General features: G+C 45.2%; 1 protein-coding gene across 1 annotated transcript; it reads left to right on the top strand.

Moving 5' to 3' along the window:
- Positions 1-22,282: 22,282 nt before the first annotated feature.
- On the top strand, positions 22,283-50,736 carry dipk2ab (divergent protein kinase domain 2Ab). Its single transcript, XM_076290168.1, has 4 exons — positions 22,283-22,735; positions 28,920-29,820; positions 41,191-41,494; positions 48,241-50,736. The coding sequence occupies exons 2-4, from the start codon at positions 29,167-29,169 to the stop codon at positions 48,564-48,566; spliced, it is 1,284 nt and encodes a 427-aa protein (XP_076146283.1). The 5' UTR covers positions 22,283-22,735; positions 28,920-29,166; the 3' UTR covers positions 48,567-50,736.
- Positions 50,737-72,089: the final 21,353 nt, after the last annotated feature.

The raw sequence follows: 72,089 nt of genomic DNA, 5'->3' as shown, positions 1-72,089 counted from the left end.
CATAAGAAGAGTTCTTTGTTTAAAACGGACTATTTTCTCTCAATATAATACGTGTAGGAAAAATGTGACTGTTTAACTCATCAATGCCACTTGAACAAGTAGCCTAGCTGCACAAAATAAACAATAGGCGTGCGTGTGACAACGTGGATGGAGGTAGCCCTATGCGTAGTAGTACCTCCACCTACTGGTAGGACTGTCAACGTGCAACATTGTATTGCCTTTGGGCAAAGAGTAGCCTTTAGAAGCTTCTATTCTCTTTGCTTTGGGGTTGTTGGCGATTTGACAGGCTTATGTTTCATGCCACTTAAAGACATGTTAATCTTAAAGTCATTCAAAGCAGGAAATAAGTAGGAAATATGTGCTTGCTTTTATTGAAAGGCTGTTTACATCCTCAGCACGGATCCTATCCTTATCTCATAATTACGAGATAATTATCTCGTAATTATGAGATAATATGTCATAATTATGAGATACTATCTCGTAATTATGAGATAATTATCTCATAATTATGAGATAACCTGATTTTTTTTTTTTGTGATGTGAATGCAATGCGCCGCCCACCGTACATGAATGTACTGTATGGAATGTACATGTCTGAGAGATGGAGAGAGAGAGAGAGAGAGAGATTCATGTGCATTTGTTCCCTTGTGTAAAGCATTCATGTTTCGAGGTTTGATATTTCTAGACATTGACCGATGCCATTGCCAATGGATTTTGTGTTTCTGATCTCACATCTCAATCTGTAGTCTGTTCACTTATTGTAAGGGAACTTCCTTGTAAATAAATGAAGAAATGTGGAAATGAAGTAATAGATGAACAAACGGGGAAATTAAGTAATAGATAAATGAAGTAATATGGAAATACAGAAATAAATAAATGATGAAATACAGAAATAATGAATACATGAATAATTGTATAAATTGATTACCTGTCTGTGCTGGGCACTAGTTAGGTAGCATACATTTTTTCCCCCTTTTTCCCTACCGACCTAGGTGACCTCAAGCAACAGGGCTCTTTGTTAAAAATGGCTTTTTAACCCTTTAGTTCCCTTTTAATCAGAATGTAAATACATTGCTACACTACACAATTTTCTGAAATGTCTGTGTGAATGTATGTGTTTACAGGTTTTTATATTATAGGCCCCCTATACTCTTCAGCATACTGTGATGGAACACCGGGGGCAATCACATGACCCACATCTCCCTCTGGTCATTGGAAGGTCATGAGTGCATGCATACATACATACAGAGAGATAGAAATATAGATATATAAAGAGAAAGATAGAGAGAGAGATCTCTACCCAATACATGTGAGTCCTCATGAAAACAGCCTGTTGCCTAATGGGCCTCCGGTGCAGCATCTCTGTGTTACGCTAAGCCTGTGATATGAACAAAAAGATTGCATTTGCTATTCCATCAGGCGGGCCATGGGCAGGAATATTTCAAAGCCAGCGTCCAGGCCGAGCAAGGACAGACACCGTGTGCCATGCCTCATGAATACTGATGCATGAGCAGCAGACAGAAAGAAAAAAGTATTAATGGAGCTCCATTAATGCAAAAGATTTTCAAGAGAGCACAACGACGTGGAGACTGGAGAGAGTCCCCAGACATAACAGAGCAACGTTTCCTACCGCCCCTCCCCACCACCTCCCCACTTCTCCACATCTCTTTGATTCCCATCAGCACAGCAAGAGCACTGATGTCTGCTGGGATATGCAGGCCTTGCACGATCCATTCTCCTAGGCACTCCTTTTTCGAGAGATTTGCAGCCTTCTTCCTTCTGCGACAGGCTCTAACCGAAGCGAACGAATGAATAAACGGCCATGACAGACATGAACAAGTTTTAAGCAACTAGAAATGGCCATTCAGACCTGGGTAGGGGCCACTGGTGCAATTCTGTCAAAGACATTTCACTTGCTTACTGTTACACCCCACCCTTGGGTGGCCCTACTGGGGTGAACATGTACCGTGTCCAAGGGAAAGCCATAAAGCGTTGCAGAGACCGGCGCCGACATGAGTGCGGTGCACGCCACTTTTGACATTCGATTACTTAGACAACATTATTCTCAATACAACCCCGCACACCAGAGCAGGTGGTGGCAGAGTTTGACGCTGGTGTGCAGGATTGCCTTGAGAATAATGTTGTCTAAGTCTAAGTAATCGAATGTGGAAAGCAGAGTGCGCTGCACTCATGTTGGCGCCAGTGTCCACAATGTCTAAGTGGTATTTACGACAGTTGGGTGTAAAATACAAGTACTCCACAACTGTAGGGGGAGCCCAGTAGTACAAATACAACAACAAAAATCCCGAAACTGCATTACTGTAATATACCTTTAAAACTTAAGTTTATTTTTTACTGTAAAAAAGTCAAAGAGAGGAAGCTATAGAAAGAAAGCTAATATGGATTAAGTGTGTCCATGGAACAGGCTGAGGTAGTCATGAGAGCCTTAATGAGAGACTAATGTCATCAAGTGTTTTGGAAAAACCGAATTTTGGATTGTGAACTAGAAAAGCATTTCCTGAAGGAAATACAGTGCATGAAAATGCAAAAAATATGATGTAAAATATCATACAGAGTGAAAACAAATAATACAGATATAATTGCAATAGTGTTGCTAGGGTACATATGTTGGTTGTTATGCCAAATTAAGTGGTTGCTATGCTGGTTGCTTGGGTAATCCTGTTGGTTGCTATGGTGGTTGCTAGGTTGAAGTTGTGGTGGTTGCTAGGCTGTTGCTAGGGTACATGAGGTGGTTGCTAGGCTGTTGTGGTGGTTGCTATGCTGGTTGCTAGGTTAAACTCATTGGTTGCTATGTTGGTTGCTAGGTTGTAACTGTGGAAGTGGTTGCTAGGCTGTTGCTAGGGTATTTGACATGGTTGCTAGGCTGTTGCTAGGGTACATGAACAATTATTAGCAATGGTTAAATTATTTGCTAGGTAGATGAGGTTTAATATAGTTGGAATGACTGAACCGTTAAATAGGTGGATAGTTTAAAAGGTTAAATTATTTGCTAGGTAGATGATGTTTAATATAGTTGGAATGACTGAACTAGGTAGATGAGGTTTAATGTAGTTGGAATGACTGAACAGTTAAATAGGTGGATAGTTTAAAAGGTTAAACTATTTGCTAGATAGATGAGGTTTAATATTGGAATGACTGAACAGTTAAATAGGTGGATAGTTTAAATGGTTAAATTATTTGCTAGGTAGATGAGGTTTAATATTGTAATGATCTGAGCCTAGCTGTTATGACTGTACTCCCATAATGCGTGTAATGTTGATGTTGGTTTTAGTATGAGTAATGGCGTTCACCTTGTCATGTATGTGTTAGCTGGTATAGTCTTTCTTTATGTTGTACCTCATGTGTTTACCCCGTGTATTGTATGTGACTACCCTGTTTGTGTATCGTGCTTGTTTAATTGACCTCCCTTGTGTTGCCTGTTTAATGACGTTCGTGTGTTTTTGGTGCGTAACCAATAAAGACCATTTTGAGACAACCTTGCAGATTGTTACATTGGTGTCAGAAGTGGGATGACGACCCCTACTGGACGGGAGGAGAAAGCTGCAACTGATTACCTGGCGATGATGAGTTTCCTGCCAAGACGGCTCTTCGACAGCACGCTCGCTCATGGCCACCTGCTGAGCCCAGCAGACAGAGCCAGCCTGCAGCGTGACCGTGATGAAGAGACCCGCCCCCGGCCACAGGAGGAAACAAACCGGGCTGATGGCAGCATCCCGCCACTTGAAACCGCTCCACACGGGAGCGATGGAAACCGGCCGGTCCTCGGTGCGACGGCGGCGGTAGAAGGGCGCCCCAGCGTAAAGTTGCCCCACTACAATGGCGAAAGGCCGCTGGCGACATACCTGGTACAGGTCCGGCTGGCAGCCGAGCTGAATGGCTGGTCGGCGGAGAGAACGGGCGTACAGGTGGCGTTGGCCCGGGAGGGGGAAGCGCTACAAGTATTAGGATGGAGCGTGTCCTGGCGGGCATTCCACGAACATGCTGTGTGGTTTACCTGGACGACATCCTGTGTCATGCAACGGACTTCACCGGTGCCATAGGACATCTGGAAAAGGTGTTCGACGCAATACGAGGTGCTGGGCTCAAACCGCACCCGAAAAAGTGCCACCTGTTCCGGAGGCAAACCGGGTTCCTGGGCCATGTCGTGGGGGCCGCCGGAGTGGCCACCGACCCAGCTAAGGTGGAGACAGTGAGGCGTTGGCCTGTTCCACGCGACGGTGCTGAGCTGCGGAGCTTCCTGGGCCTGGCGTCATATTACCGGCGTTTCATTCGGGACTTTGCTACAGTCGCCAGCCCGCTGCATCGATTGACGCACAAAGGCCAGCTCTTCAAGTGGACACGAGAGTGCGACGCAGCATTCCGGCGGCTGCGGAGGGCGCTATGCGAGGCCCCAGTGCTCGCCTTCCCTGACCCTCGACTGCCGTTTATCCTGGACACCGACGCCAGCGACGTGGGCGTCGGCGCCGTCCTCTCACAAGCAGGCGAGCAGGGCGAGCAAGTGGTCGCATACTTCAGCCGCTCACTGGACCGAGCGGAGAGGAATTACTGCGTGACACGCAGAGAACTGTTGGCTGTGGTGGTGGCAGTCTGCCATTTCCGAACCTACCTCTACGGCAAACGGTTCCTGCTGAGAACGGACCACGCGTCACTCACCTGGCTGCTGAACTTCAAAGAACCGGAGGGCCAGCTGGCTCGCTGGCTGGAGGCGCTCCAGGACTACGACATGGAGATTCGACACCGGGCGGGTCGCCTTCACGGCAACGCGGACGCCCTGTCCAGGCGTCTGTGTGCAGCAGACCAGTGCCAACACTGCCACCGGAGGGAGGAGAGGAGCCTGGCCGCGGCTCAACCGGAGCCCGCTCGTCGGCTACAGGCTGCATCACCGCTGACAGAGACAGAGAGAGTCGCTGTTTTCAACGCTCACCAGCGTCGCGCCAACGAGAGGGTCAACGCTCGCCAACAGCACGCCAGCGAGAGACTCAACGCTCGCCAGCGCTGCGCCATCAAGAGAGCCACCGCTCGCCAGCTTCACGCCAGCGAGAGAGACAACGCACCGCAGCCCAACGCCACAACACAGCACTGCAGAGCGGCAGCTGAGGCCATTGACGCGCAGTCGCCGGTGGACGTGATGTCGAGGGAGGAGATCCGGAAGGCGCAATCGGAAGACGCCACGCTTGGCCGAGTGTGGTCATGGATCGAAGCCGGTCAGTGACCGCCATGGACTGGCGTATCAGCACTCGATCCAGAGACCAAAGCGATTTATTCACAGTGGCCGGGAATAGTAGCACGTCAAGGACTGTTGTATAGACACTGGCGAGCCCCCGATCGACAATCTGACATTTTCCAGTTGCTGGTTCCTGCTGGATTACGAGCCCGTGTACTGGAACAGGTACATGGGGCTGTGGGGGCGGCTCATTTCGGCATCGCAAAAACTCTTCGTCGGCTGAGAAGCCACTTCTATTGGCCGGGATGCAGGCTGGACGTTGAACTGCATGTTCACTGCTGTGACGCCTGCACAGCGAAGAAGGGCCCCACGCGACGCTCGCACGCAGCCGTCGATATCATGGGCCCACTGCCAGTCACAGAGCGGGGAAATCGCTACGTGCTCGTAGCTATGGACTATTTCACTAAGTGGCCGGAGGCGTATGCAGTGCCAGATCAGAGCGCCCACACGACAGCGGACAGACTGGTCACTGAGATGTTCTGCCGGTTCGGGGCACCGGAAGAGCTCCACAGTGACCAAGGGCAGAATTTGGAGGCGGAGGTGTTTGCTGAGGTTTGCCAGCGCATGGGCATCTGGAAAACGAGAACGACACCTCTGCATCCACAAAGCGACGGGCTGGTCGAACGGTTTAACCGGACGCTAGCAGTGCAGCTGGCCATATTGGCCGACCGCCGACAAAAGGACTGGGACTTACACTTGCCCCTGGTGCTCTGGGCATATCGCACAGCGGTGCAAGAGTCAACGAAATGCACACCGGCAGCTCTGATGTTCGGGCGAGAGCTACGCACGCCGGTGGACTTGGTGTTCGGTTCGCCTCCGGAAGCGGAGATTGGAGGTAAGCCAGGGCTGGAATACTACAAGCAGCTACGCGAGAGACTGAAGGGAGTACACGAGTTGGCCCGGCAGGCTATGAGTGAAGCTGGAATACGTCAAAAGCGAGCTTACGATACGCGCTGTCGCGGCCAGGAGTTCCAGACCGGCGATAAAGTGTGGGTGTACTGCCCGGAGAGAAAGAAAGGCATTTCCCCGAAACTCACTAGCCAGTGGGTCGGGCCGTGCGATGTCTTAGAGAAGCTGTCTGATGTGGTCTATCGTGTGAGACTGATTAAGCGTCGGAGAGTTGTGGCTCTCCACCGTGATCGACTGGCCCCGTATCGACCCCTGGCCTCAGCTGAGGGTCGTGGAGACTTTGACACTGACTCTGTGGAACTTGGTGACAATGGAGCTGTGGCTCTAACACCGGTCACCGTGCAGCCTTCACCGGAAGTCACCGCCGCGACAGCGGGGCGCCCACAACGCCAGCGTCGCGTCCCAGCCAGGCTCATGGACTGACGTAGGGTAAGACTTGAGTCAAGGGGACATGGACTAAGTCTCGGGGGGCTGTGTAATGATCTGAGCCTAGCTGTTATGACTGTACTCCCATAATGCTGTGCGTGTGTGTGTGTAATGTTGATGTTGGTTTTAGTATGAGTAATGGCGTTCACCTTGTCATGTATGTGTTAGCTGGTATAGTCTTTCTTTATGTTGTACCTCATGTGTTTACCCCGTGTATTGTATGTGACTACCCTGTTTGTGTATCGTGCTTGTTTAATTGACCTCCCTTGTGTTGCCTGTTTAATGACGTTCGTGTGTTTTTGGTGCGTAACCAATAAAGACCATTTTGAGACAACCTTGCAGATTGTTACAATATAGTTGGTATGACTGAACTAGGTAGATGAGGTATAATATAGTTGGAATGACTGAACCGTTAAATAGGTGGAGAGTTTAAAAGGTTCAATTATTTGCTAGGTAGATGATGTTTAATATAGTTGGAATGACTGAACTAGGTAGATGAGGTTTAATATAGTTGGAATGACTGAACAGTTAAATAGGTGGATAGTTTAAAAGGTTAAATTATTTACTAGGTAGATGAGGTTTAATAGTTGGAATGACTGAACTAGGTAGATGATGTTTAATATTGTTGGAATGACTGAACTAGGTAGATGAGGTTTAATATAGTTGGAATGACTGAACAGTTAAATAGGTGGATAGTTTAAAAGGTTAAACTATTTGCTAGATAGATGAGGTTTATTATTGTTGCAATGACTTATATGGCGAAGCATATAGCCAACTTTGTTTGCAGCAGTGAAGCTGAGTTTGTTGTTAACATTGTTGGTAACTGTCAGGGAATTTAACCCCAACATATAGATACAAGAACCACAACACGTAGTATGGCTTTGCCCACAAACTCTGGTACCAAGAGGAGAGCCTGCTAATGTAAGGAAGAATTCCTCACACCATCAGTCTCTGACTCTGCAGCCCAAAAGCTGTGTCTTTTATTGTACATATGCACACAGAAAATAGGAAGTAAGACATAGCGACATCATTGTGACATACTCTTATCTCACCCACACACACACACAGACAGGGTGCAGTTCCTGTCTGTCTGGGTGCACACTTTACTTGTACTCTCTGTTCTTAGAACCCAGCACAACAACATTTAACTTAAACTCTCTGTTCTTAGAACTCAGCACAACAATATTTCTGCTTACACAAATGGTTACAATGATAAATCAGGGTTCTCAAGTCTCAGCAATGTGCGTGATACACACGCAGTTCAACAAGTTCACACACCACACCTTGCATTTCTCACGCAGAAATATTACTAGGGATAGGCTTGATTGCTTTATCCTACGTCATGTTGTGTAATATAGGCTTGGTTGCTTTATCCTACGTCATGTTGTGTAATATATAGGCTTGGTTGGTGATTGTCCACTGTGGGAATGCTCAGGAATTTAACACCTCTCCTGTGTGTATTTCAAATAAAAAAAATAACACAATTATATTCCTGTTACTCCTTTCCCTCACAGAGCTCTTGTTTTGAAGATAGTGCCTGATTAACACCATAGGGTAAAGCTCTATTTAATGACCATTTAAGGATTCTTTTCTAAGCTTTAGGCCAATGTAAATGGGATGTAAATGAGAGTAGGCACATTGCACTCAGCCCTGCCTTTACAGTCTCCCTCTCACTAAGCCACAAATCACACACACACACACACAAACACACACACGCACACACATACACACACACCACACACACACAAACACACACACACACACATGCATGCACACATGTTAATAAAACCAGTTGAGTTATCTCCAGGTAATAAAAGCCAGAGGCTCCCTTTTTCGGACATCCCCCTGCGCAACTCCCTTTTATGACGGCATCATGAGGACTCAGGACAGGACCGCCAGGAGTTATAGGTTCCCAGGAGCCCACCATTTTCTTTTTGTGCTTTCTCTTTTTCTTTCATTCCACAAAATAAGAAGCGGCGGTGATAGACGACACCAGTGCCAGAACCTGCTGAAGGGCAAATGAACTGCAAATAAGAATGAGTGATATTACAGAGAAATCCTCATGAACTGCAAATAAGAATGAGTGATATTACAGAGAAATCCTCATGAATGCCACCACATGCTCTACAGTGGTAATGCGTTCAGAAGAGCCTGAGGTGGGAAGGAGGCACAGAAAAACGTGGAAACAGAGAGCAGAAGAAGAGAGTGTGTGTTCGCAGGGCACGCACTCACTGTCAAACTCGCAGGACACACACTCACTGTCAAACTTAGAGGGAATCAGAAGGCAAACAGGGAAAGAGTTCAGTGCAGGATGAAGGTTTCTGATGCAACGTTTGCAGCACAGTTTCCAGTCCAAAACACAGGACTCTAAAATATCCGAAATGAGGTCAGAGGCTTGCCCCTTACCATTATCATTTGACCAATGAGCGCATTTCATACAGCTTCTCTTGCTTGTCCAAACACACAGGCAGCATGAGGCAGATTAGTGTGTGTGTGTGGAGTTGCGTGCTGCTAAGGGGACCATCACTTACATGCTTATTCCTGTCTGATGATGCTGTCTGTCAGAGAGAGTCAGTAGGGGGAGGGGGAGGCACTCTGAAATAACTGACAGCTCTGTGCTGGATGTGTTTTGCGGGAGACCTCTGCCTCTCAGTGACCTCGCTACCACGGCAACAGGGTCACACACCCTCCCTCCAGGGCCTCGAGTCTGTAGCAAACATACTACTGAGGACAGAGCCATCAAGGGTTTTGTGTGTGTGTGTGTGTGTGTGTGTGTGTGTGTGTGTGTGTGTGTAATAGTGTGTGTGTGTAAGATTGAGCACTTGGGCAAGCAAGAGCTTGTCTGGTATTTCACGGACCGCATTGCTGGGACATCAAGGCAGCACTGGATGCGTTTCCCCTTTGAAAGCCAGATGTGAGCAGTCTGTCGCCTGGTAACGCCACGCCTCAGGGGCCATGACATAATGTAAAGGCCACAACAAACAGGACTAGGGACAGACTGTAGGTCATTATAAGAACTACAAGACAGGAGAACAGAGGGGTGGAGAGAGAGAAAGAGAGAGAGAGAGAGAGAGAGAGAAAGAAAGAAAGAGAGAGAGAGAGAAAGTAGTCTATTTGACTGCTGAAACACACAGCGGGGCAGTTGCACATCTACTCCGAAGCCAAAAAAAAAGGAATGCATGTGACAGTGTGTAATCACATCAGAGTGTGCTCCCAGAGGAGCTGCCCTAGCAGCAGGGCACAAGGGTACTAGAGAGAGGGAGGGGAGCGATAACATCTCTGACCTCCTCATGGCACACAGTCCCATGATTGTGGGAAACTGTGGCGGTAGCTTAGAGCTTAGAGTATATCTTTTGTTCCTGAGACCCATTTACAGTGTGTGATGTATGCGGGGCTGAATATGGGGAGTGTGAAAGAGTGAAAATGTCAATGTCGGAAAATGCAGGCCTGTAGCAACATGGTTTTGTAAGACAAGAAATGCTATGGCTTATGTTAATATTAACATTTGAGAAGTCATGTAAGATTATTAGGTCACATTATTAGTAATAGAAGTCAATCATCAAACGACAGAATCACAAAATGTACTGCTATTGTACAGAACTCACCCTGTATTAGCAATATGAGAGTTTATCTGTGCAAAGCTGGCGCCCCCCAGTGGGTGTTAATGGTAAAGGGTTTCTTTTACTGTATGCCTGTCACTTGGGGTTTTGGCAGTTGCTTTGGTGCAATTCTCAGATCAGAATTGAAATTCTCAAAACTGTTTGTTCAAACTCCATATCATCTCATCTCTTGTGCACATCATTAAAGCTAATGCATTATGTCATGTTGCTCAAAATGCACTATACTGGTTCAATGCTGAATAGTCCTACCCCATAAAACAAATTGGCCTTATTTTTATCGCTTGAGTCATTACTTGCAAATGTGTTGAACTGGCTGTCACAGCTAGTTGTCATAGTGACCTGACAGACAGGAACGTCAGGATACATAGAAAGTTGTAGTGGTACACAGCTCTGCCCAAGGGATGTTTTACTGAATGTTGGTCGCCTGAAGATATAATCACCAAAACCCAGGACCCAATTACAAACCCTTATTCAGCATAGGATGGGCTTTATATGATGACAGATAAAGGCAGTGCGCTGAACATTACCAATGGCTGTGCTGGTGGCATCAGTGTTAAATGATTTGTTGAATGTTTTTCTTATTTTTATTGAGTAAACGACTATAGTTAAAACCTTCATTTACATGAAAAATGTGTTTGTTGCATTTCCGAAAAGATTTGTTAAGAGTTTAATGAGGCCTACTAGTTCAAGTTTAATTTCACTTCTGGTTACACCCCTTAACAATCAGAACTGAGATTTGAGAATTGGTCTGGTGTCAACCAGGTTTGCAAAAGGACCTATAGTGGCAAACAATAAGATAATGGATAATAGACAAAAGGCTGTTTGTTTCCAATGTGAGCATGTCTGAGGTGTCTACTCAGTCACACTTTTTTCAATTCGCCTGAACATTCTCATATCTGTTTATGGTAATGGTTCTTAGCACACACTTTTGTCCAAAGCAACTTCCAATGCCTTCAATAAACATTAAACTGTATTAAGATTCAAACAGACAGTTTATTGTAAAGTTATATGGCCTAAATAAAAAATACTCATTATTAATAGACTACATAGAATTAACAGAATAATAACAATAAGCATAAACAAATTGTCACTCTGTAAGGAAAATTAATTAGTTAGAAACAAGGTGAACAGATGAGTCTTGAGATGCCTTTTGAGGCTCCCAAAACTATCACTATAATGAAGAGCATTAGGAAGTTCAGTTTGTCAACAATAAATCCCAGAGGAAGTTGTGACCTGCTTAGTGTTGATGGAAGTTGTGACCTGCTTAGTGTTGATGGACGTGTTGACCTGGCAGAAACAGGCTGCAAGCAATACCAGCATATCAAACCTCAGTCTTACAATTTTCATTATCAATAATATGCAATATGCAAAAGGTCACATCAAAACAAAAATGACAATTGAAATGCAGAAGTATCATCAAAAACTAATTTCCACAGAGTGCAGCCAATAGAGAATGGTCTGGACAACTGTAAGCGGAATAGTTATTACAGTGTGCAATTGGCCATTTGTGTAATTACAATTCACTGACCTTTACCTCACCGCACAGGATACAGAGCCGCTCCAGCTGACTGGGAAATTAACCTCTCTCACACACACACACACACACACACACACATACACACACAATCCCTCTGACTAGGGTGTGGAAATAGACAACACCGACTGAAATGGCTACTATTTGGTTCTGATAGCGGCTTAACTGCATATACTGTGATATAAGCTTGTGTCTGGGTCACAGGATTTTTTGTGTTATTTTCCCTTCTCTCGACAGCACCAGTCCACCCCCAACCACCAACCCACACACACCCACCCCCACCACCCCCCACCCCCACACACCCACACACACACACACACACAGATACATTCACCCTATCCGAATGACTGTTTGGACAGCGGCAGTCATCATCATTGCACTTTGGTGACTCAGACAGCGAGAAGCGGCACAACACATGACGGGCGTTAGGGAGCTGATAGGAGAGGACACCTGGATCAGGGGTCATTTGTTACAGAGACAGGCGCCTCTTTCAAGAATGACAGGTCTAAGACAGGTCTGCAACAGCTTTGACACTGACCGAAGCGTTTTATGAAATCTGACAGACTGAGCGTGAACGGCGGTCCGAAGGCACGAAGCGGCTGACAGCTGCCTGGCAACCTCATCTTTTGCAGTCTATCTGTCCTGAGTATTCTTTACTTTCAAACATGGCCTTGGATGACATTGACTGTCTGTTTTACTTTTGCCGTGAGTAGGTTTCGTTTTGCTGTCTAAACAATAAAAGAGCTTCTTGAACTGAACTGATATGAGTGTGAAGGAAAAAAACATTTTTTTCAGTTTTATACTCTATTCATTTGTACAGTGGTTTTCATTTGACCTGTGTGAAGTTATAAACAAACAATTATACATTTTAAACTAAAAATTGTACCTGTATGGAATTATTACTACAGAAATGTGAAAACTTGCAGTCATAACTCGCAGCTATAACATACTGGTGAGTGCTTTTAGGCATCTTGGTACTACTGCTGACACAAATTCTGAAGTAAAAAAGAGTGAGTCATACAATTACCACACAGTGAAGGGCAAAATAACTTAATCAGACTCAGTGTTGGGCCGTAAAACCTTCTAATTAGCCAGACCGCTCTTATCAGGTGGGGTACCCGTGTTCATCAGTGGCAGTGGACTGAGTTCCAGGTTTAACTGCACAGGCTCCACCAACAGATGCTCCTCCATACAAACACACATTCAGGCTCTGGCACCCTGGGATTCCTGCCGCAGACCAGTCCAGTCCAAACGGTGCAGCTGCAATACCTGCCCCTCTGTGAACCAAAACAAGTTTGAGAAGCTAGACAGGGAGGATTTTTTTCTTTGCATGTATTCTTAAAACAATGCCTTCAGAATAGCTTATATTCTATTCTAAGCAATCTTGAAAGGTGTATCTATTTATTTCAATGTACCATGTAGCCTGGTTTGGGAGTTCAGAAAGGATACAAAATGGATATCATCATTGTGCTACTGTTCTGTTCCAGGCAAATGACTTTTGCCTGCTGCAATTATCCAAATGGTATTTTGAATTGTATTTCAATTGCCTGACCAACAGATCTTTGTCTAATAGGAACAAATAGTGCAGGAGGTGAAGTATACACATTGCAGCGGGGTTTTATTTCCAAAAGCTACTACGGTGCACAAAGTTCAGTGTGCTGCAGACACTAATTGCCTCTTCAACTGAGCGGCACTAAATATAATCAGACCGCAAGTTTTAGTGCCATGCTCCCTAACGGCCGGCATCTAATGGACTTGGTAATGCAATGAAACCCTTATCTTTCTCCCGCTAGGGCCCTATATGCATCAGGCTTAATGACTCGAAGGCGGTCCTGAACACCCTCGCCTCACCTAATGGCCTTCGTAGTGGTCTCCATTGGATTGTTAATCAGACCCCGCCATTTGCGGGCCAGAAAAGGGGCAGGCTATTATAGACGGGACTTGCGCTTACACCCATGAGAGTTTGCCAGGTTTACTGTGCCTCCCAACCCTTGATCCCCTCAATGACCTCCCCCCCCCCAAGCACACACACACACACACACACACACACACACACACACACACACACACACACACACACACACCCTCATGCCATCCATGCCCCCCCCTCCCCCGCCCCCAAAGAAGGTTGCTCTTACTGAGTTACTGAGGCAAACTATCAGTGCAGAGTAATTGGATCTGTCTGCCGGTGTGGGTGAAAGGGGGCTGACCTGCACGCCTGCCCTTTGTAAAGGAGATGTAGAGAGGGGCCCGTGGTGAAGGCAGCGCAGGACTCAAGACAAGGCAGAGATAACCCGCACAATGTCTCTCTTTGTATAACACAAGTGTGGGGTAATTCGGCCGTGAAAGTCAAGCACGATGTCGAGGGATTGTGAGGGATCATCAGCAGCTACATAACAGCCCAAATTAAATCAAAGATACACTCTTAAAATGATGTGATGTCCCTATCTGGACACAGAGATGTGTTTAAAAAACAACGCAAGTTGTGTTATTTTAAACACATATTGTGTAACAAATAAAAAAAGGAAACAACACAAACAGTGTTGTCCCTATCTGAACACAGAGATGTGTTAAAAACAACGCAAGTTGTGTTGTTTTCAACACATTCATTTTAAGAGTGTACAAGAATAGGAAAGAACAGAACAGAGACAGGCTACAGTTAGTTGAGCTGTGTTTGGAGAATAGAGAGATGCTGAGATAACACTCTGGCCCAGAATATCTGGTTTAAATAGCTTGATGTCAAATTCTTCTTTGATGCTTAGTTTATGTATAAATGACAAGTGTGTACATATGACAAGATTAGGTTAATGGCTTCAATAAAGTATGTTCAGTATAATTTCAGGAAAAAAGTGAAATTTCAAAACAGACAAGCAGGATGTCTAATATAGCCATCAGTGAGTACAGGTACACCATTAATGTGTGATGATGATGGGGATTAAATAATGAAGTTAAAGGATTGCTTCTGAATGTTGACAATGGGCAGTTTTTCTGCATTGTTTTGACAACTGGAGGTGCATCTGTTCTGCAACAAAGTGTTATATCTCCCAGCAGGTGTTAAAGGTAAGGGTAAGCAATTGTGCATGACGCTGTGTTTATTTATGTTCACATTTATATTTACATTTCTTAGCAAATACTTTTGTCCAAAACAACACACATATGATAGGAGCAAACAAAACACACCAGAGAAGTAGCTTAACCCCCCCACCCCCTTCAGTATCCCCAGAGATACTCCACACAGTGTTTTGATTTTGTTTGGGGGACAGGCTGCCCCCACTTTGTCTGTTTCGGGTTTTCAGAGCTAGGTTGCCCACAGAGACGCTTTTTTTTTACAGTGATACTCACGGGATGGGCAGTTAGTGGATTGTGAGGAGATGTTTGCTGACAAGAAATGTGACACAAAATTTCATGGGCTTGAAATTGCGTACAGTCGCTGACTGCGCCTTTAATATGTGACTGATATGAAACTTGATTTGATGACATCTCACTTATTCTGAAATCTCTTGCAAATTGTAGACATGTAGACCCAGCTTTCAAGAGTAAATCTCAACTGCCATGTAAATTGCCATGTGTCAAGTCATGGCATCTACAAGACAAACGACAAACGAGCTTGTTTATGGTGATCCTGAAATGTATGTTTTCTATTGATATACAGAGCAGCCAATGTGAGTTAGCATTGTCAAATGCAATGAAAGAGTTAGATAGTGCTGTATAGCTATTTTCATAATTCCATAATAATATCTGTAGGAACCAATTAACATGTCAACACATACGGAGTGAAACCTAAGGCATAGGCATTAAGTCTTAGTTTAATTTTTGCACTATTCAGTTCCAGGCAGTGGTTCTTGGCTCTTATATTTTGGCAGATAAATTACATTTCCCTCCTTAATTATTTGCTTATCAAAAGTGTTTCTCTTTTCTCACATCAGATATCTCTACATTTGTTCAGTTGCTTGAAAATGCTTTAGTAGTTTTGATCTTTTCTCTTTCCTTTCATCTTTCTTCATTTTTTGCTTAACACTTAATCTTACCGAATACCTTTGCTACAACAACTGCTGAAATATATCCTTCACTTTACTTTATACGGTCAAAAGGGACTTACTTATTGTGTCAAGTATTGATTGCTATGCATTGAGGTTGCCAACTATGCTGCCAGCTGTGTATGGGTTCTCCCATCATGCACTACTGATAGTCCGCATCACACCAACAGGTGGCACTGTGGCACTCTGCTTTTTAAATCTCCATGTCCAACACTATTCTAAAGCAAACACATGTCTGTTCTATTAGACAATAACATAATTTGTGTAACTGTGTACCTAACAGATGGGCAACAAATCAGCATTCACTAATTAATTGTCAAACATTGTATAGGAATGGGTCATACACTATTAGACGTCCAAGATGATGCACACTGTGTGCCTTGTTACACCCATCTGGACAAATATTATGATCTCCATTAGCCATTCTGCGGTAAGTGAAGGGGTCAGGCTCCACTGGTTTCTCTGTCACAGGTCATGCAACATGTTTTTGTTAACATCACTATGTATGTGTATGTATGTATGTATGTATGTATGTATGTATTCTAAATGGCTTTAGCAAGTGGACTCTGTCTCTGATTGGTCCATTTGAAAATGTCCATGAAAAATATAGGCTATCCTTTGTCATCAAACTCTTAAAGACACCACGTGCTTCTTAGTTATACAACCATATGTCAAAACCATGTTAACACAATAAAGTGGATTTGAGGAAAGAAATATTTCCTTGCAATGTTATTTTGCTCCTCGTGTACTGATACATTTTTATGTCAATGACTACAGTGACTGCAGTACATAAATAGGCATATCAGGCACTAAATAGGTTTGAACTTGAACTAGTATTGATGATACTACATATAGCAAATAGATTTTTATGAAGATGAAGATCTCTTCACGTTCAGGTACTAGAAATGTGTTGACAAAGCATTATAAAGAGAATATTCAAAAATGTTACTGAAATATTTTTTTCTATGCATCAGAAGACATACTTGCAAGGTGAATGTTGGAGAATTGGCAGATTGATGGGCATCACTGGCCAAACTTTGTTTAGACAACATAATATCTTCTTTGTCTGGAAGACAAATGACATTCTACAGAGATGCAGTTAATATTTTATGCTCTTACCTTGCAGCAAAGTCACTTTCTACAGAATGACAAAACACCACATACAGAATTATATCGTAATTAATAATAATAATAATAATAATAATAATAATAATAACATTTATTTATATAGCACTTTTCAAGCACAAAGCACAAAGTGCTCTACAGACAAACAAACAACAAAACAAAGCAAAATACAAAACAATAGTAATGATAACAACAATAATAATAATAATAGTAATAATAATAATAATAAAAATGATAAAATAGTAAACTACCAAACTACAAACACAAACTTAACTAAATATATATAAAAAAGAAAATAGAAAAGGTATACAGTATAGTACCCAAGACAAAATAAACAAACAGAAATGATAATAATGATAATAAATTAGCAGAGACATGAGTGGAATCATTCACTATTTAAGAAAAGCAATTTTATATAAGTGGGTCTTTAGACTAGATTTGAAAACAGCCACAGATGGTGCAGATTTGATGTTATAAGGGAGGCTGTTCCAAAGCTTGTGTGCTCTAACTGCAAATGATCGGTCACCCCTAGTTGACAGTTTACTTTCTGGAACAACTAAAAGTCCCAGGCTGGAGGATCTGAGGGGCCGAGCTGGACAGTAGGGGGTTAATAAATCTGTTAAATAGTCAGGTGCCAAACCATGTAATGCTTTATAGGTAATAAGGAGGATTTTAAAATCAATCCTAAAACTCACTGGCAACCAGTGAAGATTGGCCAGAACTGGGGTGATGTGTTCCCTAAATTTAGACTTTGTCAAAAGTCTGGCTGCTGAATTCTGAACAGTTTGTAAACGAGAGATGGAATGACGATTTAAACAGGTGAATAAGGCGTTGCAGTAATCAAGTCTAGATGAGACAAATGCATGTATAATTCTCTCTGTGTCCTTTAAAGAAAGCATTGATCGATCTGATTTTGGAAATGTTTCTCAGTTGATAATAACAGGACTGCACAAGGAGTTTTACATGTTGGTCAATTTTTAAATCTGTATCAAATAAAACCCCTAAGTTTCTAGAAGTAGTCTTGTTATTTGAGGCTAAATTTCCAAGAAAAGTCTTAGCTTGATTATAGACTTTGTCAGGGCCAATGAAAAGGACTTCTGTTTTGTAAGAGTTAAGCTGTAGGAAATTCTGAGACATCCAGTCTTTCACATCAGCTATGCAATACTGCAGTACAGTTAGCTTGTTAAGCATGTTTGGTTTGACTGAGAGGTACAGCTGTGTGTCATCAGCATAGCAGTGAAATGATATGTTATGGCGGCAATTATGTGGCCTAGAGGTAACATATACAGGGAAAACAATATTGGTCCTAAAATTGAACCTTGGGGAACACCGCAAGTAATAGCTGAGGTAGAGGAAGTAAAATTACCTATTGAAACAAAAAATGTCCTGTTGGATAAATAGGATAGGAACCAGTCCAAAGCAGGACCCGTTATGCCAACCCATTCTCTTAGTCTTCTAATTAAAATAGCATGATCAATGGTATCAAAAGCAGCGGTGAGATCCAGCAACACAAAACAGAGTGCTCACCAGAATCAGCTGCCATTAGTAGATCATTGGTTACCCTGATGAGAGCAGTTTCAGTGCTATGCATAGGACGAAAACCTGACTGAAATTTCTCCAGGATGCTATTGCCCTTTAACACTTCAGAAAGTTGCATCAAGACCACCTTTTCCAGAATTTTGGAGATAAAGGGCAATTTAGAGATTGGATGAAAGTTTTTTAGAATGGAAGGATCAAGGCCAGGTTTTTTTAGGAGGGGCTGGACACTTGAAAAGGTCAGGGACGCACCCTGAGGAAAGAGCAGACTAGGGCCTATAGCACTAAACACTTTTTTGAGAAGAGTGGCTGGTAAAATGTCTAAAGGACTAGATGAAGGATTCATTGCTGCAACAATGTCAGTGAGAGTCTGTATAGAGATACGTCTAAAATAGCTCAGGTTATTAGGGCAAGAAGGGGGGCATGGAACATTAGCAAGAGACATCGGAGATGGGATATTTGACCTAATATTAGCAATCTTATCAATAAAAAATGATAAAAACTTTTCACACTCATCACCAGAGGATGCCAATACAGTGGCGGGAGTAGGATTCAGGAGGCGATCAATAGTATTGAACAGGAATCTAGAATTGTTTCGATTGTTAGCAATAAGGTTTGAAAAATACTGTGATCTGGCATCTTTGACTGCTTTGTTAAAGGAGGAAGTTAGTTCTTTCAAATGTTGGTAATGAACCAGAAGCTTAGTGGCTTTCCATTTGCGTTCAGTTCTCCTACACAGTCTATTGAGGCTACGTATTTCATTAGTGATCCAGGGAGATTTGTTAACAATAGGTTTCCTTTTAGTTTTAAGAGGAGCTACAGTATCTAGTATGGTGGTACATAACTCATTACATGTGTTAAGCATGTCATCTGTATCTTGTAACCCACCAGCATCAGGCATGGTATCACTAAGTTTGTTAAACAAAGAAGAGAAATTACAGGCAGTGTGATCATTGAAACTGCGAAAACTAACAATATGTGTGCGAGGTGCAACAGCAACTGGGAGAACACTGTCAAAGATGACACAGTGGTGGTCTGACACCAATAGGTCTTTCACTAAAACATTGTTCAGCTCTAAGCCAAGAGAAAAAACTAAATCTAAAGTATGCCCATGTTTGTGAGTTGGTTCTAACACATGCTGTAGTAAATTAAAAGATTCTGTAATATTAGAGAATTCAGCTGAGTAACAATTTCTGGAATCATCAACATGAATATTAAAATCTCCAACAATAATAATCGTATCATAGTTGAGAATGACAGAGGATAAAAAATCTGAGAATTCCATTAAAAATGCTGCCATGCAATGTTTAGGGGGTCGATAAACAACAATGCAGAGCACAGGGACATCACAGATTAATTTGAACATAAAAACCTCAAAAGTTGAGAAACTGTCAGTGGCAGATGGGCAACATTTAAAACAATCCTTATATACAACTGCTAAACCTCCTCCACGGACACAAACTCTAGGAGAGCTAAAGAAGTTATAACTGGGAGGGCAAAGTTCCCCTAATTGGCTATGCTCACCCACCTTTAACCAAGTCTCAGTTAAAAAGAAAAAATCAAGGTTAGAAGGTTTAGTGTGCTATAATTAGGCTATTATAGCACACTATTCTGCTCATACATCGTAAATACAGTCCAGGCATCATACAGTACGTCACTGAGGATGTAGCATAATTAATAAAAATGTAAATGAAAATAATTAAAAACGATGAAAAGGATTAGCAGTGCTAACTGGGAGTGTTGCATTTGAGATTGTATGCTCTTGTATGACATATCACTAAGAACTATGCAGGGCAGTCAGTGGTTATTATTCACCTCCACGTTCCACACAGGAGAAAAGCACACCTCACAGAGTAACACAACTCACAAAAGAGTGCCTCATTCACTGCCAGTAAATCATCTCAATAGAAGGTAAAAAGGGCAGGCCGTCTCTTTTAACATGGCTTTGTTCAGGTTGTTATATAAACAACAATCACTTCACTTGCTGTAATAATTGAGACATAGTATAGGACATGGGGGATGGTGTAAACACAGGAACTTGTAAGAGGATCAATTAGAGATGAGAGAGTGCATGGCAAGAGCCCCGCAACTGGATGCTCCTTGGAGTGACCCTGATGGAGAGGACCCCGAGGAGGAGGCAATTTACTGCAGACCAATTTATCGCCGACCTCAAGCGGCGATCATCCGGCCATCATCTCCCACGCTACAAGAGACATGATGACCTTGTGTTACTGGATCAAAACAACAATCCTAATATATTTCATCTTGAATTTCTGTTAAAGACACAGTAAGAAGCATTCATGCTTACCATTACAGTATATGCCTCAGAGTGAACGACGTGTAGTGTGTACACGTCATGCCGAAATCAATCAATATCTAATTAGGACCTTTTCTTGGGGACTTCACAGCACCAAGCTCTTGGGGCCTAAAACATAATTCACACTGATCCATGAGATGTTGTTAAACACTGAGGTTATTATTTTGTGCTAACCTATAAACTTCAATCATCAATGCACAAAACATATCAGTGTCAATTTCAGTGTGGTAAGCACAAATGAAAAGGAATACATGGTTATGATATTAGAATGCATCCTGTGTCCACAATCCACTAAAATTAATTATTTTTAGAAAACAAAATATCTTCCACTCTGACATCAGATGTTGACTCATTTTACAGGATACAGACAATGGCACTGTACAATGACAGTGTACATCTTTCCTTGCCAGTAATACCACTAGGTGGCAGTAAATGAATACTTTGAGAAGAAAAGTGGATATTGAACCATAATGAACCAATGAACTAACTATAGCCTGGTTCTAAAATGAGCAGCTCCCCTCTCAATGCTCAGAATTTTGTTTGTTTGAAAAGAAACATTTGTGCCCCAAAAACATGGACACACCGACCAACATTAAGCATGCAGGCTTCAAAGAGAGAGAAAGGGAAAATTGTTGGACACAGAAAATAGATGGAACAGAGGAAGCCACTGAGATTAAAGGATGAAGCAGGCTACTTTCCCTATTTCCACCATATGTCCAGTAAAATCAAATAAATTGAGTTGGGCTTGGAGTGGAGTCAAATGTGCCTATCTTTCCAAGCAAACAGACCTATCTAGCCTTAGGCATGCTACCTAATTAAACATTCATTGATGGTTCTTCATTCCCCTAGTTCCACAGATGTTACTATTTTTTGCAAGCTGGTCTCCCCATCATTTGGGAGTGTGGCCAATTCTACCACTACCACTCCTCATTCTGGCCCAGTTTCTTCCTGGAGGGACCTGGCCGCATGCTTGCAGCTGACAGTCTGATTGTGTTTTAGCTGGTAGCTCAAAGTGACACCAAATCATGTAGAGGTTCCTACATTAGTCTCTTCTTATTATGACTTTTTGACATTTCATTACATATGGGAGAAATGAAAATATCTAGTCTATTGGTAAATCTGCCCATTTTTACAGACTATATTTGTATCGCCTTCTTTATGATTCAGATTGTTTGGAGTGTAACTTTTGTCGAAAAATAAAGGAAATTCAATACAATTAAAAAAAAAATGAATAAAACGTATAGTGGTAGGCTATAGAATAAAATGTAAAAAAAATGAATAAAATGTATAGTGGTAGTAGCACATAAGGACCGGAAGAAATGACCGGAAGAAAACATGGTCTATTAAAATATCAACAAAGGTATAGGCTATTGTCTCAGTCTAATATAGTCTAATATAAGCAACTTCAGCGTGTAAAGAGTTATCAACAGTGGGCGGGTATGTCAGTCGACAACGCTGAAATTATTGCCTAGAAACCAATAACGTAAAGCGATGGGGGCGGTCGTAAATAGTAATCGTGTGGTGTTGAAAAAGTCGGAGTACAATCCGTTGTGGTGGCAAAGAGCAGTAAGCCTTTCTGTCGGGATCAGAAAACCTTGATGTTCCCGAAGGTGCTACGCGAATCGGGACAAATTAAGCCATAGACTACCGATGCTGGGGATCGCGCATGTTTCGAAAAAGGGACTATTGCATGCAGTCGGAAAGATCCGGACGACGAAGAGTTAAGACCCAACACCAGACTGTTTATTACTATGGCTAGGTGGCTAGCTAGTTTCTAGACGATATCGTAATGGAAAGACCACGCGAGTGTTCTTAATAAGGATGCATCATGTGCGTGGAATTTACATCTCATCGCATTGATCTCGCATTGGCAGCAACAAAGTAACTATTCCTCGCCTGGTTGACAGCTGCAACTTCGAAGAATGATACAAACTAAACGCTAAGAGGAACACTTCTTAAAGACACAGGGGGGAGAAAGTCTTACAGGTTCGTGTGCGATTTTCTGATGTTGATTGCTATTCCCATATGCTGAACTTGACTAACTCAATAGTGCAATCATATGTCACCAACAAAATATGTTAGTGTACTGCTTTGAAGACGTGGGACTCGAGTATTAACCTAGATAACTCACCTATCCAGTATAATGCCGAGGAAGGAAGTAGGATGGCGTAATAGCCTATGCCAAGTGCCAACAACTAGGCTTTATCCACCGGTTTCTATGTTGTCAGTGCTTCGTGGAAACTGGGCGACATGCACCCATCAAAAGGTTCAAGTAGCCTACAGCTCAGTAAATCGACTACTTTTCACAAGTTTGAATTTCTTATAGAACATATCATTTCCCAGAACGTGATAGACTGTACATCTTTAACCCTACCTGAGCTCACTATCTGTAGCCTACTATCTGTCAGTGCAGTGATGCCTCTCCTGTATGTTATGATTGCTTGATTGATTGATTGATTGAGGCGTGTGGCAGTCCAGAACAAACCAGGTCCTAAGATAACGTTGCATAGCGATAGCATGCATGGTCCGTGATGCAGAACAGGTCGTGCGCAGAGCTTGCAAAGCACTGGGTTTCATATTTCTTGGCACAATTTCCAGACGCTTGAAACAACGTATCAAGATTCTTCTGAACTGAACTCGAATTCAGTTATGAATCTACCCTGTGTCAGTGCTTTTTTGCGCATGAGACAAGAAGAGTTGGTTATTGATTTTATATTGTGTTTGTGCTGTGAAACTTTTTGCAGTTTATTTTCCTCTTAGAGAAAACTAGGCTTTTGTAGGGTTGCAATATCACTCGCTATTATTCTGAAATATAACTGCGTTATATGATCCATTATGATTTATAAAGGCACGCGGTGCTATTCACATTGGTCATTGTATACTTTCCACACTTTGACAATATGTGCGTTTATTACCAGTAAAGGCTATGCTCTGCTGCTGCCTCTCCTTACCCATCAGTCAAATTGCACTAGAAGGTAGACATCCTATGGTGATATCAGTATTGTACAGCACTTAATAGATTAGTGGAATAGGCAGTTCAGTTCTGAATTGGACCTCTTTTCGGTCAAGTCTGAGTAATGGACAGTGTTACTGTAATGTCATCATGATGACAATGCAGTTGGCTCTAGTGTGGCTCAGGATGGGAGAAAACATTGCTTTATGTGTTAGCAGACTTGATTTGTAATGGCCTAGGGGCAGTCTTACTGTCTGTCAGAGCAACAGTCCCAAACAAGGCGCACATTGTGGTCAGTTAATTTGAGGCCATTATTCCTGTCCACAGTATGCTCAGAGGAGCTCTGTTTATTCATTAGGAGAGCATGCTACTGCTACTGGAGTGAAAGATGCAGGGTTGGAAGGACAGACAATCTTGGAGAACAAGAGTTGTAGAGTAGCCTACTCGGAGATAAATTTAGCCTCTGATTTTGCGTGTATGGGTCCCACAAAGCAGAACCACTTCCAGCTGTTTAAGGATGAATGGAGGAATGTAATTGGAGAGCCGCTTAATACACATTATGGGTTCCTGCATATGTTAAGTTAAAATTCATAAGCGTATCACTTTCAAGGACTTTTATGTGTTTAATTTTTTATAATGATAGTTGAGATATCCCGTTTTCATTGGGTAACTTTGCGCATAACCCTGTCATATCTCATCTCCTCTTGTTATTTCACTGCCTGGACAGAGGTAATGGCATGTGGACTGTGGATTAATGTTTCTGTGATCAAACATTATTGACTCTCCACGATCAATAACCTTGGCAACTGCAGTCATTCATTCTCACCATTGCCTCACAATAAGTGAGGTTGTGGCTGGAGCAGACACTGCTTTGTGAATTATTTGTGCAGGCATTGTATTTTGCTCTGCACTTTCTCTGGATCCTCACACAGACACAGACGCACAATCCATTTTTTAAAGTTGCGCCTGTCTCCAGTGTTCCCTCTCAGACTAGACTCCCTTTGGCAGTGTGATGCCCCGGCACCTATTTCTCCTCCTGGTCTTGCCCTCATTCTGAGGAGATGGGAGCTGTAGCCTTGCTGGCGCTGTGGGCTTTGGCAGAGGTTCAGTTTCCAACGTGTATCTGCACCAGATTACCTTAAGCAGAAACACAAACACAGACCTGCAGTCCGAATCTTTCCTCCATTCACAGGGATTGCACAAGCTGTCAGCAATAGGACTTCTCTGAGGCGAAGGGAGAAAGAATTAAAAAAAAGAATCAAACATTGAACTCAGTGGGTAAACACACACACACCAGGGGCGCGAGCTTCTGAACATTTGCTTTGGGATTTTTCGACTTGTGAGTATCTCCACTGCCTGACCGGCTCCATGTCTGTTCAGCTCAAATGTTGCCTCACTGTTTCCTTTTTTCCTCTTTGTATCTTTCTAATCCCCAGCCAAACCCGTAGCTCTCCTCACTGATTTCATCATTCATCTGTGCGTGATTGTGCATCCCTTTGATACTTCAGCCGGCTCCCCCAAACCCGGTCTTAAACAGCCCATTGAAGGTTTGTGTGGTTTCAAGGAAGAGGGGAAATAGACATAAAAAGGCTAAAGAAGCGCCAAAAAAAGCCTCTGTGGCCGGCGCCACACCGCGGCGTGTGTCTCAACGTCCGTGTTTGTTGGGCGGTCTGTCGGTGAAACCAGTGCCTCTTCTTGGACGAGAGTGGCGAACGCTCCCAAGCCCTGGGCATGGTTGGGGCTGCCCGCCCTGCTGCTTGAACCTTTAGGAGGAGTCACCACACGGGTGAAACACTCCCGTAATTCAAAACACACGTGCCGAGACCTGGATGTAGCGGTTTTGAAATAAATCGACCACTTTTTTTTTTTTTTCACTTATAAAAAAAGAAATCTTTCTGTGAAGTGGAGGCAGAGGGAGAAAAGTTGAATTTAAATACACCAGGCTAAAGACCATGTGCATCTGGATGAGGGTTTCTCGGGGAGCCCATTAGATCCTGCCTGCAGTGCTGATGCCTTGAGTTTGGCAGCCCAAGCAGTTGCTTTTGTTAGTCACAAACAAATTCCTCCGGATCCACAGCCCAGTGTGAAAAGCTCACTCGTGCTTTTAGGAGGCTTTGCCTCTGGCTGTTACAGGCTTGTGTTATCCCTCAAACTCTAAAGGTCAAGAAAAGGGGGATCAAGTAGATTCCTGCACGACTTAAACACATTTTGGTGTTTTAGCATGTTGAACTTGCTCACAGCCACGCTACTTAAATGCGGTGTTGTTTTGCTCCGCTGTTGTTTTTATTTGTATGTTGGTATTATTGCCAGCATTTTGCCTGAGAGGGTTTTCATTGCCCCCTTTTCTGTCTCTGTTTATTGGATATTTCCAAAGCCAATTTGTAGTATTCTGCTGTGTGTGTCTGAGTGTCTGAGTGTGTGTGTGTGTGTGTGTGTGTGTGTGTGTGTGTGCCTGAGTGTCTGAGTGTGTGTTTGTGTGCGCGTATGTGTGTGTGTGTGTGTGTGTGTGTGTGCCTGAGTGTGTGTTTGTGTGCGCGTATGTGTGTGTGTGTGTGTGTGTGTGTGTGTGTGCCTGAGTGTCTGAGTGTGTGTGTGTATGCGCGCATGCACGCCAGTGCTAGTGATTTGTTTTGTCTGTTTTTATGCTGTAGGTCGTTTTCACGGCTAAAGGTGAATGGAGCATCTCATCAGACAGCTCCCTCTGTTCACCTTTTTGCTTCCTTTGAGCCAGATACCGGTACTTCTCTCCCTGTTTTGCAAATGCCTTTTGTCAGGTGAATGTGTCACACTGCGTAACATTGATGACACTTGAGCAGATCTAAATATCGTCTTGTCTTTCGGGAGCTGTTATTGTTCACTAAACAATGCAGTTTTTCGTCTGACTAACAAAACAGTATTTGCTCGGAGTCTTATCAAGTTCAGTTTCTCTCCCTGTGATTGTACCTGTGTGCCTCTTATGAATAGAACTTGAGTCAGTCTTTTCAAAAATGTAATCCGCTTCCACATGCTTGGACTGCCACCTTGCTGCCTTGTTGATTGCTTTCTTTTCCGTGGTCCATTTTATTTGCGGGAGGAAGGCCTTGAAAGAAATGCAGTCCATTGTTCATGTACCGTGCCTCGCACAATTGGGAATTCTTCCACACGAACTACCATTAAGTCATCGGCTGCAGGAATTTAGATAATTAATTTGTCCCTGTTCAATTCAGCGAGGTTTGCAAATGAGGAACACCACCTCGGGTCGACGTCCTTATTCAGCAAGTCGGCTGAAATGAATTCCCCTCACCAGAAGTCCAGCCAGACAGGTGGCCATGTGAAAAATGCTTCACTATAATTTCAAAAGCTGCTAATATTTAATGAGAAGTGCCGAACTAATGAGTGAAGAAATGTCTAGAGGGTGGAACTTTTCAATATCCTTTCAGTGGAGTTAGCGGTAATATGACGGCACACTTTGGCTCTGTGGTTTGGCCACGTCCTTCTCTCTTTTCCTTGTTCTTCCTCTCCTCCTGCTCCCTTAGGTGCCACTTGGGTGTTGAATGGGTTGAACAAGCTTGTTTGGCTCTAATCGGAGACTGTTTTTTTCAAGCGGCTGTGTTGTAACACACATGTTGTAATGAGCTTTAAATGAAAATGGGCTCTCTGCCCACTGAGGGATGCTGAGCTCTGAGAACTGAGGTAGTGACACAGGGGGAAAGTGGACAATGGAGTCTGTACAAACAGAGGAGCTTTTGTCTTGAACGTTTTTTTTTGCGGGCTTTGAATTTGATTCCAAATTCTTTCTTTTCATCCACCGTTCCTCATCTTCTCTCTTCCTTTCCTGCTTCCCAAGGTCAGTCTCTATCTGTCTATCATCTCTCTTTCTCATTCTCTCTCTCTCTTCTGTCTATCATCTCTCTTTCTCATTCTCTCTCTCTCTCTCTCTTCTGTCTATCATCTCTCTTTCTCATTCTCTCTCTCTCTCTCTTCTGTCTATCATCTCTCTTTCTCATTCTCTCTCTCTCTCTCTCTTCTGTCTATCATCTCTCTTTCTCATTCTCTTTGTCTCTCTCTCTTCTCTACTGTACTCCCTTTCTCCGTCTTTGACCTCTCCCTCTGCTCTCTTCCTCCTCCTGCACCCTGTCATGCTCTATCTCTTTCTGTCAGCTATCTCACGATCATTGGACATTGGACTGGATTTTTCTCTCTCTCTCTCTCTCTCTCTCTCTCTCTCTCTCTCTCTCTCTCTCTCTCTCTGCGAGTCCCCACATCACTCCTTTGAGTGTTCATCTCTGATTCCCTACATGAACTACAGACACTTTGACGTGCGTCACTTTATCAGGAGTGCATTCTCCCCAGACAAGACACGCACACACACGCATACACACACATACACACACACACACACCGTTACCTCTACATCAGTGACAAGTACTTCTCTCTGTCTCTCTCTTTTTCAAAGACTCGACTTCAAAGGTAGATTAGAACTTACCAGGGCAATTCTGATCAAAGGTTAAACAGCTGCTCAGTAGGGCCCCACTCACGAAAGCTGTGTGTGTCTGTGTGTGTGTCTGTGTGTGTGTCTGTGTCTGTGTCTGTGTGTGTGTGTGTGTGTGTGTGTGTGTGTGTGTGTGTGTGTGTGTGAGAGAAAAGAGAATGAAGATGACTGGGTTTACAGAGGAGTGCTGCTCCACCACATCAACGCACTTCTGCTTTCTGATGGCTGTTCCGCATTGCCACACAGTGTTTGACTGATGAAGGCACATTGATGACATTGTACATCGCCCTCACTGACACGTTTTTTTTTTCCTTTGTCCCTCATTCACACGTTTTTTAGAGAGTGAAGGAGAGAGAAAGAGGGGAAGACAGCAAGAGAGCCTAAGTGAGTGAAAGAGAGAGAGAGAGAAACAGGGGAAAACAGGGAGAGGGAAACGAGTATAAGCAACAAATGAGCCTTTGGTTGTTTTACTGTTTTGGCAGGGATCCATCTCGTTTCAGCTGAAAAGGTAATGAATTCTCTTAAATGACCGGAGCAATTCCAATTTGTGAGACGATTTGAAATGCCACAAAAAGTCTTTGTTTTATGGATGTGTGTACTTTGGCACATAAGTTTCTGAGTTCAGGCAGGGAAATGGAAAGTGATCTTTTTTGTGGTGAATTGTAACGTTCATATTCCCTGTTTCTGGTGGACTGGATACTGATCACTCTTTTCTCTCTCTCTCTCTCTCTCTATCTCTCTCTCAGGCTGACAGCATGCCCAGCAGGGCCGTCCAGTCCCTAACGCGGGGGGACCTCTCGGCATCTCTCCTCCGGCTGCACCTCTAAGAAGGCCATGAATGGGCAGCAGGAAGCGATGGTGCGCCTATAAGGCCTCTCGCAACGTCCAGCGCTCTCTCTCCCCTCTCTGCCCCTCCATCCCATTGGCACCCCCTCCTCTACCCACCACCACCACCACCGCTCCCTGACCCCTCAGTGACCTCTCCATCCGACCATGCTTCGCTTCGTCCCCCTCAAGCTGGGCCGCGTGTACCGCTGTGCGAAGCTGCTGCTGGTGGTGGGCCTGTGCGTGGTGGTGCTCATGAACACCCACAGCCTGTTCGCCTCCTTCCAGAAGAACGAGCTGACCGACCGGCGCTTCGTCAACCTCAACAAGTGCCCGGCCTGCTTCGGCACCAGCTGGTGCCGCAAGTTCATGAACGGGCAGGTGTCGTTCGAGGCGTGGGGCCGCCTGCGCTTCCTGGACGTCTTCAACGTCAAGAACGTCTTCTTCGCGCAGTACGGCGAGCCGCGGGAGGGGACGCGCCGCGTGGTGCTCAAGCGCCTCGGGTCCAGCCAGGAGCTGGCCGACATCGACCAGAAGATCTGCAAGCGGGCCACGGGCCGCCCGCGCTGCGACCTCGTCCAGGCCATGTACAAGACGGAGTTCGCCCGGCTCAACGGCGACGTGCGCCTCCTCACGCCCGACGTGGTCGAGGGCTGGTCCGACCTGGTCCACTGCCCCTCCCAGCGGCTGCTCGACCGCGTGGTCCGGCGCTACGCCGAGACCAAGGACTCGGGGAGCTTCCTGCTGAAGAACCTAAAGGACACGGAGAGGATGCAGCTGCTGATGACGCTGGCGTTCAACCCCGAGCCCCTGGTGCTGCAGGTATGTGCCGGCCTGTCACTCATCTCCTCCGCCCCCCTCCACTCAAAACAGTGCACTGCCTGTGATCTGTTGCCTGTGGTAATACAAGCTGATCAGAATGTTTGCGCCTCGGTTGCCCTTGATGTTTCTTGCCAGCAGAGTAAAAATCTGTCAGTTTAGGTGGGCTGTGGAGTAGAATTGAGAAAAGCAAGACTGCTCTAAAATTGCAGACAGTAGACGTGTGCATTGTACATAGAGCATATTATTTTCCTCTCCTCTTGGCTCAATGTATTTTGGTAGCTGCCACGAGGGCTGAGCTTAAAGCGCTCTTTTGTTCCTTTGTCTGCTCGTTTTGCCTGGGAAGGCTTTTCTTGGGGGTTGTCTCGTTCAAGTAAAAGCATTTGCCCCGTAGATTTGTGTCTTCCAGCGTTTTGAATTATTCAGGCCTTGTTTAAGGCTGGGAAGGTCTCAATGCTCAGATGGAAACTCCTTGCAGTTGAGACTATGTTGGGATGACCTACCAGAAGACCATACTAACCAATTTTACATTATTCGTTTTTTTTTATTTTTAATTCAATTTTTTTTTATATTTATTTGGGCTTTTTATGCCTTTAATCGGACAGGACAGTAGGGAGAGTGACAGAAAGCGTGCGGGAGAGAGACATGGGGTGGGACCGGGAAATGACCGGGACTCAAACCCGGGTCCCCAAGAGCACGTGACCCAAATATTGTATGGGCGCTGTAACCAGTTGTGCCACATCGCCTGCCACCATTGTCACATTAAATGGGTCAATTGGTGGAAGCAAAGCAGTAAAGACAGTCCTCACATATTCCTCATTGTTGGTCATGCCATGTGGGTGTGATCATTTGATGGGAGAAACATCATTGACAGTGTGAAAACTCGCCAACGTCTGCTTACTCGTACATCACATCAACAGCATTGCTCAACATCTGGTTCAGTAGTGACTCAAGACATAGTGTGCAATCATCTGTCATTCAAGGCAATCCATTGCACTGAAATGGATGTAATGGCTTTCAAAGGCCACTATCTACCTTGCCTTTTCTAGAATGATTTACAATTGGCCAATCAATTCCAATTTCATTGGGCATTGACTGGTCGTACGTGCAGGTCCAGGACAACAAAAGGACAGGCGTGCGAGGCCACTCGATATCTGCGCTGACCTCCCGGCGTACAAAGGGGGACCTGACACCCCCTAGACATTTGGGCAGACAAAAGCGGGTTCATCCCTTCAGCGATGCCAATCTATAAAAGTTGATTAGTCGTTGTGTATGGGTCTTCCTCCATCTTTTGCTTGCTCTCTCTCTCTCTCTCTCTCTCTCTCTCTCTCTCTCTCTCTCTCTCTCTCTCTCTCTCTCTCTCTCTCTCTCTCTCTCTCTCTCTCTCTCTTATTTTCTCACCTTGTCCTCTCTCTGCTCTGCTTCAGTCTAAAAACAGATAGAGATGATCCCATGAATCAGTGGACTTGTGTTTGATCACAGCCAGAAGGTCTTTATGAAATATCTCCTATCCTCAATGCTGCCACATGCTGTGATACAGTACACACACACACACACACACACACTGGGCCACAACACAGGAGGGGTATTTTATCTGCATTTGTGTGTTAACCTGCTCTCATGAATACTTGATTGGATGTTGAACTCTGACTGGGGTCTAGGGAACTCCTCGCTCCTCCAAAAAGGTGACCAAGGGGTTTGTGGGTAACTCCGTACTCTGGGAATAGCAGCTAGAGCGGTGTGAGAGTGCCTTTGGCTGTTACAAGCCTGGAGTCTAGGAATGAGAGAAGAAGAAGAGGAAAAGAGAGCGAGAGAGAGAGAGAGAGATTTGGAACAGAGTGCAATAGAGGAGTGTGGGAAGGGGCGATGAGGGGGGGGGGGGGGGGAGAGTTTCCAGCGAGGCCATAAAGAATTAATGGTGGCTGCGCAGACAGGCCTACAAAGATGGTGATGTTCCACAGAGCCCAGTTTCATAACTTCCCTGTCAGACACATCCTCTCTCTGGGAGTCTGCTTTCCCAGGGCGCTGTGGCCTCATTCCCTCTGCCACAGCACAGTGCTCTGCCATGAGGTCTGCACTGGGGAAATAAAGTGCTCTAAGTTTACCCACATCCATGCTTTCATTTCTACAATACAGATGTGAGCATGCTTACAGTACTTGTCAGTGTTTTGTACAAACGGAAATGGTTTTATTTAACATCGTGGCCTTTGTTGGTCATTACTGTTTGTACTTACCTCTTTCAGCACAGGAGCAGGACAGGATTTCCATGTCATTCATGCATCTAATTCTCTCAGATGAGCTTGAGCTGTCCCTATTTTCAGCTTCTGATGCCATCGGCAGTGCTCATCTCACAAGCTCTTTTTTCCTTGTGTGAGAGAGTGGAAAAAACCGGACCCTCTTTGTTGTAGGAACACAATCCGCTGGCTTGTTTTGCCGTCATCCAACAACATGGCTTCTGTTGCTCTCCAGTAGGAAAAGGGGTTGGGGGTAGTGGGGGTTACACAGCGTCTTGCTTTCCCCACACTCCCTGTCACAAGGAACTTTATTCCTCTCAGGAGAGTGAATATTTTTAGTCCAGAGAAGCAATAAGGAAGTCCTGTGGAAATGTCCGTTTGCTACTACAGACTAGTGTGTTGAGAGGGCGCAGCTCTGCTCATTCGCCTACTGCTGACCAGAGCAAAACATGCTTGTTATTATTTTCACGCTGCGCTGTGCTGTCGTTTACCACCCCCACCCTCACACACACACACACACACACACACACACACACACACACCGCATCCCCTCGCCCCACTACCACATGTAATAATCTTTTATTGACTTGTTTCTATTGATTTCCCTCAAAAAGAGAAGAGAGAAAGTATAATGGAGGGAAAAACACAACCCTTCTCTTCCTCTCAACAGTTTCTCAGTTCTCATCGCCTCCTCACTGTCTTAGTTCTCAAACTAGCAGGGGAGGAAGGAACACTGAGCTCCCTCTTTGCCTAATCCTCGTTGGCATGTCAGGTTCCTGTTCGACGGGGTGTGTGTGTGTGTGTGTGTGCGCGCGGCGCGGCATGGGGATATTGAGGTCAGCCCTGTTGAGACGTGGCCTCTTCCACCCTTCCTTAGCGGTTAGCATGTGCCTAGGCAGGCTGCTGGTAGCTGTAGTGGTTTGAGTTAGCGTTAGCGGCGTCTGCGGAGGGAGAGTGTGGGCTCGTCTGTTCGCTGAGCCTGATTAACAGGACCCGACAGGCGTGCGGGGCAAAGCCAGTCAAGGGTGCGCTTATCTGCCCCAGACTCCAAACTGTGTCTGTTAAGACAGCCCCCGCTACACACACTCACTCACTCACACTCTCACACACACACACACACTCTCACACACACACACACACACACACACACACATACACACACAACCTCCCCTCCTCTCGCTAAACACCCTGCCTGACCTGAAGTTCACGGCTTCTTGTTTCGAAAGCCTTCCTTGTGATCAGTCAGCTTAGTCAGCTGAAGAGGCAGGTGTTGAGGAAAGTTTTTTTTTTTTCATTTTCTTCCTTGTCTCTCCTCTTCTCTTTTCATTTCCTCCTCACCCAAAAAGATATTAAGAAAAGCTCCTGTTCATCACGGCCCCGAAAGTCAACTTGCAGCAAAGTCCGCCGCAAACAGCGGAGGCCTTCGAGCAAACATAAACGGGCCGAAACGGGTTTGCATTTTTAAACGGCTTGCCGTCTGGGCTGTTGACTTGGCATGCGTCGCGGTGTAATCAAATATCATGTTTATAATAATCTCATTTAGGGAACGAGCCGCATAAAACCATGTAAATCCTGCGCGTCTCGACTCACGGGGAATGTGCGCCGAAGCTAAGCTCTGATTTCAGGTTAGCTGTTGTCACACTCGCTGATGTGATCGGTCTCCTTGGCTGTTTTGATGTCCACTTTTGGAGGGCTGTGTGTCTGTGTGTGTGTCTGTGTGTGTGTCTGTGTGTGTGTGTGTGGGTGGGTGGGGGGGGGGGGTGGTATGTGTTGAATGCTTAACCTAGCCTTTGTGTTCAGCCCTCAGTGTCCATCATTATTGAGACCAGGCTTTTGTTTGTGGGCTGAATCCTGTTAAGCACAAGACAGACAAAATGATCGGGGACCACTCCTCTATGGCCGCCCTCTCCCAGATGGTATAGCTGGTGGAGAGAGAAATACAGAGTGTGTGGGTGTGTGGCCACGTCTGGTGGATGATTCTCTCATTTGCGTTTGCTGTGAATGGGCTTGGCCGCTTGGAAAGCCTAATCTGCTCTGTACACATGGACACATTCAGACCCTCTCTCTCTCTCACTCACTCACACACACACACACACACACACACACACACACACAGCAGCTGTGTTTGGTTAAGTAAATGCCCGTGGCTGTTCCCCGACCCCTCTGCTCACCACTGCTTCCCTCCTGTGCTCAGCTCCCACCAGGCCACACACACACACACACACACACACACACACACACACACAGACACACACACAGACACACACACACACACACAGTGGGAGAGGGAGTCACACTCCCCACCACACGCACTGAGAATGTATTTTTAAACCCCCTGTCCAACACAGTTACAGTCATTTTCAATCTCATCCACAGTCATAACAACCCAATGTATTTCCTGTCAATTGCTCTTTTCTTGTTTTCTTTAATGACTCCATTCCCTCGTTTAGCCTTGAGAGACATGTGCAACCTCCAGTTCGATTTAAGCATTTACTCCAGAGGTTTTCGGCTTTCATGACAAGAACCAAACTTAAAGGTAGAGTCCACAATTTTTGTGAAAGGTTGTTGATGCCAAGATTATGTACCAACTTCTGAGCTTAATTTTAGCACACACACTGAACTGACAGCTAGAGAACTAGCCATTAGCAAAGTGTGTGACGAAATAGAAACTTGGACTTCTCCTTTAAACCTTTCTCCAGCCCTAGTCTAGTCGTCGTCGACAATGCCACCTACACTGTTGATGTAACATTGGCATTAGAGCATCGAGAACCTTGCCATTTAAAAGGGTCCATACACTGAAGTGAGCGGGCATTCTGGTGCATTCACCCCTGGGCACCCGGGTGGCACTTGGACGCAGCTCACGCTGTAAACGTCCCAGTCCATGCCAGCTTCTAGCGTGCCACAGCGAGAGGGAAAAGGAGAAGCGCTCCCTAACCCATCTTCAGCCTCGCGTCCCACACTCATCCCAGGGTGCCCACGGATGCGTCACCCCTTGGCGTCCCACACTCATCCCAGGGTGCCCACGGATGCGTCACCCCTCTCCCCTCGCCTGCTGTGTTCTACTTCCTGCCTTTTTTCTCCCCCATCTTGTCTTGTGACCGCCCTGAGCTCCCCAGTTAGGCTACATCTAGTGGGGATGAAACGCAAAGTGTGTGTGTGTGTGTGTGTGTGTGTGTGTGTGTGTGTGTGTGTGTGTGTGTGTGTGTGTGTGTGTGTGTGTGTGTGTGTGTGTGTGTGTGTGTGTGTGTGTGTGTGTGTGTGTGTGTGTGTGTGTGTGTGTGTGTGTGTGTGTGTGTGTGTGTGTGTGTGTGTGTGTGTGTGTGTGTGTGTGTGTGTGTGTGTGTGTGTATGTGTGTGTGTCAGAGGAGGAGAAGTCTTTAGAGGAGGTGCAGCCTTCCAGGGTGCCAAATTAGCGAGCTTCCCTATTGTGATGGAGGGCTCTCTGTGGACTGGCTGGGCTTTTAAACTTTAATGGCCAGCAAAATGCCAGACGCGGATCTAGGTGCCACGCCACACACACACACACACATCCAAGGTCATTGGCAGATGACTGAGGAAAGACCCATCAGGTCTGATCTTATAAAACTGGATTGATCTAGACCAGACCTCTCAAACCGTTTCCAAATGCCCTGGTTTGCTTTGGACCGTACGCTGTGTGGATTCAAGTGATCTGTAGCTTCCATTATTTTTAGAGGACCCTCTAATTGGCTTGCTGGACTGTGTAATGTGTGTTTCACAGTCACTGCGTTGATTTTCTTTTCTTTTCCCTGCATCTCTTCATTCCCTCTATCATTTTTTTCATGCTTCACGTCACTGCCTACAATGCTGCATGTTGCCGTTTCAACTCTCTTTCTTCCTCTCTCTCTCTCTCTTTTTCTTTCTTTCTTTCTCTCTCTCTCTCTCTCCCTCCCTTGCTCACCCTGTGCAGTGGCAACCTTGTCTCAGGTTTTCCTTTAGCGCTTCTCAGATCCTCTGACGCTAAGTTCTTGTCCAGACGCGTTCTGTTGTCAACCGGAGGGATGGGTTGGGGGGGAGAAAATGTGGAAAATTTCACCACACCCTGCCAAGACGCTTTAAAAGGCTGGGGTTTGCGGCCGCTGGGGTGGGGTGGGGCGGGGCGCGGTGGAGCTGGGTGAAGTGCTGGCAACACGCATGAAACAGCCCCCCGGCTAGCTGCTAATTGGCATTGTCCAGAACGATTCCGACTGTGATGTTTATTTATTTTAAGTGTTTTGTGGTTTGCTCTACTCGTGCTTTTTTAATCTTGTGTGCTCGAATGCGCACACATATACACACACCCACACATCAGTGTTTCCCACAGAATTGAATTATATTTGTGGTGGCAGGTTTGCAGAATTAACTTGAATGCAACAGTTTTTAACAAATTAGCGCAGCATGGTTATGATGCTTAGAGTTAAGCACAATTTTTAGTACAACCTGGAAAATCATTGTGTGGTGGTCAATGTTGATATTGTGGTGGGCCGCCACAAATAAGTCAATGTATGAGAAACACTGCACACATACATACACACACACACACACATATGCGCGCACACACACACACACAAACACACACACACCTACACATACATACATACACACACACACACACACACTGTGTATACTATACTATAGTGCATGGAGGCATCAGAGGACACATACCCTACTACAGATGGACCACACAGCACACAGATGCCCATTTTAAACTGAGCTAACTATGCCCAGGGATCACATCATTCATTTGGCACCAGTATTGATCTCGGCTGCCTGGTCATGCTGCACTTATTGTGCATACACGCACACACACATGTATACACGTACACACACACACACACACACACACACACACACTCTCTCCCATGGGTGCATCTTTTGGAAGAGCAGGCCTTGGTGAGCAGATGTCAGGGCGCAGGTGCACACTCCTGCGGATTTTGCCGCACTTGTTTCATCCTTGCCTCTGGAGGCCAGCCATTTGTCTGTATGTGTGTGTGTCGGGGGGTGAAGTGTGTGTGTGTGTGCGCGTGTGTGTGTGCGTGTGTGTGTTCATTTCCAGCAGGCCCCTCTGGAGATGCAGCTCAGCATTTCCTCCTGTCAGACTGCACGAGGCCGCCGGATGCTTCTTATTCAATTAGAGCGGGGAAATGCTCGCGTTTTGTCTGCAGGAGCTCAAGCTCATTTGTCTTTGTCCAGTGGCTGTCAATCAGCCCTCTGCATTTGTGTGTGTGTTTGTGTATGTGTGTATATCTCTGTGTGTGTGTGTGTGTGTGTGTGTGTGTGTGTGTGTGTGTGTGTGTGTGTGTCTGTTTTTTAGAGACACTTTCAACTCCTTGTTCAGGACAAGAACATCCATTTGAGCATGATATCCTGGCAGTTTATGGGCATGTGAACGCCTTGTTATGCGTGCTGTTCTCCGAGCAGTTAACCTCCTCAGTCACATGTGCAGCTGTGGGGGGTGGATGGATGGAGAGCTTGTGTTGCTGAGGAAGAGGCGGCTGGGGGACCAGAAGGGAAATGTTCCGTGATGGCGTCCTCTGACACCCTCGGTAATGTTCCTGCCCCCAGTGCTCTGCCCCCTCAGCACTTTCTGAATATCATATCCCCTCATGTCCTCAAGGAGAGGCCGGCAGCGGAGGGGAGAAAACTGCTAACGCCGGCCTCCTCTCTCCTTCCCTTCGTTTGCAGCACAGCCCAGGATCAAGTGAAGAGTTAAAAAAGAGCCTTTCTCACTTTTCTTTTTTCAAAGAGCCCCAACCCTTTAAATAAAGTGCAGTGGGTGTTATATGAGACTCGGGTTTCCAATTTATTTGGCCACTTCAACGCCTCATCGCCGGCGTTAATGACTTCTGCCGAGTCGGGTTTTTAAAGCGTGCCCAGGGAGGGGAGAGGGACCGGCCTCTCAGGGCGGTTCGTTTATTTGATGCCGGCGGAGAGCTCCTGTTCTCGTTTTTTTTTTTTTTTTCTTTACTTTGTGAAGTTTCCATCAGTCAACCCCACTTGTAGAAAAAAAAAAAAAAAAAAAAAAAAAAGTTTCGTAAACCTTCCTGAATGTGACAAGGAACGTTATGCGTCCTGCTTCACATTTGCCAGCTGTCTCAGGAACGCTGTGCAGGCCAATGGGAGGACGTATGGGAAGGCTGCGCCTGATTTCGCGCTACATTTTGCGAAAACAAAGCGAACGTATCGGTTTCACATCTCGCACTGCTTACCATATTTTTATGGCTGGTTAAATGTGGCGGAGTGCTGCGCCCTAGGCAGTTTCGTCGTCAGGAATTAGCCGCTAAGCTCCGCTTGGCAGATGTGTGCTGTGCTTGTGTTAGCGGGTGTTGGCTCACGTTAGCCCGCTGACGCACTGAGCAACTCGGATGGCCCTGCCCGTTACGGTAGGCTACAGGGCGGGAACATGAAGGCATCTTCACGAGCCTAAGCGATGCCGACAGCGTCAGAGACTGGCCCTGGGGCTTCCGTTCGTCCGTCAGCCTGCCCGCTCGCTTGGCTCCTCGCTCGCTTGTGTTTCGCCTATCAGACAGGCAGCTGCCCGACCTCTCCTCCTGTCCTTCTCCAAACCTTTCCTCTCTCTCTCTCCCTCTCCCCCTCCCTCTCCCTCTCTCTCTCTCTCTCTCTCTCTCTCTCTCTCCCCGACTCCAAACTTTTCCTCTCTCTCTCTCTCTCTATCTCTATCTCTATCTTTGTCTCTTCCATACACTGAAGGGCCCCCGCTCCACAGAGGATCTGCTCAGCCCCTAATGGGATTCGCTTTTAATCCTGCAGTGCTGGGCTTGTTTGGCTCAATCTGGCCTGGGCCCGATCCAACAGGAGGAGGACGCTATGCTGCGCTGCGTTGCGTTGGCCTAATCTCACTTGGCCGAGTGCTGTCGAGGGCCGGGGCCGCGCTCGCTGGAAGTGCGCAGTCGGTTTTTGAAGCTCGAGAGCACAACCTTTCATCGGTCGACGTGCCGTTTCCCCCTTTTTACGCCTCTCCCCGTCTCCTTGTCAGTTATTGACGAGGCTTTGCTTGCTCTCGGGCCCGTTAGGCAGCTCCACGGCTCCACATCGTTTTGCAATATTATTTTAATTAGCCGTCGAAATTGTTTATTCAGCCAATTTCTGAGCCGTCCTCTCGGGATGTCTATTTATGAACACGAACATCCGTTAGAAGTCCGCTATATGGATTGAGTGAGTGAGTCAAAGAGAGAGACTGAGGGAGAGAGAAAAACGGACAGAGTCCCCAAATCAATACGATTTGCCATGTTTAGGACAGACACCAGACTTTGCACCAGTAGGTGATGTCTATCAAGTTTGCCGTTCTTGCTAAGGTAAACCTATCTTTGAACCCTCTTATCAGCTAATGCACGTGGGGCTGAAGTTTGAGTATGACAGCAAAAATGAACCAGAGACAGAGAGGGGGGTAGAAAATGGGAAGCTTATCCAGGCAAAGAAAAGGAGAACACAGAAGCAGGTGGAGGGAAATGGAGAGGCAGGTGGAGAGGAAGCGAGTGAGCGGGCTCGAGAAGCGCGAAAGCACGGCGATGAACAACGCGCCCCAGACCACAAGCGTGACGTACTGTATGAGCAGCTGTTGTTAAGTGCCAGACATTTCATTTCACTTTGGAATTAATTTATGTAGCTGTTCATCATTTATTTATTTGTCAGCCTCTTTTCCTGAATGGATCTTACATTTTCTACTGAATCCCCCCCCCCCCCGTCTTAATTATTCATGCTCAGGCCCATTAATTGTTAATCGCAGCCTGGACGTGTGATTGGGTGGGGCTGGGAATGCTGCTGGAAACATTCACACCTTATAACCACCTCCGTCTCTGTCTGTCTCCTTCTTTCTTTCCTTCTTTCCTTCTTTCTTTCTTTCCTTCTTTTGTTCTTTCTTTTTCTGTCTGTCTGTCTATCTGTCTGTCAGACAGTCTGTCTGTCTCTCTCTCTCTCTCTCTCACTCACTCACTCACTCACTCACTCACTCACTCACTCACTCTCTGTCTGTCTGACTCTCTCTTTCTCCCCCTCTCTTTCACTTGGCTATTCTCATTTGCGCTCTCCCTCTGACACACACACACACACACACACACACACACACACACACACACACACACATACGCACACACACACAGGGTGGGTTTGTTTTGTACATGTCGTTGTTAAGAAGGCAAAGTGAGAGCTAAGTGCTGGCAGGTGAGCGCTGGGGTCAGCAGGATTGGGTGGGTATGTGTGGTGGTTAGGTCAGTCGGTATGATACAGCAGCAGTCTGAAAGCCTCAGGCCTGAGAACCTCTGGGAACACGCGCGTCTGTTTGTGACTGTGTTTATGTGTCGTTTGCTTCGGTCTGGGGGTTTTGGGCTTCTACTGCACACTAGTCATGACCGCACAGCAGGTCCCTTCTGCTATGTGTGTGCACAGATGGATTTGGTATTGATGAAGACTTTTTCTCTTACGACTACATACTCGCCATTTGCATTGATGACCACAGAACCTTTGTGTGTGTGTGTGTGTGTGTGTGTGTAAGCTAGTGTGTGAGATCAGTGGCGTTGTGCGCCCCTGCACGCTGTCCCCAGGTTGTCCCCACATGGCAAGCTACAGCTGCATGGCCGCGTGCTGATAATCAGTTCCAGTGAGGCGGCCGCTGCTCACGCCATCAGGCTGTTAACACTGCAGTTAAAGGTGCCAACACAGTGCCTTTGTGTCTGGAGCTGGAGGTCTGACCGGAGGTGCATGAAATGCTGTGAGCTGCGTAATAAGGGCAGCTGAAGCTCTCTCTGAGGAGAAATTACAAAGGGTTTCAAGTTGTCTGTAGTTATCAGACACAATGAGGGACTTGAGCTGTTTGCACTAGCAACACTGAGGAAGAGGGCGCGGTGTATGTGTATGGTGTTGTGGTCTTGGGAATGTGTGTGTGTGTGTGTGTGTGTGTGTCTGAGTGAGCTTCATGTATCAGATGCTATCTCGCCCCCCCATACGCTCGACTTGCATTTCTCCCCTCAGTAGCTCTTTATCACTTCCCGTTTCTTACAACTCGCATCAACGGTTGTGTGTGTACTTGTTTTTGAGCTGTATGTCTTAGATGCTATCTGTTACCAACTTACATCTCTCTCTCTCTCTCTCTCTCTCTCTCCCTCTCTCTCCCTCTTGTGTGCAGAGCTTTCCATCAGATGAGGGTTGGCCGTTTGCCAAGTACCTGGGTGCGTGTGGGCGCATGGTGGCGGTGAATTACGTGGGCGAGGAGCTGTGGAGCTTCTATCACGCGGCGTGGGAGACACGCGTGGACCTGGCGCGGCAGCTCATGGACATCGCCGAACAGCTCACCAACAACGACTTTGACTTCGCCCTCTACCTGCTGGACGTCAGCTTCGACAACTTCGCCGTGGGCCCGCGCGACGGCAAGGTTATCGTGGTGGACGCCGAGAACGTCCTGGTGGCCGACAAGAGGCTCATCAGACAGAGTAAGCCACACCCCAACTCGACTGTTTCCTGTAGTTATCTTCCTAATGTGTTTTGCTAGGTATTGTATTATTGTTTTGGTTTGTCTTTGATTATTGTTTTTGTTTGTCTTTGATTATTGTTTTTGTTTGTCTTTGACTTCACTGTTCACTGCACATGATGTGTCATGGTCGTTCATCTCTTAATGGGTGGCAAATTCTGTCACTTCCTCTCCACCCATTTGACTTTCCCCACTGGATGACTTAAGTTTGTTCGGAATGGTCTACAGCCTCTTATTATTTTCTTGCTAATGCCATAATAATTCAGTCCAAGCTTTAGACAGAACACAATGTTTTGCATTCACAACTACAGAAGAGTATTAGTAGACCAATAGAATAAAATCCAGAGAAAATGTAACACTTCCTGAAAGAACTAGATGAGGCAAGAACTCGCCTCCCCACCCTTTGCTCTCATTGTCTGATTTTTCGCATTATTCTGGTCATTTCTTTGTGAGTTATGTAAAATGCACCACCTAATGGTCCAGTGAGCCAAAAGTAGAATATAGTTACAATAGAATAGAATTGAATATAGTGATTTACTATCAAAACTATTAAAGGATATAAATAGGCTGAAGAGAACAATCCAGAGCTGATCTATCATAGGTATACCCTGAAGACAAAAGAAAGCAGAAGCCAATTAAAACAGCAATCAGGCACTAGTTGAAAAGAGGAGTGTTTGAAAGAGGTTTACATGTGTAGGTAATCTCTCTGATATGCTTCACCACCACACCTCTTTCCCTCCGTCTCTCTCACTCTGTCTATCTCTCTCTCTCTCTCGTTCTCTCTGTCTATCTCTCTCTTCTTTTCTTCATCATTTGTTACTCCTTTAAGCTGTATTGTAGGAGGTTGTTTTAGGTATTTAAGTGTGTTGTGTCATCAACATATCTTGCTGTTCACACATGTGGGCTGGATTGGTCCTTTGGGATTACTTTTGCTTGTATTTGTTTAAAGCTTGACTAGATCTGGAGCAAGACAAGGGGGGGTATTTGTGTGTAACTCTGTCTTTTGCAGTGTGTGTGTATGTTTGTTTGTGTGTGTGTGTGTGTGTGTATCTGTGTGGGGTTTCTTTTGTGCATTGGGATGTTTGCACAACTTTTCCCTGTCTCCCGAAACAATGTTCTATTCACTCACGGACAACGTTGCTGTCAAAGTGACGCCTCGCAGGTCCCCCAGTCAGCCAAGCTAGCAGCGACTTTGTCCTTTAGACTACGCACCCGCCGCTGTCATAGCCACCACTCAGCCCGGGCAAAGCCCTCCAATAAATAACGTTTGTCGCAACACGGAAGGAGTTGTCATGGCGATGGGTTGGGGAGGCCATTGTGACCGACCCTGCTGTGTGTGGGACCTCAGGCCTCTCTCTTTCTTTCTTTCTCTCTCTCTCTCTCTCTCTCTCTCTCTCTCTCTCTCTCTCTCTCTCTCTCTCTCTCTCTCTCTCTCTCTCTCTCTGGTCACTGACAGTGGTGTGGTGTTTGGTGAAAACCTAGTCGTATAGTCAGAGACGTTTCACAGTGGACATTCGAATCTGACAGACACTGTAGGGGGGAGAGTGTGAACGGTGTGCCAGCCAGTGCGCAAGGTCTGTCAGAGGTGAGCAGCAGATGGACAGTGCGTGTCACACACACACACACACACACACACACACACACACACACACACACAGGAGCGTAGAGTGACAGCCCCCCTCCTGAAAGCTGGCTCGTCACCAAGGGAAACGGCACACAGATACTGGTTGTCACACCAGTCCATCTGCAGATGGAGCGAGTGGCTCCAAGGTCAAGCCTCTGCCTCGTACCCAGGGATCAGTCCTTTCTCTCTCTCCCTCTCTCTCTCGATCTTCCTCTCTCAATCTCAGTCCCTCTCTCTCTCTTCTATCTCTCAATCTCTCCCTCGCTTTTTCTCTCTTCCGCTTTCTCAGCCAGTATCTCTCCATCTCTCTGTATCTCTCTCTCTCTCTCTCACTCCCTCTCTCTCTCTCTCACTCCCATTCTCTCTCTATCTTTCTCTCTCTCTCTGACAGTGCACAGTCGGCCAGCACTCCACCTTGCGTCTACCATGAGCTCAGGAGAGGATTTAACACCAGCGCGCCGTCTGGGAAAGGTCCTCTGATTAATGGCTGGGCTCTGGCCGTGTCCTTCGAACAAATGGGAGAATAGAGGGCGTCCCACGCGGCGCCGGGCGGTTTAGACAGGTGTTTTGCGAGGAATAGGAGGGTGGAAGTGGACCGGGGCCCACGCCATGCAGAGCGAAATCTACTGAATCTCATTCACAAGCGCTCGCATATTTAAGACACCCTCTAAGCAAATCTGAGGGAGGGGGAAGAAGCAGCCAGGCAAGTGCATTTTTAATTTAAGATGCGCACACACACACACACACACACACATACACATACACACACACATAAACACACACACACACACATACACACACACATACACACACACACATACACACACACACATACACACACACATAAACACACACACACACATACACACACACACATACACACACACACACACACACACACACATACACACAGGCAGCCTAAATCAAACACAATGTGTTTTCCTTTGCCTCAAATGCATGATCTCACCTGACTGGAGTCTGGGGCAGAAGGGCAGGCGAGAGAAAATTCAGAGACCTTCAAAGGAGCACGTGTCGGAAATCTGAGTGAAATGAATGTCGTGCTTAACGGAGGATGGCCAGGGGGCCTTTCACGAGGGAAAGCGTGAGAGCAGGATGTTTGTCTAACCCAGCCAAGTGGGGCGAAGCTGCGTCAGCGGCGGCGGTTGCCTTCTGCGCTCGAGGAACCCGACGGAAGGGTTCCGCTCTGCTGGCTCTGGGTAACACAAGCGTCTGCTGAGCCAGAGGCCAGTACATATGAACAAGCCCTCACACTGGCCAGCCGTCGTATGGGTGGTCTGCATCACCATGCAGCTCACTGTGGGTGTGTGTGTGTGTGTGTGTGTGTGTGTCAGGCAAAGGGAGTGTGAGTCTGTGTGTGTGTAGTCATTTCCTGTGTATTAGCCGCATTGTGTATAAGCCGCAGGACAGTGTTTTTTTTCAACTTAAAAAAACAAAATCATATTAATACCATATTATTACACGGCTCTCTATAATGCTGCAGAATGCTCCATTCACTTGATGCTCCATTCACTTGGTCATTATTGGGAAAATAAGTCCCCTCAGGGCAGAACAAGACCCGCTGCACGTCGGGGTCCGGTTCGCCCTGTCGGGACTTATTTTCCTAATAATGACCGGCGTTCTATACATTATCCCTTACTTAACTGCCCCCGTGTGTTTACCTCTGTAAGTTTGCAAAATCAATGTATGAACCACGGCTAATAGTTGGGAAATTGTGGTATATGTATGCTGGCCGAAAAGAGAGAGTAAAAAACTTGTGTGTGATGTATGTGTGGGAGAGAGAGGGGACATGTGAGTGTGTGTTTTATTCTGGGCCACATTAAATTCGGGTTAATGATCCTCTCTGAGCTGAAGTGCGGTGTGTGTGCTGCTGTTTTACATGCCAGAGGCCTGCATATGCCTCTGAAATGCAGATCATCTCGCTATACACTGCTCACATGCAGGTGCAGGGAAATTGCTGTATTATTTTCCTCAGATTTATTTGCTTGCCAGTGGGGGTTTTTCTACTCACCATTATCTGCCTGGCGTGTGTGTGTGTGTGTGTGTGTGTGTGTGTGTGTGTGAGTGTGTGAGAGAGAGAGAGAATGTGGTATTGTGTGTGTGTGTGTGTGTGTGTGTGTGTGTGTGTGTGTGTGTGTGTGTTTGTGCAGCTGTGCACACACAACTATAAACTATACCCCCACATGATTGTTGGCGTTTTGTACATGGTACACACACACAAACACACACACATATATACACACACACACATATACATACAGCAAGTCCTAGACTGGTGTGCAGCTGGGTCATTCCATGCCAACTCAGCCACCCATGTACATGACACCTCTCAGATTTTACTGAAAAGCGGTGAATACATGCCTTACAGTATGTTACCAAACAAAGGAATCTGAAATTTCAGGGCAATATCTAGGGCAACCCAAAAAGTGAAAATTCACACATGCCGTCAACATTTTTTAGGACTTTGGTGACCCACCTCTCACCAACAGTAAGGAATGTTGATTCTGCCTCCAGAATTGTGTAGTACAGGCTACAATGAACTACCAAACCAGTTTCCAGCCCTCTACCACTATTAGAACAGACGTAATGGGCTTCCAAAAATGGCAAAAGATGAAATGTGAAATTCCAATGTGTCAATTAGGGCCGTGGCACCCGAAATTCAAATGGAGGCCACAGGCAAACCGTTTGCGATATTGACCTGAAACTTCAGATTCCTTTGTTTGGTAACATAAGGCATATATTCAACGCTTTTCAGCAAAATCTGAGAGGTGTCATGTACATGATACCCCGATATTGGCTGTTTTCACATGGAATGACCCAGCTGCTTTTGAAGCTCTGGTGCTGTACAGCGGGGAAAATAAGTATTGAACACGTCAATATTTTTTTCAGTAAGTATACTTCCAGTGAGGCTATTCGCATGAAATCTTCACCGGACATTAGTATTAACTTAGGTAATCCACACATATATAAAAATCCAAACATTAATGTCTAAAAGTAGAGTTATGAGTAAAAAAGTGGAATGGCACAGGGAAAAAGTATTGAACACACTAAGAAAAAGCAGTACACAAAGGCAAGAAATGGCAAGGAACAAACTGGAATCTATAAGTAGTTAGAGAAATTATCCCTCCTATCTGTCCAAATTGGTATAAGCTGGGTTAATACATACTGGTGGGCTATAAAAAGGTTTTTTCTTACCAAGGTGTCAAACAAGAAGCATTTCATAATGGGTAAAAGCAAAGAGCTCTCCCAAGACCTTTGCAACCTTATTGTTGCAAAACATATCAATGGAACTGGTTACAGATGCACATCAAAACTTCCGAAGCATCCAGCAAGCAGTATTGGAGCCATTATCTGCAAGTGGAAGGAACATCACTGCATCATCACTGGCCATGCACAGGATCTCCTTGCAAGATTTCTGACCAGGAAGTCAGAAGGATAGTCAGAAGAGTAGCCCAAGAGCCAAGGACCACTCGGAGAAAGCTCCAAAAAGACTTGGTGCTAATGCACTCCACCGCCATGGCCTCTATGCACACTCATCCCGCATGACTCTATTGCTGAAGAAAAACATGTCAAAGCTCGTTGAAAGTTTGCTACACAACATTTGGACAATCCTATGAAATACTGAGAGAATGTATTCTGGTCAGGCGAGAGCAAAATTGAACTTTTTGGATGTCATACTACACACCATATTTGGAGGAGAAATGGCACTGTGCATCACTCTAAAAATACCCTACCAACAGTGAGGTTTGGAGGTGGTGGCATCATGGTATGGGCTGTTTTTCATCTCATGGTACTAGCAGACTTCATACAGTTGAAGGAATGATGAATTGAGTCATTTTGTTCCGGGAGAATCTTGACCATCCACCAGGATGATGAGGATGAGACATGGCTAGACCTTCCAGCAGGACAATGATCCAAACCATTCAGCAAAGGAAACTCTCAATTGGTTTCAGAGAAAGGAAATCAAGGCCCTGACTTCAATCCAATTGAACAGTTTTAGAAGTAAACTAAAGATCAGGATTCACAAGAGGGACCCCTGGAATCTTCAATATTAAAGGACTATCTGTTGAAAAGAATGGGCCAAAATCACACCAGAATACTGTAAGGTTAGTTTCATCATACAGGAAATGCCTTGAAGCTGTCATTACGAATAAAGGCTTTTCTACAAAGTATTTAAGACATTTCAGCAGGCGTGTTCAATACTTTTTTCCTGTGTCATTCCACTTTATTACACATAACTCTACCTATGGACTTTAATGTTTGGATTTGTTTATATGGGTGGATTATCTGAGTTAATACTAGTGTCTGGTAAAAATTTCATGCAAGTAGCCTCATTGGAAGTATACTTACTGAAAAAAATGTTGACGTGTTCAATACTTATTTTCCCCGCTGTAAGTGACTTCTGCTCACCTTGCTGTCCCCTGAGCAAAGGCAGTCTACTTAGCTGGAGGGATTGAATCGTGTGTGTGTGTGTGTGTGTGTGTGTGTGTGTGTGTGTGTGTGTGTGTGTGTGTGTGTATTTGTGTGTACATGAATCCTCACTGAGTCTTTAAGATGGTTGTAGAAAAGTTAGATTAAGCTGTTTAGGAGTAGATGGAATCGATGGAAATATGGAGGTCTTCGTGGAGAAATAATTCTCCTTCAGATGTGAAAATTTAGCTTCTTCCACTTCAAAATGTACGAATGGTAGTACATTGTGCACTGTCTGTACTCTGCATACCCCTAAAAGCATAGGTCTTTTAGTCTGATTGGCCTGGGCCGGTATAAATAGCCCTGCTGAGATGCTGGGAAGAGTTGTGCAGAGATGAGTCCCTCTCTCTCTCTCTCTCAAGTAGGAAAAGCATCCCCACAAACCCCAGCGGTAACGACGTACGGTAATCCTGGCCATCCATGTCGGCTGAAATTGAAACCTGTCTGAATGCAGCCCGCTCCCTGGAGCAGTTTTTTTTGTTGTTGTTTTTCATCCACCATCAATTACTCACTCTTGTTTACTCACTCTCCTGACCACACTGTTCTCTTCTTCTCCCCTCTCTCTCTCTCTCTCTCTCTCTCTCTCTCTCCTGCAGATAAACCAGAGAACTATGACGTGATGTACGAGAGCAGGTTCGAGGAGTGTGACAAGGAGGCCTGCCTTTCCTTCTCCAAGGACGCGCTTTGCACGCGCGTCACCGCCGACCACAACTACTACGCCATCTGCCAGAACCTGTTGTCGCGCTACGCCACCTGGCGTGGCAGCACAGGGGGACTCCTGCACGACCCCCCACCTCAGGTGGCCGGGCAGCTGGAGGCGCTCCTGGACGAGTGCGCCAACCCCAAAAAGCGGTATGGCCGCTTCCAGGCAGCCAAGGAGTTGCGCGAGTACCTCACTCAGCTCGCCGGTCCAAATAGGTAATAAAAGGCCATGCGTTACAGAGCTAGGCTAAGATAAGCCCTTATGTTGATTGTGGGCTGCGCCCAGATACCGTCCTTTCACGAGCTGACCTTCATGACCTCCTGTTTGACATCATTTCCTCTTTCTTCGCATGGCAGCATCATTTTGTTGTATTTTTTTTTTTGTGACTACTCATGAATTCCTTTTTTTTTTTAACTCCATTTGTTGGTGTTACCGGAATCATCTGATGCAAAAAAAAAACAAAAAAACACACACACCCTGTTACGATGAATGGAAAGCAGGGAAAGGTACAACCCTGTTTACATCCAGCACACCCATTCCGGATCTTTCAATCACATTCCCTCCAGAGAAGGTGCCGTCAATGGACAGGTGGGCGCCAGGCGTCGGTCCCGTGTGATGGTGTGACCTGGTTTTCGTCTGGTCCTTCGAGGCGGATTTCTCTGCATCGCAGCTAACTGTTACCAGCCCTCAGACACTGACTTGACAGACCCAAGCTGAGTTTGAATCCATGTCCGATTTTTACTCGCCATAGGGCGTTGAGTCTGGTTCAGCCTCATGGTACACGCAAGACGAGATATGTTGCTATTTTCCCAAGCAACAATATCTGGGCCTCCCCCATCTGAACTCCCTCAGCAAGGCACCTCCGACACCTCCTCACAGCAGGGAGTGCCATGAGAAGGGGAGTCAGGGAGCGACAGTCAGTAAGAATCTGCCTCTTACATCTGGAAAAAAAACAAGTCTTAGTTTCTTTCACCTGTCATGGAAAATCACTTGATATTTTCTGTTAGTTAGTTTGTTGTTTGTTTATTCAGCTCCCTTGTAATTTGGCAATCAGCATCGTTTTTTTATTTGGTTGTGTTCCTGTCTTTGTGGGGAAAGGCTGAGATTGTTTTGAGATGCTTGTACATAGGGAAAAAATAAGAGACGAAAAAGGGACTTGTGGCGTCCACATGTTGCAAATGTTTTGCATATACCAAAGAGTCGGGATATATGTACCACTCAGTCGTGACCTTAGAAGCAGTGCTGCCCTCCCCCCTCCCGGTCACCCCAGTCAAAACAGCTTCACTCTGCAGCACTATGGGTATGAAACAACCTCATTTTGGAGGCTTGTCAATTATTTTTTTAATTTTTAAATTGGGCTCGATCCAACATGACTCTAAACCATCCAGTGCTATCAAGTCACAGAGGTAATAAAATCCATTAATTGCCTGCTAATGATAATTAATGTCCCTTCTCTCCATTCACGCATTTCAACTAACATTAAGTGACACTGGAAAGGGAATGTGTTTTTGTGTAAAAAAAAAAAAAGGCCAGAGTTCCAAAATGGGTTTCTTCAATCCTTGAATATCTGAGCTACATTTTAATTTCACAGCTCTCAAATTAAATTAATCAAACATTCATCAAATGGCCCCCCACACACTCAAGTTCCATTTGAAGTTTGAGCCACCAAGCTTTCAAGCTGCCAGACCTGTATTTCTTAATGATTTAGCACATTAGGGTGGATTTTGCACTTGGTAAACCAATAAATTAATTCAAATTTGTGTGTGTGTGTGGGTGTACGCGTGCCTGTGTGGGAGAGTGTGCGTACGAGTGTGCATTTTGATAATGAGCTAAAAAGGGGTTCACACTCTCAGCGCATCAGCAGCGTATGACCTGGTTGTGTTGACAGTGAAGCATTAGAAAGGCCTCTAGATAGCCTGATAATCATTTGCACCTATACACGTGAAAGCTTCAAAAAAATGAAATTAGATTCCCCAACACCAATGGGCAAACTTTGTTTTTATTGCTTTTTCTCTCTTTTTACCGATTGCAGGGAGAGCTCAGAACTTGTCTTTGTTTGGAAAAGCAATAAGTGTAAGTTTGGTCATTATTTAAACCCCCGATTTTTTTTTTTTTTTTTTTTTTTTTTTTAAACCCCCAACCCAATGATCTATTTTCTGAGTTTTTATTTGACTAATGTCAACGTTCCCTAAGAGGAGGAGACTGGCCCTCCTCTGGAGTGATGAGCTGGAGGTGGGGGTTGTACGTGCGTGAACAACTGTCTGCTTTTGTACTGTACATTTTTTTGTTTTTTCATTTGAGTATTATATCAGCAGTGTCTGATTTTACTGTGCCTTTCATTCAAAAGTTGTCTATACAACTTTTTAGTGGGTTTAAATATTAAAATAAATGACTATATATATACACACTTACCTCACGTGTTTTGACTTTTCTGTGGAACGGGACTGTCATTTGGGAACTTTTATTAGGGTATTCACATAAGGTATCTTGGAAAGTGCAATACAGTCTAAAATGTCAATGGGGCGTTTTTATTCTTGCCATGTTTAATGTGTGCGGTACGCTGAGGATGAGGAGACCCCGGAGGGAACCGAGTGCCCTGGACCTCACGATCCGTGTGTCGTTCATCGGCTGTAAATGTCTGTCGGCGCAGTCGCTCTCCTCCAGCACTTGCTCTCTGTTTCTTTGTGATTCATTTGTCTGTTTCGGCCCGTGGTTTTTCCTTTGCCTGCTGTCTTTTTTCACTCTGACAGACAGGGCGCCCTGACGCTGGGAGGCCTCGGTTAGGACACGTCTCCCCTTGCAAATGAGTCCCTAGTCAGTCGCTAAAGGAGTCTGACTGATTCCCACCATTAGGGGAAAAAAAACTATTAACATGCAATTAGTTTCCATAGATGAGCCTTTGAGTCTGAGTAAAAGGTTACCTGATACATGTTAAGGGAGCTGTGTATTTATTATCGTGTGTGTGTGTGTGTTAGTGTACATCTGTGAGTGTTGCATCACAAGAGGTGCTCTGTTCCTGCGAGCCTGCCCGCATATCTTATATGAAAGCCCAAGGCGAAACTGGGAACTACTCAACCAAACCCGCGGCTAAATTACAGGTCTCTTCCGTAGGGTCTGTGTGTGAGCGCGTGTTTGTGTCCAAGTTGAGAGAGAAACTATTTTTTCCCGCTCTATGTAATTGTATGTGTCTCTAGTGACACACCCAGTGGTTTTACATTGTGTATTGGCACCCAATTCCTTCTCATAAACACACACACACACATGCACTCAGCGTCTTTCTCTCTCTCACACACACACACACAGTCACACACAGTCCCCTGCCTAGTACTTTTGCAGGCTTGATTAATACCTATGGTGTGGGCGCAGTTGGAAATGGTAGAGAAACCGAATCGGACTCCTGGGCCCTCCCTGCTTCCTCTCATTTAAATAAACATGAACCACGCCATGGCCCTGACAGCAGACCGCCTAATCATAGCATCCACTGCAGGCGGAGGACGCTGGCCATTTTGTCCTTGACAGACACGACCCCAGTTTGGAATAATATTTTTCAGATCCCTTTAGCCCCCATGGACTTGAGAGACAACTTAAGATGGTCCTGTTTCTCTCTCTCTCTCTCTCTTATTTAAAATCTTATCTTTTCAACAATGCCTTCTGTTGTCAGCAAGCAGAAAATGCTGACATCCCAGCTGGAAGAAAGAAAGAAGGAGAGGGGAAAACATATCTAAATTCTTGCCTTCCTGGGTCATGTTGGCGTCTCAGCCATGCAGATTTCTTGTCTAATGACTTCAGGGGGAGCAGGGGGGGCTAGTCTGCATTACCAAGCAGCTCCGCGGTAATTGTTCTGTCCCTCACTTGATATTTTCCCCCTCGGTTTGCATCGGCCGATCCTGTTTAAAATTCCACCTTTGAAATCCAACCCGCCCATGGCCTTATCACGCCAGGGAGGCTGGGTAGGAGGGAGGTGGATAAGGCTAGAGCATAGTAGAGCCACCACACTCTGCATTATCCAAACCCACAAACACACAGAGTAGTAGGCTTTGCTATGGGATGGCTCTGCCCAGGCATATGGCTGGCCTGGATATCTTATTGAGACTATTTAAAGGCATGGCTTTATGGGGTTCATCAATGAGTTTGGAAGAAAGAGAGAAGGGAAGATAAATGAGAGTCCATAAGAACTCCCCGACACACACACACACACTAGTTCCCCATTTCCCTGTTAACTTGCTAAAGGAAAGTCTATTTCATGGGCTGTCAGCCTGGTGGAGAGCAGTGGGCCTGTTTTTAGAAATGCCATAGCTCATATTTTTACAGGGAAGTAAATCTGGCTGACCGATGCCTTTCTCTTCAGACGATAAATAACAGGGTGCAGCCTGTCATATCCTCTTGGCCCGCTCTTGGCTTTGGCCATCCGGGGGGGGGGGCAGGGCAGAGTGGAGGAAGCATGACTGAGGTTGGGGGTCACAGTTGCAGTCCTCCACTGGACTGAAGGTGTGGAGGTGATTGTGAAGGGCGTCACAGCGTGACTCCAATACAAACAGAGAAAATGGCTGCCTTTGAAAATGACTGCCTCACCCTAGGGGCCAAGGTCAAAGCAGGCACGCAGCCTGCCCTCCAACAGCCGCCAAGGAAATAGAAGTCACAGCCAACAACAGTCACCAGTCACCAATGTCCAGAGAGGTCAGTTATTTTATAGTCTTATTATACCCTTGCCTTCCTACCCTAATCAAGCCCTTGACCACAGTGACAATAACAAGCTGCTGTAATTTATTAGAGCACCTAGCTGATTGGAGAACGTGGGTGGTGCTTTAGAAGAGGTCTTACTAGGTGTTAACTAAATGTCAAATTAGCATAATAGCTTCCAGTAGATAATCTATGCAACACTAGTCACATTACCATTTCTGCAACATCTTAAGCTGAGGGCTGATTCAGACGTGGCGTGAATGTGGCGTGTCTGTTGTGTGTCAGTTGCGTGGCGGCTGCGTGGCGTTTTCTATGTCTTTGCACACCAGAAACGTGTCTGACTCTATGCTGCGGCGGCCTCTCTGCCTATTAAAACATCTCTTCACCTTCTGTTTCACGCTTCCCTGTCGCGCGAAAAATAGGCGTCGGCCCTATTTAGCATGCATGCGTATTCGGTGCGGCTCGAGCTGCGCCTGAGACGTGCGTGTCACGCTGGCAGCGTGCAAGTTCTAACTTGTTAACATGGGAGCCGAATTAAAAACGGACACGCCACACACCTGACACGCTCACGCCACGCAGCCAGTCTGAATCAGCCCTTTAGGCCGGATCAAGTTCAAGCTGGGCTCTGTAAAGCACCTTGAGACATAATATCCAACAAAACAGGAGATTCCCCAGATAGCAAGCACAATCTCCAACAAGTTTTGTTTTCTGTACTCGAAAAGAACATGCTCTCTTCAGTGTTTTGTGGACAAACTGCTTTGTGTATTCCATGGACAAAAGGCGTTACAAATGACAATGTTATAGTCTCGTCATGAACTTCAACAATTGTTATCACAAAAGGCATTCTGTCCACAAAAAAAGGCATGTTACACATACTGAGCTCCATCCCTGCGCTATATAAATACAACTGAACTGCAGTTGTGCAAATTAGAAGGTAATGGAGAGGTCACACTCAGTTCATGTTATATACAGCAGGGCCGTAGTCACCATAGACATTGGGGGACGTCCCCCCCAATATTCAGATGTGACCAAAATGTCCCCCCCAATATTAGGAAATAGAAAAATAAATAAAGAAAAAAACGCTATAGGCTACTACAGGAAACCAACAAGTCCCACCATCTGAAATGCAATAACGCACAAATGAGTGAGCTATTGATGGTTTCAGAGAGAGTAGCCTACACTGTGAGTGGTTTGTCCTGGTGGTTTTGCGTTTTTCGTTAGAGGCGTGTGCTATCAAAAGCTTCCTGCACCCAGTGCAGGCTGTCAACAATATCGCAAAATACAACAATTACACAAAGTACAATTCTCACAAAACTTGTTGGAAAGGTGTAGCACTGTCTAAGGAAACCCCATTCATTTTTGAAGCTGATCAGACTCAAAGGGAACTTTGAAGCATTTTCCATAGTATCTCGCAATGATAGCGAAAGTGAAATGTAGTGTCCTTTTATTTGAATTTGTGCTTGCCTGTGTCATTCATTTCTTTCACATGTCTTGCAATATAAATAATGCATTCATATGCTAGTAGTAATGTCAGAAATGAACGGGTTTATAAGCCTCTTAGAAATGGTTGTTGCATCTTGCATTTTACATTTAGATGCGCACTCAATCGCGCATCCATGCAGGCAAAACATAGTACCCAAATGTGGCGACGGCACAAAAGTTGAAAAAACTTTTACAATGGCGGTGATAGCCTACAGTTAATGTGAATCGCGGACAATAACCAAAGAAAGGAATTTCCACCTCCATTCACCAAATAAAGGTTGTGTTTCTACATGTTAACACAAAACGTAATTTCTGTCAGAAACCAGCCTATAATGCATAGGGTAACTTGAGGTGAGTCAGACAGAAGAGGGACCTGTCTTAGTAGCCTATCTTGAATCCCATCCCTTTCAAACTACCTTAAAATTGTGTGATTAGCCACCAGAATAATAAGATCAAAATACAAAATATGATTGGGATATAGGTCCAATCCTATGAGTAAGCATTCAGTGCATAGACTGTATATATAGTTCTATATACAGTCTATGATTCAGTGTAATAGAGGTTATTAAAGATACTCTAGTTTGTATTTTTTTTTTAAATATATATTTAGGAGACAAATGGAGTCATACCACAGGTCTATGTCCAGGGATGGATTATTGAATGAATAATACTGGGCCCAAGAGCTCAGGGGGCCCTGAAGCCTAAGACCGTGTGAAGTTGCTTCTCCGCCCTTCTCTTCTATTTCCACAAAACTCACAAGTCGTCATAATATAAAGGGTCATTTTTTTTTTTATCTTCCGGGGGAGTATGCCCCCGGGCCCCCCTATCTTAACTGGGGAGGGTTTTTTACATCTATGCCCAGGGGTTCATAATCCATCCGTGCCTATGTCCGTCAAAAGTTTGGTAGGCCTATATCCTAATTGACTTAACTAATGACTTGTTTGTGATTTTAATAATATTTTTGCATGGCAGGAAATGTATTGAAATTCTGTTATTGAAATTCAGACCGCACCACAGATTTGGTCTCCCCCAATGTTGATATTATGGCTACGGCCTTGATATACAGTATATAGAAAAGCCAAATCTGTTCTCAGCCAATTGTCCTCCCAATCTCTACTCCATGGGATCCTGACTCCCCATCGGCTCAGCACCATTCAAAGTGCACCCCCCCCCCCCCCGCCACCTCTAGCAACCCAGCCCCCAGCTTGCTCCTCTCACCCCAGATTTACTCTCACTCTCTCCCAGCCCCACACACATCCAGGCCCCAACCCCCCAACAAACACGTCCCAAACAATCCCCCTCCGGTCCCCACCCAGGGAGTGGTGCATCTGGGGGAAGTCAAAGGCAGTATACAGAGTGCTTACCCAGTGGGGGTGGTGGTGTGTGTCGGGGGGCTGGACCACCACTTAAACCCACATTATCATCCACCCCAGAGGGGGCAGAGAGGCAGACAGATTATTTCGACTACCCCCCCACCTCCACCCCCTCCTCCTCCTCTCCCACCCATCTCCCTAGGCACATTTAGCATGCACCCTGGTTCACGATTAAAAATATACTATTCATTCTACACATTGGTAATTAGACACACACACACACACACACATGCAGCATTTGCAGCATACTGTACAGTTTGACTGCTCGTTTGGAAAAAGGAGCAGGGAAAGCGCATTGATTACAGCTGAACGCCGGCTATGCAAGCCAAGGGTGATCGGACACCATGTTTAATTATATTTGCGCCACAGCTTGCCAGTGAGTTGTGTGGTCTGTTGCAATCTACCACCTCCACACACACATACTGTTTAACGAGCCTGCCGACAGCCTTGTAAGCGAAGGCGGTGGAGCATGGAACTAGCATTCCAATTCCCAGAGAACACATGCGGCCATGACATGTACACACACTAGCACAAAGCAAACTGGGACACAAGAATCTGAAAATGTCTGAAAGGTTGAAGATGCCTTTTTCCTGCCAAAGAGCAGCAGAGACCATAATTGGCAGATTACAGAAAAACACTTCTGAGGGCCCAGAGTGATCCAGGTCGAGTACTATGTTGTGAAAAGGCAGGCTGTCCATTAGAGACCAGAACATTGTTGCTTTCTTTGCCTCAGTCTGGGTGGACTTATTAGTCCTAAGGATCAATTACATTTTCTCCAGCTCCCAGCATGGAGCAGACGAGCTCAGGGGTGATGAGGAGCTACTGGGGTGTGACTCACAGACACTGGAGGTAGGTGAGGGGGAGGGGGTACACAATGCGGGAGAGGGGCTGGAGGTTGGAGGGGAGTACACAATGCGGGAAAGGGGCTGGAGGTTGGAGGGTGGTGGGCTTGGTAAGGTGGCCTCGTGCTGGGAGCAAAGTGCTGACACTGAGTTCCCTCAACCTCAAAACCCCACCTACCCCCTGCCCTGTGAATCACCCTTCAAATGTCTCTCTGCAGATTTGAAAATCTGTGACACACTGGCTTTTTCCAGCTTTGTCAGACAGACAATCACCCACAGAAACACACACACACACACATACACACACACATACACACACACACACACACACACACACACAAACTGCAATAATACACAGAGGCTCTGTGAAGTTTCTTACGGTTCTTTTTGTGAAGATATATTTACCCTGGCATGACCCCAATTGTCATGCACAGCGTGTGTGTGTGTGTGTGTGTGTGTGTTTGAACGTACCGCTAAAATACTTTCACATTTGCTTACCCCACGCACATCTGCCCCATGTCCACTACACAGCAACACATCCACCGGTACTTCCCCCACGACCCCTCCGAGAAACCAACCGCAGCCACAGTAGAAGCAGCAGAAATGGCAGAAGCAGCAGACGCATTAGCCATTAGCACTGGGGGCTTTCTGCTTTAGTGACACCTCACTGGCCTGAACGATCAGGGTGATCAGCGCAAAAAAAGCCTTCTGTTTGTAGCTCTCTCTTTTGAGGAGGCCGATAAAAGCTTTTACTGTGAGTGTGAGACAGAGAGCGGTGAAGGACTGTTTGGTGCACTGCTGTTAGAGGTGACAGGTGCAGTGGGAGTTAAACAAAGTGCCGCAGTTTGCTACCAAAGCCCTTGTGGCAAAGATCCAACCCTTTCTGTAACTGAACAGCATGATCTGCACGGAATTGTGAGTAGTGGCACGCAGCAGTAAGGGGGTGGTGAGGGGAAGACAATGATGTGCTACGATAGACGGCGAGCCCTTATGGGAAACCAGTCTCTTTACTGTCCCCTCTGGGGTGCTAACGTTCCTCACAGAATCAGGTTAGCATGTGAGCATTCAGGTTAGCCTGCGTCTAGTGCAGTCTGACATTGTGTTTTTCTTAGCGGCTAACAACCTGACATCTTCTAGTTTTTTCTAGTGTGGGTGCATTTGAACTCTCTCTGTCTGCTCAGACGTCTTCTGTGGTCTTTGGCTGGCTGTGTGAGTGGGTGGGTGGGAGGATGGCGGGCCTCCCCTCCCCCTAACGTCGGCCGCCAATGGAGCTCTATTGAGTGGATGGAATGAGTCGTGCTGTGAGAAAGCCTCTAAATAAGGGATGACGGCCTGGTTGCTACTCCTGCTGCTGCAGCTCCAGTGCAAGTGTCCTCAGTCTACTGCAGCAATCCCGATGTACATGCGTGGAGACATCATGTTTTTTATAAGTGTACTGCTGCCAACCGATATGAATTACAAATTCTGTCCCTTCTTCTTCCTCTCTCTCCTTTTTCCCCACTGCTTTTCTCTCTCTTTCTGTCTGTTTCGCTCTCTCTCTCGCGCGCTTTCTCTCCGCCTGTCGTTTTGCTCATTCTTCTTGGATTGGATCCACACAGGAAGCGTATTTTTAACTTCAAGAGACGCAGCCTGCGCCGGCGCCGCGGTTTTAAGCTTTTCATGGATAATCTTATCAACGCTATGGGGTGCAATCCATGTGGGGTTTTCACAAAATGTTTTTTAAATGCCCGAAACGTCACCCACAGCAACGCAGCGCCACTCAGATCTCTGATTCCTGGTATGGCAAGGGAGACAGCGCTAGGGTCTATGTGTGTGTGTGTGTGTATGTGTGTGTGTGTGTGTGTGGGCGGACCTGGTGGATGGTCGGAAAACGAGGATGCGAGCGGATTAGACGAGGCGAGGTGCTCCAGAGATCACAGGAACAAAGGGATTAGCTGGGAGGGAGATATGGGTCACACCCAGTCGGAGTGGAGGCCAGCCTGCATGGGCCCTGTGGTGGGACGGGGGTGGAGGGCTGGTGGGGGATGGGCCCCCTTCTTTCTGTCTGTAACCAACTCTGAGAGCAGTGGGTCGGAAGAGGCCAGTGCACGCAAGGGTCAAGCTCAGGGGGCCACGAGGGGTCGTGGCCCTGCACTGACACCATCTGTCTGCAGCGTGGGTGTCTTGTGTTTTCTCCCAGGCGCTATGGAGTAGCTTGAGCCAGGAAGGAGGTGGAGGTGGAGGAGAATCTGCCCAGGCGTTTGACTTTCTCTGGAGTTTTCTCGTGTGGAGACAAACCACACGGTGACAAACAGCTTGAGTGTCCCTCTCAGTTGACCCCCAAACTCTGGCAGCAAAGGTCAAAGGTGAGGAAGCCAAGGCAGGATTTCAGAGGAGCAATAGCTTTGCGTGGGAAGAGGCCTACAACTTTAAAAATTAACATCCAGCTGATCCCCCCCCCCCACCCCCACACGCACCTCTTATTAACCCTGTGTCCAGTGCTTAGAACTAAGACAAGTCAAGCCCACAGCACACAGTCCTCCTTGCATCTGAGAGGTGTTTTTGATCAGAAACAGGCTCTGGGAACTGTCCCTGTGAGTGCTTAGACAAAACACACACACACACACACACACACACACCGGGTCAGAACAGCATTGTGCAGTGGCTATGATATAGCTTACATGTACGGGGCTGCACCGGTGCAGGAAGACAGGAAGCACTCAAGCCTCCACTTAGCCTGATGGGATCAACTCTAAACAGAACCCAGCACTTGACCCACATGTCTCTCCGATACACATCTACTCACTCAGCTGCGTGGATACATCAGGGCCGAGTGGATGGACTCGCCTGGGCACTGGAACACCTCAGGATTTTTCCAATGGGTTCTACTTGTTTACGTTATGGCAGTCCTCTATTTCAGTCACACAGTATCTTAAAGGGACATGCCAGGAGGGGAATGAGAATAATGATTCTCAGTTAAAATAGCGCGCTGTAGTGCCATTAGTGACATGGTTTGTAATTGTTTTGTATGGATATGGAATCAAAAGGGGTAATGCTAAATAGTTCTGCTAAAGACACTTCTCATTATTCCATTATCAGTGTAAGATCACTGTGCCCAATCTTGTGTTGTAAGCCCCAAGGGTCAGAGTTTGCTAAAGCGGATTACCCATAATGCTAGAGCAGATTAAACACCATGCACACCGCTGTATTTAAACCTGTCTCCTCTTACTTATCATTGTACGCATGTGATCTCACACATAAACAGACACACAAATAGAAAGAGACCGAGAGAGAGACTCCTCACACAACCAAAAATTATACTGTATGTACACCTACTGTATTTATGGGTTAATATAACTAAAACAGCCTCAAACACAGTAACATACACACACACCATCATGACCAAACATCTCTTCAAGGCACACACGCACACACGCACGTGCACACACACACACACACACACACACACACACACACACACACACACACACAGAAAGACACATGTACGCATAGCTGTAGGGTGCTAAAACAAAGGGGAGCCACATGGCCCTCCACAGGCAGGTCTCCGTCACATTAAGAAGAGCGGGGTTGAGCTGGGGGTGCCAGATAAGCCTTGGAAGTTTAAGTGGTCTTCCCCTCGTTTTCCTCAAGAGCTCCTGGCAAGTCGTTCCCCATGCTCCTTAATCCCCCCTCTTGAGTGCATGCCCAGCTACAGCGGATGATAACATAAAGAGAGAGAAAAAGAGGGTAAAAAAGAGAGAGAAAGAGAGAGGGAAAGAGAAAGAAAGAGAGAGCGGTGTTCCATCCCTGCAATATTTAAAACAAATGTCACGGAGATCTGATCAGTTCCCTCTGCCTGATGCACCGAGCACAGAAGTGTTTGTTGAGAACACGCCGGCACTGAGCCAATATTAATTCCACAGACAGCTCCTGTGGCCTTACGGCAAGAGAATGGGGGGGGGGGGGTTGGACAAGGCAAGGCGAGGGGCCCCCTGACACTTGCCAAGCGCAGATATGGAACAGCCTCCAGGGCTCACACAATAAACATGTGGAAGAGACTATAAAATTGGCCGGGTTCTCCCTCTGAATTTCTGAATTTGAGGCTGCCATGACACAAGGCCTGGAAATAGCTCACACATGCACAGCTGAAAAGCTTGTTAAGAGAACTACAATAGGTTAGTAAAAGACATCTATAGACTGTATGTCTACACTTTACTAGTTCAAGTTCAAGTAATGTATTGTCATATACTCATAAAAGGAATTCTAAATAATGAAATTACTGTGCTCAAGAGTCAGCTCAAATTTATATAATAAATTAAAAGTAGTAATTCAAATGGTGTGTGTATGGGTGGGGGGTGGGGGGGTGGGTAAAGGGGTGTGTGCATGGGGGGGGTACCTGTGTGTGTGTGGGAAGGGGGTATGTTGTGTGTTTGGGTGGGGGTACTACTACACTGAGTTGAGTATACTTCTTCGAAAGCTGTTGATGATAACATTACGAGACACTGAGAAACTTTAATGTCACATTCCAACAAAACAAACCATGATTACACTCCTTAAAACCATTGATGTCTTTTAACATCAGTTTGGATATAACAGATTACTGATAACTCCTTTGAATTTAGAATCTTCCGCCAGGGTCTCGGCCTTACCCCATGACGTGGAGATCTGAGAGTGAATCGTGAGCACCAGGGGAAGTGTTGATCTCTGCGTCCTCCTTATCTGTCGCTGACCAGCTCTGATGTTCCACTCCACCAGGGTTTCCGGGGCAACGTGGACCTGGAGGAGTCGGTAGTGCGGTGTGGCGGGTCAGATGACGGTGGGCTTTCTCACGCCGGGATTTCAAAGTGTGATCACGCCTGTGTGAGATAGCACTGACTCCAGCAGTTTCCTGTGAAAAACAGTGACATCAGGGACACTTCCTCCGAGGATGTAAACCCCCGCACGGGGATCTGTGACCCAAAGATAGACACACGTCTGAAAATGTGGCCTTAGGAGAGAGACAAGAAGGTTTGAAAGTGGAAAAGTAATGCATCAGTCCAGGCCAGATTTAGAAAAGCATCATTACAAGAGATGCTTGAGTCTGTCATTATCTATCCAAAACTCATTATCTTCAGAAGTTTTACTTTTCTTTCTCAGATCACACACTATATATTTCACATTATGGAAGTCTAACCCCATCTAAAGTTTTGTTAGGATCATATTAGAGCTTAAAAGGATTAGTTACATACAGTATAAACATTGCAAGCTGGTTCCTTGTTTATTCCTTTGGCATGAAGACAGCATCTTTCTCAGTCTGTCAGTTGCCATGCACTATGAACAATTATGTACAAGACTACGTATCACATTCCACACATTCTCCCAAAGGCAAACGTGGGAGGAGGGACACTTGCCCAGCTTTTGAACAGAAGAGAAGTTAACACACTCTCTTGTGTGTGGGGTGGTTAAGGGGTCGTAGGCCCAGTGCATTTGGAGTTGAAATGAACACGATCGACTTCTCTCGTCTTCTCATAGTGTTGGAAATCAGGAAAGTGATTTCAAAGCAGCGTGTGATGGAAAAACGCCCGAAGGTGTCAGTTAGACGAGTAGTTTTAATTTGTTCTTGACTGTAGCGTCCTCTTCTGCTGGTGTGTGCATTCTAATTGGAATCGGTACAAGTGTATGCCATTCTCAGTTGAGATTTCACGCTTGTTCTGGGTGATGATTTGTGACTTGTTTCCGCAAAGGATATTACACTAGTTTAGTGATGGGGAGCCCACACACAGACACGCTCTCGTCATCTCAACCATGGCTGCTGCTACTGAATTAGCCTCCTACTTCAGTCAGTGTCACTCCACTCTGAAGGTGTGAACCATATTCAAGCGATCAGGAGATTTCATGCAACTTTCATCATACAAATAAGTTCTGTAGCAGTCACACCAGATCTCAAGCCTAAGGGGTAAAAATCCTTTGCATCTCAACCAAGCAAAATTTGAATTTGTAATTGGGAAGATTTTGTTTGACATGCGTTATTTAGCTCCCATAACCACTTGCTTGGTTGTTATTTATAGTAATTCATAACTCAGGGTGAAATGATAGCTCGGCCTGGGAAAGAACCCAGAGGGTTTGGAGGCATAGTATTGGTTCTGCTTGTCAGGAGAAAGTGGATTATGTTGATGTTTATTATTATGTTTTTCCCCGTTGGGAGACTGAACTCGGGTGCTGTGGATCTGGATGTGAAGATAATAGTAATAAAAAGAAAACAACATGTCAGAACCCCCCCCCCAACCCACCCCACTACCACACAGACACACACACACACACGCGATCGCTCATTCCCAAAGAGCCCTAATGAGTTTAATGAGGGCTGTGTGGAAAAGACCTCGCCGTACCTCCTAGACACGGCAGGGAGTCTAGAGCTGAATGGGTAGAGATGAGACTGTATGGAGGGAGGAGGAGAAGAGGAAGAGGAGGAGGAATCTCCCTTTTCATCCCAGTGATGCTCTTGATTCCTCAAAGAGATGCATGAAATAAACAACACCATCCAACACACACAAATACACACTGACACACAAACTGAAGTGTTTGTACACATATCATTATATTCGCAAACCCACATCATTCTGATAGGGGCCCCAGTATATTTCTCCACCATTAACACTCTGGACAGATGTTGAACTGAGTGCCTTGGATTTGGCCTTCATCTAATTGGCTCCCCTGTCCTGTCCAGATGCATCAACTGGTGAGAGACGCGTGATGTAAGTGGCATTTCCAAAAGCTTTAATTTATCGCACCGCTCCAATACATAATAACAGGGATGTCCGTCCAGCTGATCAGGTTTGCTGTCCAAGCAAAACTGTAATGTAATTAACGTCCCTTCACCTCCTACCATTCATAGGCATTAGAATGACTGTCAAACAAACCTATGCCATGCTAATACACAAATGGGCATTAGTGAGTGGGAGCTGGGTGCCAAGGCTCTCTGGTCTAACCAATACCAGGCCACTGAGTCATAAGCACTATTTGTAGGTCTCAACATCTTCCTTCATGTTTTCCCTCCTCAATTTCCCTCTGAATTATGACTCATTTGTGTTTCCACTTGACACTGCCGAGCAAAGAGCTCAGCTCTCTGGTTCCTGGCCGAAGTGTTGGTAAGCAGCGCTGGGCTGCCAGGACCTCTCTGCCAAGGCTCCAAAGTGGCTGGCCTGGAAGAGCACACGTGGGAGGGAGAGATGGAGGGAGGGATGGATGGATGGATGGATGGATGGAGGGATGGAAGGATAAATTGATGATGGGCACCATTGGTCGGTGCTCAACCCCACGACCACCACTGTGTCTCTGGGTTGTATATGATGATTCGTCAGTGGTAGCAGAGGCCAAGTGACAGGGTCAGAGGGAGGGGGGCGACAGATGGATGCCACTGTAAGTCACCACCAGACTTCCTCACCCCAATCAGTGGAGCAGAAGGGGGAGATAGGGCAGGCGGGATAAGAAGCTTAGAGGCGGCTGGGATGTGGAAGATTTCCAAGAGATGCAGTAAGACAGAGAGAGAGAGAGAGAGAGAGAGTGTGTGTGTGGAGGGGGTAGAGAGGGATACATAGATGGGGGAAGTGAGAGGGAGAGAGTTGAATGAGAAGTGAAAACCAGCAACCCTTCATCCATCCCTGCACCCACTGCTAGGCCCATCATCATCAACCCCCTACCCCTCAAGGGCTCCATAATCCACCAGTATGGGAGATGTGCCTGTGTGACACCTCAATCTGACAAGATGCATTAAAAAAGAAAAAGGGGGGAGGGGAAGGAGGGAGAGTATATGGAAGAAAGTGAAATATTTGGTTCCTGTCAGATGGAGGGGAAGAAAGGACGAAAGACCAAAATAGGATGGTGATGCGCAGTGGATGTGACAAAAGAGATTATTTCAGAAAGCAGCCACGGCAACAATATGGTGCCAGAGGCCCTGTAACCTACACAGCTAGAATGGCTGTCTGGAATCCAATAATGGCCTACTTTCCCCAATAACAATCAATGTTTACTGTAAAGATCATTTTAGCTATGATCTCATGCATTTTTGGCATGAGTTCCTTTTGCATAGATTCCAAACAGATGATAACTGGCCTTTATGAGCTACTTAGGCAGCTGTTGTTTTAGAGACTCTGAAATGGTAGTTTGTTCAATCAGATAATTAGATCATTTCCATTATTGTAGTAATTACTAGTAATTGATACAGTCCTTGATTCTGGCGACAGGTTGCTGATATTTGAGCTGAACACTTAAGCTCAACACCAATTCCAACACAATTGCTTCTGTGTCACTGAAGCTAAGCGTTGATTGCCTGTAAGTCTTTATGGCTCTATATACAAAGCATTGTAGTTTTGTCTTGAGCGCACACATTTAAAGGATCACAAGAGGACATTAAGGAGCAATTCACTGTGTCTAAAAATGTGTATTGATTAGCTCAGAATTGCAGACTCTGCCTTTAGCCTATTCAACCAGACTAACATAACAATGCGAAGATATGGGTATTATGACAAAACTGGAACTTGGGTTTGTATTGGATCTAACAACACAAATCAGGAAAGCGTGTTACTCACAGGGACATTATTAGGGGGTGGACAGGGGGGACGTGTCTCCCTCAACTTTCAAAACATTGGTGTTTGTCCCCCCGACACTGTCATCTAAAAGATTAACAAATGCCAGCGACAGAGATCAATCAGTTCTAACTACCATCCAATGATTCTAGCAGTGGGCTATACACACGCAAGATAGCCTAAACAAAAACAAGGTCGCAAAAGGAAAGCAGATAGAAAGATAGATAGAAAGTACTGAAACAAATCTAAAAGGCACACAGTTTACATGCGCATGAGAGAGAGAGAGAGAGAGAGAGAGAAAGAGAGCACACAAAAGTCTTACATGACTGTTGGTTTTTTGGTGGTAGGTTGCTAGTTCTGGTGTTAGGTTGCTGAAGAAAGACTTATGCTGTGATCCCGTTGTCCATGCTGATGGCTTGTGACAACCCATAACTTGAAATTAAATGACGTCACTTCCTCGTAAGAAGCATTCTGGTTTGCGTTTTCGTTAATCGCAACACAATGAATCAAAGACCAATCAATCGCCTAGCATTTGTTTTTAGCAACACAGCAACATTGCTAGCCACTTTTACCAACACCAATGGATAAACAACACATTCCACGATATTCCACGAACAACAAGACAACATAACACATACCCTTGAGGCATTGGAATGTGTACAAGTAATTGAAATGGACATTCACATTTGCTAAGCAGTAGAAAGAAGAGTAACATAGCACAGCTACTTAAAGGGACACCAGGCAAGCCTGATGCTTTTTCTCTACGAAACTCCCCCTCACTCGGTCTGAAGCTCTTTTCCTTTTCTTTGCGTCTTCCGTCAAGGGTTTTCGCTGCTTCTTCGCCGGCTCTGCCATTATACACACGTTTGCAACAATCTCTAGCATTTTGTTAGTCTGCCTCTGTGCTGTAAACTGATACTGCTTCGGTCGCGGGTAGGATACACCGAACTTGCAAGTGGGATATTCTTCCTACAGGCAGTAGGGGCGGGCGAGAGAGCCTTCATTCTCCCCGTAATGAGTCATTTAACCATATACCGACTTACGAAGATGATTAATTAACACGAAAACGTTGCCTGGTGTCCCGCTTTAACACAAATTCACATTTGCTAAGCAGTAGAAAGAAGAGTAAAATAGCACAGCTACTTAACTTTCCATCTTCTCTCCACTGTACTTGGGGGTCCTCTGGCTTGTACGAGATCACTTCTCGTCAGACTTGAAATGGGTGTGTCGTTGCGTAATTTTGTGTAACTTCCATGTCGTTACATACATTTTGTGTAACTTACTACTGGTAAGACGAGTATGATGACAGCGGGATCACAGGATTATGGTTAAGGATATAATGAACATTCTGAAAATGAAAGGTACTGCAGTCGCAGAGTGCAGGCTAATCAGAAGGCACAGCAAAGAAAAATATTTAAATAGCAATATCATGTGCTTTTTAGCTCAGAGTAATCAGCTCGGCCCACCGGGAATTCATGAATTCTCCCGACTCTCCCGATTACAACTCCGCTATTGATCAAGGAAATGAGGAGCAGGATATCAGTGGAGGACTCTCCTGTTGCTGTATCAGCGAATAAGAAGGATCTTATAGCATACCACTGACGTGACTGGCTATAGGCTCATAGGTTGGTGACGGAGAATGCTTAATCGTTGCCAGCTAGTTGAGCACAGTGATTCTATGCTTCTGTGAGCACGACATTTATGAAAGCAAGAATTTCGCTGGCAGACCTTTACAAAATGTGACCCGCTATGTAAATCATTATCATCATCATTTATGGGTCACCTATGGCCATGTCCATTTCTTTAGTGAGTTAAATGCTTTCATGCAGATGTCTGGATAATAGGTGAGGTAACAGACCATGCATGCGTGTTTTAGGCATAGTGTGTAGGCCCTATTCTCTGACTGAAAGTGTGTAGACATTGCGCATTTACTTATTTACAAAATGAACACCCCTGAACCCCTGCTAAGTTTTTGGCTAAGCTCCCTTGATCACAAGCATAATGAAAACTTGTTGTTGTTGTTGTTGTCCCCCCCCCCCCAACATTGAAGACACAGTAACGCCCCTGGTTACATTACAAACATGTTGAAAATTATGTTTTTTGTAATTAAGGGTACAATGTTGGACAAGCAGGAAAAACAGGACTTCTCTCTCTCTCTCTCTCTCTCCCTCATCTCTCTCTCTCTGGTTCTCTCAATACAAATGCTTTCTTTCCCTTTCAGCACTGACACATAGCCTTGTTTGAACAGCAGCTCCGACCGAGGGCTGTCCCAGCCGTGGTGGGATATGAGAATGTTTGAGGGCCCAGGGTGGTCCACACTAACCGTGTGTGTGGCTTTGGAACTCGGTGCCAACTGGGTGCTGCTTGCTGCAGGCCACTAATGATTCCTGCTGGGCTGAGACAGGATGTGGGCCAATTGAGATGGATGGGATTTTTTCCATTGCTGTTTTTTTTTTTTTTTGCGGCTAAATAAGAAAGCACTTTTTATCTTTCTTTCCCTCTCCCTCTCTATGTGGGTGTGTGTTTGTTTTGAGATAAGTGTAATAATAATGTTAAACAAATACATAGTTAAGATAGAAGCATGACACTGCATTCTTTGAGCCATCAGGGACATGGCGTGTCAGATCCTTTTTAGCGATCACATGGATATTTTACAGAAACTCACAAAGGCAGTTTACACTATTTCTGACTATCTCCCTTCCTCTCTCTCTCTCTCTCTCCCACCCTCTCTCTCTTCTGGTCTGTTCGTAATTGGGTGTAAATACACAGTAGAAAAAAAAAAAAAAACTTCAAAGATGTGAAATCAGCAGGAGTGCTTACAGTGCAATTATGTCTTTCTCTACGGCTCAGAACCAGGGGACGAAAGACTCTGGATCGGAACATAATTGTGAAGTCAATAGACCAATTTCAACAATTTAGAGATGGTTTACTCAGCTTGCTTGCACTTTTTGTCAAGAAACAAAACACTCCCATCAAACCAGGAAAACAGGAAAAAAGGACCATGAACCCAAAATAATAAGTAACAGATAGAAGAAAGAGGAAAATGGTCAGACTCTGAGGAAACAACTAAAGTGGTGATAGTGTACATAGTGTCTGTTCATGGGGGGCACATCTCTATTCTTAGCCTGCATGAAGATGAAGATGAAGTGTGTGGTTCAGTCACATAGCCCGGAGAACCGCAGCTGTTTATTCCTGATAAATCTCCTCTCTTCCTTCCAGCAACATTTTATATTAATAACAAAAGACGGAGGGAAAATACTTGAGAGAAATTCTCAAATTAAGTTGCTGAATATTTGATTTCATTCTCTGGGTCTATGTGGGGCAATCCAATTTATTACGATTACGCGTGAGCCTGAACTGTTGCATTTCATCTCTTTCATTAGGGAGCACCCAATTACAGTTGTTAGGTCAATTTTCAGTCTCTCTGATCCCATCTACGACTTTCAGTTCTGACAGTGGAGAAAGAAAGAGAGGGAAAGAGAATGAGAGGGAGAGAGAAGGGAGAGAGGGAGAAAACAGACAAACTCAGGACTTTGGATGATGAAACTAGGTTTTATCAGGTGAAAGGTAAAAAAGAGTATAAGCCATACAAGAGGTTGGAAAAGTTCGCTAAGAAAAGAGGGAAGTAAAGAGAGAGGGAGAAGTGCTGGAAAGACGGAAAGACGCAGACGATGGGCCTCCATGGCTATTGACCGCTTTGTTGTGTGGAGGAGTGGTGTAGTCAGACGTCAATGCTGACCGGGTAGCTTTAGAAGCTTTGCCCGCTAATTTGTTCGTCTGCTTGGATATTTAACTCGGTGGTTGCATCGATTCATCATTTCAATCGCCCTTTCCTCAACCTCCTCATCCCCTTTCAGAGTTTTCTCTGCTAATTACCCTTCAGACAAGGTGAAGAAAAGCCAGGCCTCGTATGTAATTATAGAAAAAGGCCTCGATTTTTTATCTCACCAACTTAAGAAAACCTTGGTATTTCAGGGGCAATATGCAGGCCTTCGTCTGGCATTTCACAGCACTATACAGAATGTGAAAACTAATTTCACTCATTACTGTTACTGTGTCAATGTCTGCTCGAACAACCTGTGTACGTGTGCGTGTATGTGTGTGTGTAAGGGATGGCACAGATGTTGAGAATTGTGTTGGCCATCAAAGGTTTAAACGTGTATTAAACAGGAAAGAATGGTGAAGCAGTGGTAGCCTAACGAGAATAGTAACGAGAAACTATAGTGCCCACATTAGTTTTCCTAGGATTAAGACTCTATAAAATTAAGAACTTGACCTTGAATACAGTACAAGTACAGTAGTTCATCAAGTATCGGAGAGTAATGGCATGGCATAAGAGAAGAAATATATAAATGGTGGGTGAATTAACAATTTATTTACCCGTAAATCATAAACGTAGATGTAACAAATATCACTTAACATTAAATGTAAGGTAAAACTCAGATAGGCATATACTGTAACAAAGTAACAAAAGAACAAAGTAAGCTTAACCAAAAAATAAGAAACTTAAATGTAAACTTAACAAGTTAACAAGTTACAATTTCAGATACATCAGATAAAAGAATTCAAACATAAATAAAACAAACCCAAAAGAAAGGAGAGAGAGAGGCCAAGAGGTTGAAGAAAGGAGAGAGAGACCTCCAGCCAGCCATTGACCAGACAAAATCAAGAGCCTTAACTTAGAAGAGAAACCCTGCTTTATCCCAAAGACCATCTGCACAACCCTCCCAACTGGCCTGCAGATCATTGGTCAGTTGGTGTGAGATTCACATACAGACTACAGTGTAGGTCAGTCTTCAACTATGCACAGATACATTAGATGATAATGAAACCATGATCAGACCGCTGCCCACATTACAAGGATTCATTCAAGACCAAACATGAATGTGTCATATTCATAGCATACATTTACAGAGATTTCAGAGGTTTCTCTTTTTGGAGAAATTGACTGTATGCTAATACATGTAGTTACCCCTGTGTGGTGAGGAATGTTCTTTGGTTGAGATGGGGGGTGGCCATTCGACTGCTTTGGTCCAAAGATCCTGGCATCACATGTGTGTGTGTGTTAAAAAAAATAACCAAGAAGTCTAATAAAGCTTCCATGTATTATTGTGTAGCATGTGAGTGGACCCATTATGTATAAACTTAGCTAGATGGATATCATGTAGACTTGTAACTTGATAAATGTGACGACAGAGCTCTAATGGCGTGTGGCTATTTTACATTTCATCATGCCTTGGGTATTTTATGAAGAGAGTTTGAGGGAGTTTGTCAAGTGGAAGTAAAAAAAAAAAAAAAATGAAAAAAGTTTCCACAAACTTGCTGTGTCTTTAGAAAGTGTTTATCCCATCAAATATTTCACAGCATATGTCTCAATTTATCATTGTGTATGGAAGGATCATTCCTTATCTGCAACATTACCAGCAGTGCGCAACAACAGTGAAACAGCCTGGAGCATCATATTAGATATAACATAGGCTGTTTATTTCTCTCTTTGTGTGAATGGAGAGAGCCGACGCAGTTCCAGTCACTTGTATATCCTCTACGGTATCATACAGATGCAGCATATGATCGAGACCTGTGACATTTTTGTTTGTTTATTTGGGCACACCACAAACCATTGTCTCATTAATAAGATGTGACCTTTCATGAGAGGTGATCATGGTAAGGCAGTCATTCACTTCAGTGTGAACGTTAATTGTCACGCCACGTCTGATTTCAGTGACCTGAATGTCAGCCATTCAAGCCATTTACAGTAAGTCCTGTCTGCACAAAGGTGACTTGATATTCATGGCTATCAGGCTTGTGCAAAATTCCAGAATTGAATTGAAACTGGCTCTTAAATTCTAATTCAATTCTTGAATTTCACTTGCATTTCAATTGAGGTAGCAGGGAAACAGCAACAGAATTGCAATTGTGCACAACCCTGATGGCTATTATTATTTTCTAAAAGACATAGGGGATGAAATTCACATATGATAAAAGTAGATAACCCATACTGTATATGGAACATATATAAGTTCCTTTGATTAAGGAGTAAATTAATGTTCACTTTTTCATTGGGACCCAGACACACTCCTTCGCAAGAGCTTCATTTGTTTCCCAAACACATCGCTGATATCAATGCAAATCCTCTTCAAGCCTCTCTACTTTATCTCTCCTCAACACCAATCCGAAGCCTAAGCCTATTTGTTTGATGTTCCATTCATTTACTTGGGAAACGGTACCTCGGCGACTCTTAAAACATCACTAGGATCCCTCTCCTCCCTGTGAAGTCTCGTCACCAAACCTCAGAGGCCTCTTCACGTTCGCCATCAAAGCTGAAACACTCTTTTTTTTTGTATCACATGACCTCAGCAAAATAATTGCCACCACCATCTTGTCTCATTGCAGCTTACTTATATTTCACATCAATTGAATGTACTGCCTAAGACGTTGTTGTTTTGTTTTTTTCATGCCAGGACTCTTTTGAGCTATTATCTGACGCCCTGGTGTCTTGTTTTGTAATAAAATCTTTAGGTTGTTCTGTGGCTAGTGATTGTTGTTACAGTGCTGTGTCGAGCACTGTTGTTTATACATAGCTGTGTAAATGTTAAATCGCGATCGGGAACAGGGTTGTGCAGTTTACATCACAATACACAAATGCATAAACATGGAGGCTTTATAAATAATTTGTAGAATAATGCTCATCGGAGGTTTTATTACTGATTAATTTCACAATCTGTGTGTCTCTGGGGCCTGAAAGAAGAGATCACAGAATTAATTTTTCAGACAAGAGACATGAATTATGAGACTGGCATTTCTGGAAGCTGAGAGCATCAC

The sequence above is a fragment of the Alosa pseudoharengus genome, unplaced genomic scaffold (genome assembly GCF_046254945.1).
Source record: "Alosa pseudoharengus isolate Yale_2024_CS ecotype anadromous, Long Island Sound unplaced genomic scaffold, YU_APseudo_1.1 YU_APseudo_1.1_scf_18, whole genome shotgun sequence".
Lineage (NCBI taxonomy): Eukaryota > Metazoa > Chordata > Actinopteri > Clupeiformes > Clupeidae > Alosa > Alosa pseudoharengus.
Note: the sequence above shows the minus strand (reverse complement) of the source record. Positions and strands in the feature narration are given on the sequence as shown.

What these genes read in the sequence shown, in the direction of transcription:
- dipk2ab (XM_076290168.1), top strand. Translation starts at nt 29,167, where the DNA reads ATGCTTCGCTTCGTCCCCCTCAAGCTGGGCCGCGTGTACCGCTGTGCG. An exon ending in CCGAGCCCCTGGTGCTGCAG is followed by an intron (nt 29,821 to 41,190) that starts GTATGTGCCGGC and finishes TCTTGTGTGCAG; the next exon opens with AGCTTTCCATCAGATGAGGG. An exon ending in CAAGAGGCTCATCAGACAGA is followed by an intron (nt 41,495 to 48,240) that starts GTAAGCCACACC and finishes TCTCTCCTGCAG; the next exon opens with ATAAACCAGAGAACTATGAC.